The sequence below is a fragment of the Stomoxys calcitrans genome, chromosome 5 (assembly GCF_963082655.1).
Source record: "Stomoxys calcitrans chromosome 5, idStoCalc2.1, whole genome shotgun sequence".
Lineage (NCBI taxonomy): Eukaryota > Metazoa > Arthropoda > Insecta > Diptera > Muscidae > Stomoxys > Stomoxys calcitrans.
The window spans coordinates 101,375,758-101,426,233 of record NC_081556.1 but is presented as its reverse complement, the minus strand read 5'-3'; the positions used below and the strand labels follow the sequence as shown (position 1 = coordinate 101,426,233).

At 41.8% G+C, this 50,476-nt stretch overlaps 2 protein-coding genes across 2 annotated transcripts; one reads left to right on the top strand and one right to left on the bottom strand.

Moving 5' to 3' along the window:
• Positions 1-389: 389 nt before the first annotated feature.
• LOC106089154 (uncharacterized) lies at positions 390-1,111 on the top strand. Its single transcript, XM_013254934.2, has 3 exons — positions 390-626; positions 686-853; positions 919-1,111. Exons 1-3 carry the CDS (start codon positions 402-404, stop codon positions 1,078-1,080), a joined length of 555 nt encoding a protein of 184 aa, XP_013110388.2. The 5' UTR covers positions 390-401; the 3' UTR covers positions 1,081-1,111.
• Positions 1,112-14,532: 13,421 nt separating this feature from the next.
• LOC106089156 (probable 3-hydroxyisobutyrate dehydrogenase, mitochondrial) lies at positions 14,533-16,093 on the bottom strand. The gene is made up of 2 exons (XM_013254936.2): positions 15,986-16,093; positions 14,533-15,837 (listed from the first exon to the last, which is right to left on the bottom strand). The coding sequence occupies exon 2, from the start codon at positions 15,822-15,824 to the stop codon at positions 14,850-14,852; it is 975 nt and encodes a 324-aa protein (XP_013110390.1). The 5' UTR covers positions 15,825-15,837; positions 15,986-16,093; the 3' UTR covers positions 14,533-14,849.
• Between the last annotated feature and the right edge of the window lie 34,383 nt (positions 16,094-50,476).

Here is a 50,476-nt window from a genome sequence, read left to right as displayed (position 1 = left end):
GAACTTACTTCAATGTACCGTTATGCACAGTGGGTCATGTGCATACGTGAACGCATGTCTGCACATGGGTGCACATGACTTCATGTTCAAACGTACTTTGAACACCCTGCAAACCGGACATATTTACCGAACATGGCAATATGGGGCTCAAATGAAAAGTATTCAAGAGTGGGGCACGAAGATAGTGCCCAAATTCATTAAAAGAATACTTTTCATCAATTACAGCTTTTAGCTATTTCATAAAACACTTAACAAACACATCACAGAAGCTCTTCTGGATAATTCCAAAAAGCAAGCAATGATTAAAAAACAATTTATAACGAAAATACTAAAAAAATGGAAAAGCAATATTTGAAGTAATTCTGCAAATATTATATTACAAACAAAGCAGAAGTTTAGTTATGGCCGGCGGAAAAATTGCGTTTGGAATTTTAGGGGCCATTATCGCCTTAATATTTTCCACAAACGGGTCAAAGTCCATATTCAAGTTCACAAATATCAAGTGTCAAGATCATGATGTCAACTTCTCGCGTGCTGAAGTTTGCAAACTCAGGGTCATAGGGCGCGGTGTTGTTACCCTCAACATCAGAGTGGGATTGTATAAAATTCCTGTAACAAATGTAACAGTAAGTTAAACATGCCCCATTCATAAGCCGCAATACTGGCATGCTATCATTGTCCTTAGGTCAACATGGGTTTTTACAAAAAGGCCAATGGCTTTAAGCCATTTTTGTACAACTATACCGTGGACTTTTGTAACTTCATGACCAATCGTAAAAGATATCCTGTTATGAAGGTCCTGTTTGATGTTTTCCTCCATGCATCCAATATAAATCACAGCTGCCCCTTCGACGTAAGTGAGGCACGAATTTGCTGTATTGGCAAAGGTTGTAAGTAAAAATACATTTTTTTTTTTAGCACGCCATTGTGATCGACAATCTATTGCTAGAGGAAAGTAAATTTGAGCTTTTCCCAATTCCTGAGGGTGAATACATGTTTAAGTTAATGGTGTTTGCTTACAACGATCTGAAGGCCACATTGGAGACATATTTTTATCGCAAGATTTCGTATTCTAAGTAGTCGAATCGTATGGAAATCTCAACCAACGTTGCGTAGCCACAGTGAGGTGGTAAACGAAAAACCAAAAAATAATAAACAATAAATGGTTAAAAAAAATTTTTTATTGTTTTTCCAGAGATAGAATTAAGAAATAAAACAAGTAAAAAGGCGTTAAGTTCGGCCGGGCCGAACTTTGGATACCCACCACCTCGGGTATATATGTAAACCACCTTTCATCAAAATTCGGTGAAAATTTCATACCTTATACTCATATATCTCATACCGATCTGAACTATATACGACACGGATGTCGAAAAGCCGAACATAAGTCACTGTGTCAAATTTCAGTGAAATCGGATTATAAATGCGCCTTTTATGGGGCCAAGACTTTAAATCGATATATCGGTCTACATGGCAGCTGTATCCAAATCTGGACCGATTTGGGCCGAGTTGCATAAACATGTCGAAGAGCCTAACACTAAGCACTGTCCCAAATTTCGGCGAAATCGGACAATAAATGCCTCTTTTATGGGCCCTAAACCTTAAATCCAGAGATCGGTCTATATGGCAGCTATTGCGAAGAGTCGAAGAGTCTAACCAAACTCACTGTCTCAAATTTCAGCGACATCGGACAATAAATGCGTCTTTTATGGCCTCAAAACCTAAAACCTAGATATCGGTCTATTTGGCAGCTATATCCAAATCTGGACCGATCTGTGCGATATTGCAGAAGTATGTCAAGGCGCTTAACTTAACTCACTGTTCCAAATTTCGGGGACATCGGACAATAAATGAGCATTTTATGGGCCCAAAACCATAAATCAAGAAATCGGTCTATATGGGAGCTATATCCAAATTTGAACCGATCTGGACCAAATTGAAGAAGTATGTCAAAGGGCCTAACACATCTCACTGTCCCAAATTTCAGCAAAATCGGATAATGTATGTGGCTATTATGGGCCTTACACCATAAATCGGAGGATCGATCTATATGGCAGCTATATATAAATCTGGACCGATCTGAGCCAAATTAATGAAGGATGTCGATGGGCCTTACACAATTCACTGCCCCGAATTTCATCAAAATCGGATAATAAATGTGGCTTTTGTGGGCCTAAGACCCTAAACCGGAGGATCCGTATATATATATATATATATATATATATACCAAATCTGAACCGATCTGGACCAAATTAAAGAAACATGTCAAAGGGCCTAAGACAACTCACTGTCCCAAATTTCAGTGAAATCGGACCATAAATGTGGCTTTTATGGGCCTTAGACCCTAAATCGGAGGATCGGTCTATGTGGCAGCTATATCCAAATCTGGACCGATCTGAGCCAAATTGACAAAGGGCCTAACACAACTCACTGTCCCAAATTTCAACAAAATCGGATAATAAATGTGGCTTTTATGGGCCTAAGACCCTAAATCGGCGGATCGGTCTATATGGGGGCTATATCAAGATATAGTCCGATATAGCCCATCTTCGAACTTAACCTGCTTATGGACAAAAAAAGAATCTGTGCAAAATTTCAGCTCAATATCTCTATTTTTAAAGACTGTAGCGTGATTTCAACAGACAGACGGACAGACGGACGGACATGGCTAGATCGTCTTAGATTTTTACGCTGATCAAGAATATATATACTTTATAGGGTCGGAAATGGATATTTCGATGTGTTGCAAACGGAATGACAAAATTGATATACCCCCATCCTTCGGTGGTGGGTATAAAAAAATGTGTCTATGTTATAAAAAAATTTAAAACAAATGTTTGTCTTTAGAGAATACTAGCCGAACCGGGCCCGCTCCACTGCGCCTTCTTTAACTCTCTAATATCTTTTTAGGGTGGGGGCACTTCGACCTGAATGCGGATATTGAAATCGTGCCATTATAGCCTATGTCACCAAACTCGTTCGAATCCTATCGAGAAAATCGGACAAAGTGGTGTTTATCCCCTCTTAATGTTGGCGACATTTGCAAGGTACAATGCCATGCATGGTCATTTAAAAAAAATTCCCTAAAGAGGTGTCGCACTGCGGAACGCCGTTGGCAAATTGAAATCTTCGAGAACGATTAAAATGTCGTTAGATTTTGCTGATTCAAATGCACTTAAAATAGGCTAATTCAATACCAATCGACAAGGGAAGGGGAATTTCTTCTGCCCTAAATCGAGAAGCTACAGCTATAAGTACCCCGCCACCTCTACTTTTGGAAGTATCATTACGATCACGTCTAAAAAATTTTAAACTGTTGAAATAAAATTTCCCTATCGATATGCATTATCTTGAAGCCAAGTTTCAGTGAAAGCAATTATATCGGGATTTTAATGAAAGCTATTAGCAAAAATAAGGAAGATAACATAGAACTTAAGCCTCTACCACTTTGAAATAGTTAGTTTTTGCAACGAGTGTTTGGCAAATAGACTACATCAGTTATGACACCAAAAGCTATACTGACCACCTTCTTACTTCCTTTCAGTAATAGCCTCGTCCTCTCACCATCCGGATCACCCCATAGGATTTTCGCCGTCCAGCGAAACAGTTGGACACAATAACCTCTGCGCTAAGGTGGCCTCATTCGGCTATGTGACTTTAAACCATGGGAGAATGGATAGAGGATAGATGCAGGTATCATCATCGAGGTATAATAGAGGCGACGATAGGAAACCTGGATGGAATGCAGAAGGTTTTCGATCTGATAACTGAATGCGAGGCACTGCTGCCAGCACACCCTTAGTAGGATGGAAGTTCATGCTACATGAATGGATCAAAGCTAGAAGACAGAGTGGGCTTGGGGGTCTACAGTGAGAACCCAGGTACTGAGATCTGTTTTCGACTATCTGACCATAATAGGGTACTAAAGGCTATCACGGAATACATGAGGAGGTGTGACAAGGCGAGGATGGATATCGATTGTGAACATCTTTACGGACTGTAAATCGGCCATCAGTACAATAACCCCCAGGACGGTATGGTCACGAACAGTCTTCGGGTGTAAGAAGGAGATTAACGCCTTCTCTGAGGATGGCACAATCCGCATTATTTGGGTGCCGCGTCATAGCGCCGTAAGGGGGGAATAAAAAAGAAGACGATATGCCAATGAAGGCCAGAGGACTGCCATCAATAAACTTGGTTAACCCGAAGACTTCCGGGGCGAAGCAGTCCAAGTTAAGGACGTGGACGGCGAAAGCGAACCGAAAAGTAACAAAATTGTAGCCACTACGGCCATTTAAGTGCAAATCGGGCAATACATATATATGGGAGCTATATCTTAATCTGAACCGATCTTGATGAAATTTTGCAGATATGTTAAAGTCAGTAATAAAACAATCCGTGCCAAATTTTGTGCAGATCGGTTGAAAATTGTAGCTACTACGGCCATTTAAGTGCAAATAGGGTTACACATATATATGGGAGCTATATATAAATCTGAATCGATTTTGATGAAATTTTGCAGATATGTTAAAGTCAGCAATAAAACAATCCGTACTAAATATTGTGCGGATCGGTTGAAAATTGTAGCTACTACGGCCATTTAAGTTCAAATCCGGCGATACATATATATGAGAGCTATATCTAAATCTGCACCGATTTTGATGAAATCTTGCAGATATGTTAAGGTCAGTAACAAAAGCATTCGTGATAGATTTTGTGCAGATCGGTTGAAAATTGTAGTTACTATAGCCATTTAGGTGTAAATCGGGAGATACATATATATGGGAGCTATATCTAAATCTGAACCGATTTTGATGAAATCTTGAAAATATGTTAAAGTCAGTAATAAAACAATCCGTGCCAAATTTTGTGCAGATCGGTTGAAAATTGTAGCTACTACGACCATTCAAGCGCAAATCGGGCGATACATATACATGGGAGCTAGATCTTAATCTGAAACGATTTTGATGAAATTTTGCACATAGCTTAAAATCAGTAACGAAACTATTCGTGCCAAATTTTGTGCAGATGTGTTGAAAACTGTAGCTACTACGGCTTTTTACGTGCAAATCGGGCGATACATATATATGGGAGCCATAATTAAATCTGAACCGATTTTTATGAAATTTTGCAGATATGTTAAAATAAGTAACAAAACAGTCCATGGCAAATTCTGTGCAGATCGGTTGAAAACTGTAGCTACTACGGCCATATAAGTGCAAATCGGGCGATACATATATATGGGAGCTATATCTAAATCTGAACCGAACTTGATGAAATCTTGCAAATATATTAAGGTCAGTAACAAAATGATCTGTGGAAAATTTTGTGCAGATCGGTTCAAGAATGTTGCTACTACGGACTTTTAAGTGCAAATCGGGCGATACATATATTTATATGGGAGCTATACCTAAAACTGAACCGATATTGATGAAATATAGCATATATGTTAAAGTAAGTAAAAAAATTGTCCATGCAAAATTTTGTGCAAATCGGTTGAAAATTTTTGCTACTACGACCATTTAAGCGCAAATCGGGCGATACATATACATATATAAGGGAGCTATATCTAAATCTGAACCGATTTTTACCAAAATCAATAGCTTCCGTCCTTGGGCCAAAAAAGTGATATGTGCAAAATTTCGTGTTGATTGGACAACAAATACGAACTGCACTTTGATTACAAGAATGCATGGACTCACTGACGGACATGACTAAATCGAATCAGAAAGTCATTCTGAGTCCATCGGTATACTTATCAATGGGTCTAGCTCTTCTCCTTCTTAGCGTTGGAAACAAATGCATTAACTTATAATACCCTGTACCACAGTGGTGGTGTAGGGTATAATTAATTGACTCAAATAGTTTTTAATTGAATCCGGATTTTTGAATTTTTGGGAGTTTTCAATTAGAAAATTAATTGATTCAATCAATTTTTAATCAAATAATTGATAAAAGCCAGACGTTTATCAATCAGAAGAAGGCCGATTGGACTGGCTTCAGAGAACTGCCACCCCCCTCGAAAGTGCTAATGGCCGAGAGGAAATTCCGAGACATCATTAACTCAGCAGCCACTCGCTGTATACCTGCCGGCCGAATACCCCTAATGCGGCCCAATTTCCCGGCGCAGGCAGTGGTACTCGCAGACGAGCATGATGGGATTCGTTGTATGGACCCCACTAAACCTAGAATTAGTGAGCTGAATTTGGAAATAAACAGGTTAGTCAACGAACATAAGCGGAATTTGTGGCTGGAACACTTGGAGCAATGTAACTTAGGCAAGCTGTTGTCGATGGTCAAGTCACCCCGGTAGACGGGATGACAGGACCTCAGTCACTTTTGGCGAAATAACTGTGACTGATCGGAAGAGATTCGCCAAGTTGTTAAACCTTCAATTTATTGTGCATCCCGAGAGGGACAGGGCAAGGAGGAGAGCCAATCGCCGTGTTCGTGGTCTCCGAGCCGATGAACAGCCATCCCAATTTACCGTGGGCGAAGTTACGAATGTCATCCGTGGCGCCAAATCATCTAAGGTGTTGGGCTCCGACGGAATCTCTACATTGATGTTAAAGAATCTGGATTCACATGGAGTTGAGTTCCTTACCACTGTCCTCAACCTGTCTTTGAACCCTCTTATAGTTCCCGATGTCTGGATAATGGGCATCCCGCTACTGAAACCTGGAAAGGACCCGAGTTTTGGGGAGTCGTACAGACAGATCTCCCCTCTCTTACCAGTAGCAAAGACGCTTGAGGCATTACTCCTCCTGAGCCTCGTAGGAGAATTTCCATTCGCCCAGCATCAGCATGGATTTCGAAGTCTGCATAGCACAACAACAGCTTTGCATGCCAGCACCGCACACATTTGCCGTGGCTACAATCAGCCCAGGCCATGTGATAAGATGGTCCTTGTGGCACTGGACCTATCGAAGGCATTCGACAGCCATGCCAAACGATTTGAAGACATCGCCCACACTTCGCTCCAGCCAGGCCTGAAACGATGGATCGCGAATTATCTGTGTGGTCGCCAGACACATTTGCCGTGGCTTTAATCAGCCCAGGTCATGCGATGGGACGGTCCTCGTGGCACTGGACCTATCGAAGGCATTCAGCACGGTTAGCCATGCCAAATTATTTGAGGACATCGCCAACACGTCTCTCCAGCCAGGCCTGAAACGATGGATCGTGAATTATCTGTGTGGTCGCCAGACACATTTGCCGTGGCTTCAATCAGCCCAGGTCATGCGATGGGACGGTTCTCGTGGCACATAACCTATCGAAGGCATTCGACACGGTCAGCCATGCCGAATTATTTGAGGACATCGCCAACACGTCTCTCCAGCCAGGCCTGAAACGCTGGGTCACGAATTATCTGTGTGGTCGCCAGTCATTTGTGGAATTTAGGGATAAGAAATCGAAGCACCGTAGAGTGAAACAGGGAATTCCCCAAAGCGGGATGATATCGCCGGCACCTCTAACTATCCTCCATTCTACCCCCACCAGACGGCACAGAGATCGTATCATATGCGGACGATTGTACGATCATGGCATCAGGCCCCCACACATTGTTGACGAAATTGCCTCATATTTCGCTGCAAGAAATCTGCCACCAAATCTTCAGCCACATTGTTCACTACAAATACGCATGAGGTGAATACTGAGCTGACTGTGATGGTCGATGGAGAAATGATTCCGATCATCATGTGTCCCAAAATACTTGGCGTCACATTTGACAGCTCTTACACATTCTCCCCACGTGCCACAGCAATTTGCGGTGTACCTCCCTCTAGCGCAAGACATGTGAATGAACAAGAGGCATACCGAAAATCGTGTAGGCTGCAAATATGCTTAGATTGACAACTTACTCTTGTGGTAATCAATGTTATACGAGTTCAATTATAAAGACATAAAATAATAAAAATATTTTACTATATTTGCTACGCCATAAAGAATGTTTAGAAAGAGATTGTAATAAAGATATTGAAAAAGAAATACAAATAAAAGTGGGTTGGGCTGTGGTGAATCTCATATACCCTCCACCAAGTTTTACCGTTGACAAGTTTTTCAACGATTTCGATTAATATGCTGAAACGAGAAATGTACCTTTATCAAATTGAATAAGACTACCGCCTTCCTGGTGGGAAAAATGTCACGCCGGAGGATCGGTTATTGTGGCAGCTATGTAGTGGTTTTATGTCTTTACAAGTTTAATAGTAATAGCTTCCCGGCCAAAACGAGAAAACTATGAGCACCACACAGGCTGGAACTTTGAGCTCCGACTTGTGTTGTGTCCATCGTTATCACGGGAAGCTTGACTGAAAGCTACCGGGCGCGTCCACAGGTTGCGGATGGTGGAAAGCTCCGTTTTTATGCGGAGTAGGTGGCCGCGGGCAGTCAGCGATTTTCGAGAGGAGAGTCTCAGTGAGGAGTCAGTTGGCACTGGCTCTTAATTAAATACTGAGTGCCAATGATACTCGAGATGACAAGGTGAGTTATTGGCGCCTTTAAATAACCGATGGCCAACATCAGCGTCTGTTCCCAGGATAGGGTCGGCTGGGGGCGAGCGTCAGATCATGGAGCAAGCGGCTCGCCACAACGAGGGATACATGTGCAATCCCACAAAACCCATGCGGTTGGGGCGCCGGGCCAATAACCCGCCCCGGAAAACTATGAGAACTACGATGAGAAACAAAGGAATAGTAAAAAGGGACCCCCAACGTTGACGACCCACGCAAACGAAAAAAGGACCATGATTTGCGGATCTGCACCTGGAATGGCCGCACTCTTTATAGAGAAGGTGCGGTATACCCGCTGGCGGATGTATTAGAGAAGTACAAGGAAGATATTACCGGCTTACAGGAAGAGCGATGGACTAGGAATGCCTATACTATACTATAGCTGCCATAACACATGCATGAATTTGGCTGTGGATTTGTGGTTAATCGGAGACTTAAACACCTTGTCTCCTGCTTTACTCCGGTGAATGAGAGGCTAGCCACAATCCGCATAAAAGCACACAAATTCTTCAACATCAGCCTTATTTGTGCCCATGCCCCGACGGAAGACAAAGACGAGCAGACCAAGGATATTTTCTACGAGCGCCTAGAGAGAGAATATGACTGCTGCTCCGCCCATGATATTAAAATCGTTCTGGGCGTTTTTAATGTGAAGATAGGGAAGGAAAACATTTTTGGTCCAACAGTCGGAAAGTTTAGCCTCCACGAGATAACGTCCAGTAATGGGATGAGGCTGATAGATTTCGCCACGGTAAAAAACATGGTAGTTAGGAGCACCAGATTTCAACATAAAAATATTCACAAAGCCACAAGGCTGTCACCCGATCAAAAAACACGCGGAAACAAATTGATCACGTTGTGATAGATGGAAGGCATTCATCCAGCGTGTTAGATGTACGATCGATCCGTGGAGCGAATATAGATTCGGATCTTTACCTTGTTGCAGCAAAGGTTCGCACCCGTTTGAACATGGCGAGGAAAGTACGATCTGACACTGCACGGAAGCTGGACATTGAAAAGCTGCAAACACAACAAATGGCAGCAGCATACACCACTCGGCTAAACCAACTGCTTGATGAAAGCACTCCTTGTTCCGATTATACAATGGCGCAGTGGCAAACTATTACCCACTCCATGGAAAATGCCGCGAAATCCGTACTTGGGTACCGGAAGCCTCCTCCAAGTAACCCATGGTACGACCAAGAGTGTCGAGATGCTACTGAAGCCAAGAATGCGGCATATAGAGCAACACTGCAATCAGTAGCAACGCGCCAGACCAAGGAGAGGTATCGGGAGAAAAGGAAAGATGAGAAACGTCTATTCCGCAGAAAGAAAAGGGAAATGGAAAGACGTGAGCGTGAACGAATTGAGATGTACAGGAGTCAGAATGAAGTCCGGAAATTCTACCAAAGAATTAAACACCAAACCAATGGTACAGGTGCAGGCACATCCTCCTGCAGAGACAGAGAAGGAAATCTGGTAACTGACACAGATAACATGCTGAGGATATGAAAAGAACATTCTACCCAACTGCTAGTGTCCGACGTTGGTGGCGAAGAGGATACCGCAGAACCAATCCCTGATGATGGTATAGAATGTTTACCTCCTAGTCAGAATGAGGCCCAAGTAGCAGTGACCCGAATAAAAAACAACAAGGCAGCAGGAGCCGACGGGTTACCCGCTGAACTATTTAAGACCGGACGCAACACGATGCTAAGGCGTATGCATCAGCTTATCTGCGAAATCTGGCTAGAAGAACGCATACCCGATGATAGGAACCTCAGCATACTATGTCCCGTACACAAGAAAGGAGACAAGACGGAATGTGCCAACAACAAAGGAATAAGTTTCCTCCCCATCGCATACAAAATACTCTCACATGAGATAATTGGGCCCTATCAATGCGGCTTTAGATCTGGTAAATCCACCCTAGACCAGATATTCACACTGCGCCAAATCCTTGAAAAGACCCGAGAAGGACAAATTAACAGCTACCATCTCTTTGTTGACTACAAATCCGCCTTCGATACTCCTTTACGTTCAAAGGTATTTCAAGCCATGTCTGAGTTTGGTATCCCTGCAAAACTAATAAGACTCTGCGAGATGACAATTGCTGATACGCGTTCCTCAGTAAGAATAGGAAGGATTCTCTCCGAACCATTTAATACCAAACGAGGTTTTAGACAAGAAGACAGCCTATAGTGTGATCTCTTTAATACCCGGTTGGAAAAGATTATACGAGATGCAGATGTGAATAGATATGGCACACTAATCACAAGAGAGCACATGCTACTTGCCTATGCCGACGATAACGATATCATTGGTCGGCCACCGGAAGTAGTAACTGCAGCCTTTGAAAGAATAGAAAGGGAGTCAGTGAAAATGGGTCTGGGAGTAAATGGAGATAAGATGAAATGGGTGGTTTTAACTCTCAAAAAGCCTTGCACAACCGAGCAGATAAAGAAAATGGAGACAGTTGGGAACCATAATTATGAGACAGTCGGTAACTTTATCTACCTCGGCACCGCCGTAACCGAAACGAATGACACCAGTTTTGAGATTTAGCGAAGAATAATACTGGCAAACAGATGCTACTTTGGACTAAGTAAGCAGTTTAGACACAAGGCCACCTCTCGACAGACGAAGACTACACTTTACATGACACTGATACTACCCGTGCTGTTATATGGTTCTGAAGCATGGGTACTTGTGAAAGCAGATGAGGTAGTACTTGGAGTATTTGAGAGAAAGATTCTTCGTAAAATATATGGTTTCCGGTTTCCGTTAATGGAGAATATAGGCGATGTATGAACCACTAGCTGTATTATCTGTATGACGACGATAGCATAGTTACACGCATCAAAATTGATGGTGATTTTTTTGAGGTTAGGATTTTCATGCATTAGTATTTGACAGATCACGTGGGATTTCAGACATGGTGTCAAAGAGAAAGATGCTCAGTATGCTTTGACATTTCATCATGAATAGACTTACTAACGAGCAACGCTTGCAAATCATTGAATTTTATTACCAAAATCAGTGTTCGGTTCGAAATGTGTTCATTCACCGTAACGTTGCGTCCAACAGCATCTTTGAAAAAATACGGTCCAATGATTCCACCAGCGTACAAACCACACCAAACAGTGCATTTTTCGGGATGCAAGGGCAGTTCTTGAACGGCTTCTGGTTGCTCTTCACTCCAAATGCGGCAATTTTGCTTATTTACGTAGCCATTCAACCAGAAATGAGCCTCATCGCTGAACAAAATTTGTCAAAATTTGAACACATTTCGAACCGAACACTGATTTTGGTAATAAAATTCAATGATTTGCAAGCGTTGCTCGTTAGTAAGTCTATTCATGATGAAATGTCAAAGCATACTGAGCATCTTTCTCTTTGACACCATGTCTGAAATCCCACGTGATCTGTCAAATACTAATGCATGAAAATCCTAACCTCAAAAAAATCACCCTTTACAACGGCTTCGTTGGCTAGGTCATGTTGTCAGAATGGATGAAGAAGCTCCAGCAAAGAAGTCTTTTGAAGGCAAACACGGTGATACACGCAAACCAGGAAGACCGAAAGCCCGATGGAAAGATCAAGTTGTGGGAGACACCTCGAAACTTGGTGTCAGAGATTTTAGAATGAGCGCAGAAGATCGAGGCGCTTGGAACGCTATTCTACGTTCCGCTAGTGGAAGAAATATTCTGTCATAGCCAACAAAAGTAAAGTAAGAATACGAATAATGTATTGAAATTTGGATTCAAGTATCAGAGGGGTCGCCCAACTTCAAAAACTACTCCAAACGAAATTATTGGATGTACATATCAATATAGGACTCGAATGAAAGGTATTCGGGAGTAGACTACGACGAATATGACATAAAAAATTCAGTCCAAGAAATTGATGGTCGCCTCATCCCCGATAAGCCCCCCACATGGGAATATTACTCCATAATGGCTATGTGGGATTCAAATGAAAGGCATTTGAGAGCAGATTGCGATTATGACATTAAACTATATGTCCAAGAATCTAGGTGGCGCTTTACATCCAAAAATCGTCTCCAATAGATTATTTGACCAATTAAAACAATGGGGAATCCAATCATAGATATTTGTGAGTAGAGTGCGTCATTCAAATATCTGCTCAAGTGACAAATGGAGTGTGGCACACAACCCTCCACTAAACGTCTGTATACAACAATCATGACAATATGGGGTTAGATTAAAGCTAAAGGGTTGTGGACTGCCAATCTCACTTCTTTATTCTTCTTATCTATCTAGCAGGCCACCTCACCCCAAAACAGTCGATCAATCATAATGACCTAACTGGATACTGTGTGATTTAAATAATGTATGGGAACACAAATAAATGAAGGCAACCATACACCAAAAGTTATGACGTTCAGCGTGATAGGAGGAATTGCAAACCCTAGCGTTAAGAATGCAACTCCATTTTAACTTATCGCTAGACAAGACCAAATGACGTGTTGCTGGGCAACACTTTCTTGTTCAAAAGTTTTACATGGTTCAATTGTCATATAGTCACTCTAAGCGAGTAGTATCACTAACATTTAAGTTAGCGCCATCTTAAAGTGGGAAAATTAAAAAATAATACCGCAAACAACCGCAACGAAGTCAAAACGAAGATAAAAGCTATATGATCAATTTTAACCACTCTGCCCTCTTTCTGTTAATGTGTTCAATTGGATCAACTAAATTAATTTGAAAACATTAACATAAAGAGGGCAGAGTGGTCAAAATTGATAATACAGCATTTACCTTCGTAATTATTTCGTTGCGGTTGTTTTCGGTATTATTTTTTAATTTTCCCACTTTAAGACGAGACTTAACAATAATTCTCAAAAACACCAGATTTCGGAGATGGGTAGGGCGATTTAAGTGAATTTTTGTTTTTGCACACTTACATTAACCTAACATTAAAAAGTTGGTATCAAAATCTCTGATGGGGTGCCTAGGAGGGCCGACCACCCCCAAAACCCGCCAAACGAATTTATAGACCAATCACTACAATATGGGTATCAAATTAAATGTATGTGAGAGTAGAAAGCGAATTGGATATCAAATTGTGGAACTTAGTGTTTCGTGGGTCACCCCACCCCCAACATACCCCTCAAATTGGACATATTTACCGACCATGGCAGTATTGATTTTAAATGAAAGGTTTTAGGGAGCAGAACAAGAAATCAACTTCCACTTTTAAGACCAAGAATTTGAGGATCCACCACACCCATAAACAGGACCTTTACTGAATGGGTTTTAAAGAGGTATTTGAGAATAGAAAAATCCCCAGAAAATTGGAAAGGAATTTTGAGTGAAATTAGGCAGAAATTTCAAAATTAAGAATACTTTTCTCCAATATAGCAGTAACGGGCGCAGCAGAGCGGGCCGGGCTCAGCTAGTCTAAAGTAAAAGAAGGCGCAGCGGAGCGGGCCCGGTTCAGCAAGTTGACTTTAAATGTCACGCCGATCAATAATATGCATACCTATGAAAATTATTTGCTTTGTAGGATAAAAGTTGAATATTTCGAGGTGTTACAAACGGAATGCCTAGATTAGTGTAGGGGTATACTAGGGTCGCTAGTATAACAATTATTATCTGATACTCATATCGTAGTTTTCAAATCCATGAAGATTTTTTGTTGCTATTATTGTAACGCATATGTTTTACATTCGTTTGTAACGTCATGAAAACCAAAAGTCAAATAAATCATTGAAAAACATGCCATAAAATCCACAGAACATTTGTCTAGGGCAAATAACATACGTCATTTTTCGACGTCGCCCCACGTTTGAGTTCTTATCACAATTAACTGCTAGCTATCTGAGGTCCCTAGCCGTAGTTTATGCCAAAGATTTTATTGTTGCCAACTTTGGGTGAAAGTATTTTTTTTCTTCATCTTCTTAGGTTTTGGTGACGTGCCCATAACTGATTATTCTATGCGGGTTTATATCATCATTATCACGCGGTATTCTGGATTTTCACAAACACTCCACAGCTTTTTATGTTATGTTGATGTTTTACTACTGATAAAACCTTTTTATTATTATTATTATTGTATAATACACTCATAAAAATAAATATTTATATTTTTTTTTTGCTTTATTGTAGGGGTAGGGGGTCCTTAACACGCTATAAATGCACTTCTGGTCTCAGATGTTTCTGGTTTGGATCGCTGTTGGATGGATGGGTCTTAGTCTGATGACCGTTCTTCTTCTCCTTCGTCGTTTTTATTGTCTCAATTGGAAGCACTGTTTGTTGTTTGTCACCGTTTTCGTAATGTCTAACTAGAACTAGTTCGCTGGCGCCGACCGACTTAATTGTATTTGGTGTTCTTCATGAAGTCATAGACGACAGAGAAATCCTTGTTGCCCAAACCATGAGCCTTGAGAGTGCGATACATTTGATGGGCCATGGCACCCATGGGAATGGGGGTGTTAGAGGCGGTGGCCACACCCGAGGCCAAGCCCAAATCCTTGGTGATCAAATCGGTGGAGAAGCCACCCTTGTAGTCATTGTTGGCGGGAGCAGTGGGGGTGACACCGGGTACGGGATTGTACACCTCGGAGGCCCAGCAGCGGCCAGTGGAGGAGTTGATGATCTCGGCAAAGGTCTGGGGATTCAAACCCAAGCGTATGGCCAAGTTCATGGCCTCGGAGACACCGATCATGGAGATGCCCAACATCATGTTGTTGCACAATTTGGCGGCCTGACCCATGCCATAGTCGCCGCAATGGGTGATACGTTTGCCCATGCATTCCAAAACTGCCTTTACAGCATTGTATTCATCATTGGTGCCGCCCACCATAAAGGTCAAGGTGCCCTGTTCGGCACCAGGCACACCACCGGACACGGGAGCATCAATGAAGCGGGCACCCTTGCCACTGATCATCTTTTGCAATTGCTTCACCAAAGTGGGATCGATGGTGGAGGAGTCAATGAAGATAGTGTTCTTGTTTACACCATTGGCGGTCATTTCCTCATAGGATTTGGACACAATGTCATTGTTGGGCAACATGGTGATGACAAAATCCGAATTCAAGGCCAACTCGCTGGTCTTGTCGTATACCTTGGCACCCTTGGTCTTCAGGTTCTCACAGGCTGGCTTGGAGATGTCGAAGACATGCAATTTATGGCCATTCTTGATCAAGTTCGTGGCCATGTGGCCGCCCATGTTGCCCAGACCGATGAAACCAATGTTCTTGGAACCACCCTGTGAGGACATGGCCCGCACAAAGGTTTGGCCCATCACATTGAAGGCAGGCGAAAAGCAGACCATACGTAAAGCCATTTTTTAGTGTATTCTAAAGTATCCAAAAATTCCAGCATTAGCATTTATCCCAGAAGCCGCATGAATTATGTAAGAGAAAAAGCAAACAGCAATGGAAAGAAATTTAATTAAATAAAGTTCTCTACACACACACACACAGATAAAAAATACATTGCACCAACCTGAGCGCTATCTGCGACCGACCACGAACTAGAATCAGCAAAGTGTAAATGATCACTGTTCTGCTATGCCCATCAACCACTCACTACCAGAGCACACACAGCACGTATAATAATGTATGTAGATATGCAAAGAACGACATACAGACATGCCTACGAACATGGGGAGAGGAATGTTTTTTTTTTTCATATTTTTGCCAAATCTCCAACGCAATACTAAAACACACAAGCCCCTTTGCTACCTCTTAAACAACACCGCACACACACACACACCCCCACCTTTTCCCCTCCCAGTAACACAGGGCAATGCTTGTGCGAACTATACACTCAATATTCCAGCAATGCAAAAACAACAACCATGAGAGACACACATGCCAAATACACCGGCCCCTTTGTTAGTGGGGGGGTCCAACAGACATCACCTCATGCGCCCATAGTACGTATGTATGCATGCAAGTGTGTCACGTATCCAAGTTTACCTAGAGAGTATTTCATTATGTTGAACTTGTTTGCTTACGCTCTTTATTGCCTTTATGCTCCACTCAACGATGACACACTCTCTCCCCTCTCAGTGTTTTGTTAAGAATTTCTGCGCTATCGGCCCCACTAAGCAAGAACAATAACAACAACGGTTCAAGTATTTGAATTTACTTATTCGTTAAGTTTCGAACAGAGGTGTACATTAGGGTTATGATCTTTTTTAATGTGTTTTGTGAATGCAGAACTCAGAAGTAAATATACAGTATGGTACCATAAGTATGGTATGGATGATATGGGTGATATAAAAATCCAAAAAATGCAATACAGCTTATCTTCATATATAGCTTATCTTCAAAGCAGACTATCAAAATTTCGTGCGGTAGATGAATATTTGTGGATAGAAGGTTGCTATAAGGGGAATACAGCCGAAAAATTTAAGATGGTATTTTTGATGATTTAATATATTTTATATAAAAAGTGTTAATTTTTTTCCCATACAAACCTAAGGAAAGATGTTTTTGTTTATCTTCAAAGTTAAATAATTAGCATGTACGTAGGTACCTAGGAAAGAATGATGGTATATTTGGATTAGAAACTAATCTAAATAAATAAATTTATTTAAGCAAACAAGACATCATTAAATTAACATCTAAATTAACAAACCCTAATTTAGGCAAAAATTTAATAATTTCTAAGGGAAGTATTGGCAGAAAAAGAGGGAAAAGGAAAGAAGTTAAATGCAGATGTCGGAATAAAATCCAAAAGTTCCATCAAAGAGTTAATCACAAAACTTATAAATTTGGTAAAGGCACACCCTCCTTTAGAGGCAAAGAAGGAAATCTGGTAACAGTTACAGATAGTGAGCTTAGTACCAGTATATTTTCCCATTTACTAAAATCCGAAAGCGGCGGAGATTAGCATATCCCACAACCAAACACTGATGATATACATGATGAAATACCGTTTAATCAGAATTTAGTCAGCGTTGTAGTAGATCAGGGGCTCAATTCTCTTTCTATGAAAACTTGTAATAAAAAATATAAAAACATATAAAAACATGCAGACAAAATGTCTATGTAATAACTTAAAAAAGGAATCAGAAATACTATGAAAACGTAAAAAAAAATGTCATCTTGTGTTTTCATAGAAAGAGAATTGAGCCCCAGGTTAGGTACGATTGGCTGTCCTTTACAGACTCACTTAGACAACTTTAGTGCATTGGCATACCATAGTAACGATAGACTAAGGCCTCCGATGGGAATCGCTCGGGGCGCCAAAGCTTTTTAGTAACCCGGCTGAACAACTAACAAAGCTGCAGGAGCCGATGGGTTGCTAGATAAACTATTTAAGACCCGAAGCAACACGAAGATGATTGTGTATACATTAGCTCGTCTGCGCACTTTCCATAGAAAAACGCTTTTTCCTCCTACATAGGATAGCAGACAGGGCAGTATGTACCAGCTACAGAGCAATAATTTTACCTCCCATCGCATACAAAATACTTTAGAGTGAACTGTGTAAGAGATTGCAATCCATACCATAGTAACGATAGACTAAGGTTTCTAATGGGAATCGAAACCACGACCCCCGTTCGGGGTGCCAAAGCTTTGTAGTAACCCGGCTGAAAAAATAACAAGGCTGCAGGAGCCGATGGGTTGCTAGATAAACTATTTAAGACCCGAAGCAACACGATGATGAGGTGTATGCATTAGCTCGTCTTTCCATAGAAAAACGCTTTCCATAGAAAAACGCTTTTTCCTCCTACATAGGATAGCAGACAAGGCAGTATGTACCAACTACAGAGTAATAATATTTTCTTCCATCGCATTCAAAATACTTTAGAATGTACTGTGTAAGAGATTGCAATCCGAATCAACGAAATAGTAGGGCCTGAAAATATGGCTTTAGACCTGATATGAATGGGAGCTATTTCAAAACATGGACACGATATGACCCATTTACAAAATTAGGCACGAAGTGCTTTGTTGACGTTCTAGTATGTGTGCAAAATTTCTTCAGAATCGGATCAGGTTTATATATAGCTCCCATATATATTTTTCATCCGAAATGGTCTTTTAAAGCTGTAGAAGTCACAATTTTGATCCGATCCTTGGTCCCAAAATTGGCACGAAGTGTTTTTTTTTTAACGTCCTAGTATGTGAGCAAAATTTCATCAGAATCGGTTCAGATTTATACATAGCTCCTATATATATCTTTCATCCGATATGCCCTTTTAAAGCAGTAGTAGCCACAATTTTGGTACCATCCTAACAAAATTTGGCAGGATATGACGTCGCACTACATGCAAAAAATTTCATCAAAATCGAACCAGATTTAGGTAAAGTTCCTTACATTTGAGTCCCATATTGTTATGATCGTCCAATAAACCTTTTTTTTGGGTGGGGGTTTTGGGATTGGGGCGCCCACAAGTTACTTGGACCCAATGTTTAATATGAAATTCGTGCTCTACTCCATATTGTCCTGATCGGTACACTTTTATTCTTTGTTAGTACTTTTGGGGTAAAGGGGAGGGTCCGCCCCCTTCCGATATCAACAAATTATAAAGCATATTTCTTCTTCCTTGCCATATTCGTAATATACTACCGAATACCTTTCATATGATTCCCATATTGTCATTATCGTCAAATAAACCTATTTTAAGGGGTTTTGGGGCTGGGGCGGCCCCCCCTCCACTACTTGGATTCAACTTTTACTATGATGTTCGTACTCTAGTCTTTAATACCTTTTATTTGAATCCCATATTGTCCCGATAGCTACACTTTTATTTGTGGGTAGTACTTTTGGGGCAAGGGGAAGGGTACGCCCCCCTTCCGATGTCAAAAAATTATATAGCCTATGTTTTCTTCCTGATCAACCTTCACAATCTGTAAAAATTTCAAGGTAATCGGTTCAGTCATTTTCGATTTTTGAATATAAGATTTTGATTTGTGACAAAATTTACAACATCTTTGCGCAACAAGTGTCCACATCTGATTATTCAGTTTAAAGATATAGAGTTTTTTATTTATACATTTTTGGTCAAAACAGTATTCTCATAGCCCCTCGAGTTCAAAAATTCAAAAACCCAGATTCGCCAATTGCGCACATGTTTTGTTTTTACTCCATATGTCCCCTAAACCCATGCAATATTTGTAGCCTTCACAGCAAATTTATTAAAGAATGTCGATTTTGAAACCATGTTTGCCCAAAAGGCGTATTTTGGAGATTTTTGTAAAAAAAAGTCGGGCAGAATTAAATTTTAGTCTTTTAAAGACACTTTTATCTGCGAAATTTGAAACGAGTTACTAAGATGTCTTTATTCGCTTTTTTGTAGGGATTTTTGAGCTCTATCAACTTGAAGGCCACCGGAGCGCAGTGGTTAGCATGTCCGCCTATGACGCTGAACGCCTGGTTCGAATCCTGGCGGGACCATTAGAAAATATTTTCAACGGTGGTCTTCCCCTCCTAATGCTGGCACCATTGTGAGGAACTATGCCATGTAAAACTTCTCTCCAAAGGGGTGTCGCACTGCGGCACGCCGTTCGGAGGCCCCTTATCATTGGCCTTACACTTGAATCGGACTGCACTCAATGATATGTGAGAAGTTTGCCATGGGCAAAATTTGCAATTTTTTGCATTTGCATAAAAAAAAAAAAACAAAATAATAATAAAATAAAAATACAATAAATAAAAAAAGATTTGACAGCCTTAACAATTTATCGAAATACCGTGACCAACTTTGGGGGAATGCCAAAAGGCGATAGGACAACCTGGGGCCTTGAAATTTTGCACACATTTTCGTCAACACCTCAGCTCTAATAATTTCAAAGAGATAACTCTTCCCATTGTTTACACTACTTTTTTTTCGATTTTCTCCCTCCTCCTCTTTTTAAAAAATAGTATATTTACTCAAAAATTAAAATTTTTTCAAAAGTTCGCTCTTCTTGTGAAAAATGTTTCCCCTGCGCCGCTTTTTTCCTATTTACACCATTAAACAACAAAACGAAAAATTGGGGTGAGCCCAATAAAATGAATTTTTCCCATTTTTTTTTGGAACCGGATTTTGACTTATTTTCTTCAAGGATCAATTTCTATACTTCTTCATAAAATGGGAGCAGTCTGCTATGACCATTGAAATTAAAATGTTCACTTTAAAGGTTTACACCCACAATAAATTTCATTTATAATCCAAAATCGTGTAACCACGAGTATTTACATTTAATATTTAATTAATAAATTTGTAAACTCTGTTTTGTAATTCCCAATACACATTGACGTAGCCAAGTAGCCATGACGTCGCTTTGCAGCAATCAAAGTACACACCTTCATAATATGTGCGGTCAATTGAGGCAAATTCATCGAAAAAACACGTTCGATTTTTACTCTCATCGAACATTTACTCTCTCTTGCAAAATTCTCATGAGAGAGAGGAAAAAAGGTAGACAAATGGCCAGCTACACACCATGATCATCAAATGTGTACACTTTTCCAAAAAAACAAAACCAACAACATGAGCTTTTCGTTATTTCCAGATAAAAACAGGAAGTACTTCCATTGCGTAAAGCTTACGATAAAAACTTTATTTTGGCATTTACTTTAGTAGTCCAATGATGCCAACCCAGCTGTATATGGGTAAGATGCTATGCGATTGAAGTGGCGTCGGCAAGAAACACGTGTTGGCAACCCCTTGATGCCTTAGACATTTATTTCAAAAATACATTGTTAAGCAAGATACGCCGAGAACTCAATCGTCAATTTATATGCTATGCAAGACAATGTGCACTCAGAGAAATTTTTCTATAATCTTATATATAAAATTCAATTTGTGTTTGTTTGTATGTTTGTTTGTTTGTAAGTTTGTTTGTTTGTATGTTTGTTTGTTTGTTTGTTTGTTTGTTTGTTTGTTTGTGGGTTTGTACATTTGTTTGTTCCGTATAGACTCAAAAACGGCAGAACCGATTAGCTTGAAATTTTCACAGATTGTGTAGGTTGGTCTGGAAGGAAGCATAGGCTATATAATTTTTTGATATCGGGAGGGGGGCGGACCCTCCCCCCTAACCCCAAAAGTATTACCCAAAAATAAAAGTGGACCGATCGGGACAATATGGGATTCAAATGAAAGGTATTCAAGAGTAGAGTACGAATTTCATTATAAAAGTAGGGGCTAAGTACCTGGGGGGGCCACCCCAGCACCGAAACCCCTTAAAATAGCAAAGAACGAATTTAATATCTAATTTCAGTGCAAAGTGTCGGTGGCCGCCACAGCCCCAAAACACCCTTCAAACGGTTCATATTTACCGGCCATGGCAACATGGGGCTCAAATTAAAGGGATTTGGAAGTGCAGCACGAATGTGATATCCATTCAAGTTTAAACTCAAACTCTGCAACGCAAACGATGTTATTGTACTTCTAAGAGGTAAGGATCCGAACCCGCTTTGCAGAAGGGCCGAAAGGGTCCGGCAGATGTAATACAACTGGGTTAGACCTGGGGATCTCAATGTAAATGGAGATTATTGCCTTCTCTGAGAATGGCACAATCTGCTTCGTTTGGGTGCACGGCCATAACAGAGTAAGGGAGAATGAAAGGGCACACGATTTGGCAGTGAAGGCCAGACAACTGCCGTCAATATATTGGGTTGCCCAAAAAGTAATTGCGGATTTTTTAAAAGAAAGTAAATGCATTTTTAATAAAACTTGATAACTGACAAAAGAAAGAATGCAATTACAGAGTCACAAGCCGTTGAAAAAATTTGTCAACGCCGACTATATGCAAAATCCGCAATTACTTTTTGGGCAACCCAATACTTGATTAACCCGAAGCCTTTCGGGTCGACGCCATCTTAGTTAAGGGTGTGGGCGACGAATGCGCATGCAACATTGTGGAACAGCGAAACAATCGGTAGGACGTCGAGAATCCTATGGGCAGATCTTGGTCGTGAGAAGACAAGGTTATTACTGAAAGGACGTAAGAAGGAGGTCAGTATAGCTTTCGCTATCATAAAGGGACACATAGGACAACGAGCTCACTTATGCAAAATCGATGCTGCAAATGTTAGCGTGTATAGGGCATGTGGGGAAGATGATGCGACGTTGGAGCATTTCCTATGTGATTGTCCGGGTTTCGCGGCTTAACGACACCGGTTCTTAGATGGGGCATAATACCAGACATGTACCAGCTAAGGAGCATGGTATGTTAAACAAGTAAGACCGTGCTAAGTTCAGCTGGGCCGAATCTTATATACCCTCCACCATGGATCGCATTTGTCGAGTTCTTTGCGCGGTATCTCTATTTGGGCAAACAAAGAATAATGTTATACTATTGGAAGCCGCCGTAGCGCAGAGGTTAGCATGTCCGCCTATGACGCTGAACGTCTGAGTTCGAATTCTGGCGAGGCCATCAGAAAACTTCAGTGGCGGTTTTCCCCTCCTAATGCTGGCAACATTTGTGAGGTACTATGCCATGTAAAACTTTTCTCTAAAGAGATGTCGCACTGCGGCACGCCATTCGGACTAGGCTATAAAAAGAAGGACCCCTATCATTGAGCTTAAACTTGAATTGGACTGCACTCATTGATATGTGAAAAATTGGCCCCTGTTCCTTAGAGGAATGTTCATGGGCAAAATTTGCATTTTTTTTTTTTTGTATTTAGACCGCACAACAAGCCGATTGCTGGCTTAAGTGAATGTCCTTAGTGTCATGGGCAGATAAATATCCGCCCCTTTTTTCAACCTAACAAACATAACCTATTATGAATAAGTCTATTCACTATGCAATGGCTAATCAAACAGAGCCTCAATTAAGTGGTCAACTCTGACAAAGTGTTGCTTAAATAGACTAGATTGACAACCATGCATCCATAGACTCTACTTTCTGAGTGTATGTGGTTCCCTTGTGACGGTTGTTTACAATTCATGTATCTAAAAATAGTTTAGCTAGAACTACTATAAATTTTATTGGTGCACTTGAAATCAACAACTTGTTTGATTTAAAGGGGTGGATGCGTGCATCAGAGAAATTATTGGGTTGCCCAAAAAGTAATTGCGGATTTTTCATTTAGTCGGCGTTGACAAATTTTTTCACAGCTTGTGACTCTGTAATTGCATTCTTTCTTCTGTCAGTTATCAGCTGTTACTTTTAGCTTGCTTTAGAAAAAAAGTGTAAAAAAAGTATATTTGATTAAAGTTCATTCTAAGTTTTATTAAAAATGCATTTACTTTCTTTTAAAAAATCCGCAATTACTTTTTGGGCAACCCAATACTAGCAGTTAAAGATAAAAGTTTATATAGAACCAAAATAATAATCGCAATTGCTAGTCCATTGTGATACCAAGGTAGGGCCAGATCAAAACTCTAAGAGTAGCGATGCTTTCCGGTATCTGGATTTAGAGAGATGCAACTGCAATAGATAGCAACGGCATTCTCCACTCGGGGTCTTTACTTACTTTAATTGGCTATGACAAAACATTTGTTCCACCAGCCGAATGTAGAATAGCGTTCCAATCGCCTCGATCGTCATTTTATAATCTCCGACACCAATTTTCGAGGTGTTTCCCATTATTTGATCCTTCCATCGGGCTTTTGGTCTTCCCGGTTTGCGTATACCACCGTGTTTGCCTTCAAAAGACTTCTTTGCTGGAGCTTTTTCATCCATTCTGACAAATTTGACCTAGCAAACGCAGCCGTTGTATTTTGATGAGGTTTATACGTCGCCTATATTCCCCATTAAAGCAAACTGGTTCATATAATGTACGAAGAATCTTTCTCTCAAATACTCCAAGAACTGCCTCATGTGCTCTCACATGTACCCATGCCTCAGTAACGTATAACAACACGGATAGTATCAGTGTTTTGTACAGTGTAATCTTCGTCTGTCGAGAGGTAGCCTTGTTTCTAAACTGCTTACTTAGTCCGAAGTAGCATCTTTTTGCCAGTATTATTCTTCGCTTTATCTCAAAACTGGTGTCATTCGTTTCGGTTAAGGCGGTGCCGAGGTATATAAAGATACTGACTATCTCAAAGTTGTGGTTCCCAACTTTCTCCACTTTCTTTATCATTCCTTTATCATTAAAACATTCCTTTTCGTTTTATCTCCATTTACTGCCAGACCCATTTTCACTGACTCTCTTTCGATTCTTCCAAAGGCAGCAGTTACCACTTCCGGTGACCGACCTATTATAACGATGTCGTCGGCATAGGCGACTTAGTGTGCCATATCTATTCACATCTGCATCTCATATAATCTTCTCCAACAGGATATTAAAGAGATCACACGATAGGCTGTCTCCTTGTCTGAAATCTAGTTTGGTATTAACTGATTCGGAGAGATTGCTTCCTATTCTTACTGAGGAACTTGTCATCCTGCAAAGTCTTATTAACTTTGCAGGAATGCCTAACTCAGGTATGGCTAGAAATACCTTTGAAAGGAAAGGGGTATCCAAAGCGGCTTCGTAGTCAACAAAGAGATGGTAGGTGTTGATTTGTTCTTCTAGGGGTCATTACCAGGATTTGGAGCAGTGTGAATATCTGGTCTAGGTTGGATTTACCAGGTCTAAAGCCCCATTGATTGGGCCCAATTATCTCATTGACTTTAGGCTTTAATCTTTCACACAGTACGCTCGGGAGTATTTTGTATGCGGTGGGGAGGAGACTTATTCCTCTGTAATTGGCACATTCCGTCTTGTCTCCTTTCTTGTATACTTGACATATTAGTATGCTGAGGTTGCAATCATCGGCTATGTGTTCTTCTTCTCATGTATATGCCTTGTCTCTATGGTCTTAAATAGTTCCGCGGGTAACCCGTCGGCTCCTGCTGCCTTGTTGGTCTTCAGTCAGGTTACTGCTTCTTGGACCTCATTCTGTCTAGGAGATAAGCATTCGATGTCAGGGATTGGTTCGGCGGTATCCTCTTCGCCGCCAACGTCGGACACTAGCAGTTGGGTTCGAATGTTCTTCCCATATGGATACAAAGAAGGCTCTCTGAGGAAAAATGTTAGTGACTTACGACCACTCATTTGGTAAAAGTTGTACATTTTGGTCCTTCAAACCCAACAAAATGTCACCTTATATTCTCTTGTACATAAGAAATTAGACAAGACGGCTCTAGATGTGAAAACCGGACGATACATATCTATGGGAGCAATATACAAAACTAGTTTCTGAACAAATTTCTATGAATCCACTTTTCCAGTTCAAAAAACTTCGTCTCTGTTTTAAAATAAAGGTCTATGTCAAATTTTAGGTTAGGTTAGAATAGGTTGGCGCCGTGCCCCGGTAGCTGAGTTGGTAGCATGCTCCGGATTGCCAAAACGGGGGTCATGGGTTCAATTCCCACCAGAGGCCTTGGTCTGTGGCTACTGTGGTATCACAATGAGTCTGTAAGGGACTGCCACTCTTACCTAACCTAACCTAGCTCTACACGTTCGACCGCTATCGTGATTTCGACAGACAGATGGACATGGCTAGATCGACTCAGAACGTCGAGGCGATCAAGAATATATATACTTTATGGGGACTTAGACGAATATTTCGAGGTGTTACAAACGGAATGACCAGATTAGTATACCGCCCTCCTATGATGGTGGGTATTAAAAGTGGCAAAACCAGGCACCATTGTTGTCATTGTTATTCACAGACGTTGTTGAAAATATTGTTTACAAGCGTGGGTGATTCTGTGAGCACGCGTTGTTGTTTCATGCACGGACCGTTATGAACATCACTCTACAAAATGAGTATGTATACCAACCTTAAGTTTAAATTACTCCTTAACATTGTATATAAAGGGTGATTTTTTAAGAGCTATAGGAAAGTTAAAAAAAAAACACAAAAATTCATGAAATTTGTATTTGAATCGATAATACGGTCCATATATTTGTCTACATAGACATGGGCTTTAACATAGCCCCACAAATTGTCTAAAAGCGTTTAATCGCACGATCTAGACAGTAAATTGAAGGGTGCCGAATGTGAAATACAATGTTCACTGAACTCTCCTCTTAATAAGGTGTGGCCCCGTCTTGTTGAAACCACATGTCATGCAAATTAAGCTCTTGCAAAAAATAGTTGGATAACATCTCACGATACCGATCACCATTCACAGCTACATTACGATTCGCATCATCTATGAAGAAGTACGGTCCAATGATGCCACCAGCCCATAAACCGCATCAAACTGTGAATTTTTCTGGATGCATTGGTAGCTCTTGGAATGCTTCTGGCTGATTTTCAGTTCCAAATCGACATTTCTACTTATTTGCGTACCCATTGAGCCAAAAATGAGCTTCGTCGCTGAACACATCGTCTTCTATATAAAAATTAATTTGTGTTTGTTTGTAGGTTTGTTTGTTTGTTCGTTTGTTTGTTTGTGTGTTCCTTATAGACTCAGAAACGGCTAAACCGATTTTCTTGAAATTTACACTGATGGTGCATAATGATCCCGTGGTGAAAATAGGGTACTACCCTTTTTTGATATCTGAAGGGGGATCGGACCCTCCCCCTTACCCTAATTTTCAGAATCGCCAGATCTCGGAGATGGGTGGTGCGATTTAAGCGATATTTTTTGTGCTCTCTTATAGTAACCTAAAAACAAAAATTTGGTATCCAAATTTCGGATAGGGTACCTAGGGGGGGGCGCCCCATCCCCGAAAACCTATCAAATTTATATATACACCAATCACCACAATATGGGACTCAAATGAAAGGTATTTAAGATTAGAAAACGTATTGTCGGACCAAGTGTTTGGCGGACCATTCCAACCCCCAAAACAACCCTAAATCGGACATATTTACCGACTATGGCAATATGGGACTCAAATGAAAGGTATTTGCGAGTTAAATACGAATCTGATGTGCAAATTTGGGACAAAGTTTCTGGGGGCCCACTCCTTCCCCAAAACATACCCCCAAACAGGACTTATTTACTGACCATGGCAATATGGGGCCTAAATAAAAGGTATTTAAGTGTAGAATGCGAATCTGATATCCAGCTGTGGCACCAAGTGTATGAAGGGCCGCCCCGACAACATCCTCCAAAGAAGACAAATTTACGAACATAGCAATATGGGACTCAAATGAAAGGTTTTTGGGAGTAAAGCACGAATCTGATATAAATGTTCGGGAAAGGTGTCAATGGGGCCACACCACCCCCATAACACCACCCAAATGGGAAATATTTGCTGACCATTGCAATATGAGGCTCAAATAAGAGGTATTTTAGAGTAGAACACAAATCTGGCCACCGTGGCGCAGAGGTTAGCATGTCCGCCTATAACGCTGAACGCCTGGGTTCGAATCCTGGCGAGATTATCAGAAAAAATTTTCAGCGGTGGTTTTCCCTTCCGCTTCGAGAACATCCCCCAATGAAGACAAATTTACGACCATAGCAATATGGGACTCGAATGAAAGGTCTTTGGAAGTAAAGCACAAATCTGATATCAATGTTCGGGAAAAGTGTCTATGGGGCCAACCCACCCCCATAACACCACCCAAATAGAAAGTATTTGCTGACCATTGCAATATGAGGCTCAAATAAAAGGTATTTTAGAGTAGAACACAAATCAGGCCACCGTAGCGCAGAGGTTAGCATGTCCGCCTATGACGCTGAACGCCTGGGTTCGAATCCTGGCGAGACCTTAAAAAAAAAAAATTTCAGCGGTGATTTTCCCCTCCAAATGCTGGCAACATTTCTGAGGTACTATGCCATGTAAAACTTCTCTCTAAAAGAGGTGTCGCACAGCGCCACGCCGTTCGGACTCGGCTATAAACAGGAGGCCCCTTATTATTGAGCTTAAACTTGAATCGGACTGCACTCATTGATATGTATGAAGTTTACCCCTGTTCCTCACTGGAATATTCATGGGCAAAATTTGCAATTTACACAAATCTGATATAAATGTTCAAAGCCAATTCTATGAGTGGCCGCTCCATCGCCCAAACCACCCCCCAAACCGGTCATGTTTGCCGTCTATGGAATGGAGCTCAATTGCAAGCTATATGGGAGTATACCATGAATCTGACATCAACATTCGGGACCACTTGTCTAGGGGACGTCCTACCACTATTACCACACCAAGACAATTTGGGTCTTCAAGACAATGGAGATCGATATTCAGAGTTTTTAGGGCCCATACCCCAAACCGGATATATTTGCTGGCTTTTTTCAATAAGAAGTTTAAGTGAATGGTATTTGAGATTAGAAAACAAATTTGATATCCAATTTCGAGGCCAATGGCAATATGGGGTTCAAATATATGAGAATAGAGCACGTTGCTTATATATTTTCAGGGCTTAGTGATTAGGGGGACCACCCCAACTACCCAAATCACCCCTAAATCGGGCATATATACTGACTATGTCAATGTGGGGCTCAAATGAAAGGAATTCGGGGGTAGAGCAAAAATTGATACCCACTTTCGGGACCAATTTTCTGGGGGTCTACCCTTTTCCTAAAATACCCCACAAACAGCATTTTTTTTGTGACCATCGTAATATGGGGCTCAAATAAAGGTATTTGGGAGTAGAATACGGGTTCATCTAGTTTTGATAATAAAATGCAATAAGCGTTGTTTATTCGTAAAACGATTCATGTTAAAATTGTAGACCAAACTGAAGATGTTTGACAGTGAAACGAAACGTGCGTGAGCTGTTTAAACCAGTATTGCCAAAAAGATAATAGCTAAAAAAAATCGCCCTTTACATAGCTGTCTGTGGCGAAATGTGGTCAGGCGTTTGTAGTCATTCAATACGATGGATGGAATACAGTTAAAAAACTTCTCTCCAAAGAGGTTTCGCACTGCGGCACGCCGTTCGGACTCGGCTATAAAAAGAAGGCCCCTCATCATAGAGCCTGAACTTGAATCGGACAGCATACATAGAGAAGTTCGTCCCTATTCCTTAGTGGAATGTTCATGGGCAATATTTGCATTGCATATGCAACCTCTCTTATAGTAAGTCTAGCCACTTATTAAAGATATCACCTGACAATAAGAAGCATGACAAGCCTCACCACAACATATGGTATGATTTCCCGCATATGGTATGACTTTGTCGAATAACAACACCGGAGATAAGACTAAAATCTCACACACAAATCATACATCATACAAGCAGTTGAACATAATGCCGGCATAGCTTCAATTCAATTCTTATCGCTCAAACAAGCATTCCCAGGCTTATCGGTATTTAATATTGTTGCCGGGTGAATTAATGCATAACCTAACAAATTAATTATAATTGGGCCCCTTTTACTTTTGTAGCAAATGTTTATTAAATCATTTATTACCCATAATTCTCACAGTCAAAAACGATAAGAAAACAAAGTTGGATTATAGGCATTCTAATATACCAGATTGGGGGTAAAAAGTGTTTGACATTAAAATAGAAATGTGAAAAATTTGCCCAAAAAGTAATTGCGGATTTTTTAAAAGAAAGTAAATGCATTTTTAATAAAACTTAGAATGAACTTTAATCAAATATACTTTTTTTACACTTTTTTTTCTAAAGCAAGCTAAAAGTAACAGTTGATAACTGACAGAAGAAAGAATGCAATTACAGAGTCACAAGCTGTGAAAAAATTTGTCAACGCCGATTATATGAAAAATCCGCAATTACTTTTTGGGCAACCCAATACGTGCACTACAGCTAATAACTATAGAAAGTTTGGCTTTGGAATCAAATTAAAATCTTGTTCAGTTTTTTACGAACAGGAAAATTAATCCGACATGCACCGCGACTTCACAAGCCCAGCGACTCGTATTCTAATGGCAAAGTTATTATCGACACTGTAATAGATAGCAAATGCAGGGACGTAACCTATTTAATGTCAAACGCCTAATTTGAATCTATAATTTGTCATTTCATTTGTTCATCAATTTTCCCTGAATTCATATTTTCATCATGTGCATTACCAATCATTTATATTTATTTGTATTACTTTACTTTAATTGGCAATGTCAGAATATTTGTTCCACTAGCCGAACGTAGAATAGCGCTCCAAGCGCCTCGATCTTCTGCGCTCATTCTAAAATCTCTGAGACCAAGTTTCGAGGTGTCTCCCACCACTTGATCTTTCCATTGGGCTTTTGGTCTTCCCGGTTTGCGATTACCAACGTGTTTGCCTTCAATAGACTTCTTTGCTGAAGCTTCTTCATCCATTCTGACAACATGACCTAGCCAAAGCAGCCGTTGTATTTTGATGCGTGTAACTATGCTATCGTCGTCATACAGCTCATACAGCTCGTGGTTCATACGTCGCCTATATTCTCCGTTAACGCAAACTGGTCCATATATTTTACGAAGAATCTTACTCTCAAATACTCCAAACACTGCACTGCATCTTCTTCCACAAGTACCCATGCCTCAGAACCATATAACAGCACGGGTGGTATCAGTGTCTTGTATAGTGTGATCTTCGTCTGTCGAGAGGTGGCCTTGTGTCTAAACTGCTTACTTAGTCCGAAGTAGCATCTGTTTGCCCGTATAATTCTTCGCTTTATCTCAAAACTGATGTGATTTGTTTCGATTACGGCGGTGCAGAGGTAGATAAAGTTACTGACTATCTCAAAGTTGTGGTTCCTAACATTCTCCATTTTTTTTATCTGCTCGGTTGTGCAAGGCGTTTTGGGAGTTGAAACCATCCATTTAGTCTTATCTCCATTTACTGCCAGACCCATTTTCACTGACTCTCTTTCGATACTTCCAAAGACTGCAGTTAGTACATCCGGTGATCGACCTATGATATCGATGTCGTCGGCAAAGGCGAGTAGCATGTGTCTCATGTGATTAGTGTGCCATATCTTTTCACATCTGCATCTCGTATAATCTTCTCTAGCAGGATATTAAAGAGATCACACGGCAAAATGTCTCCTTGTCTGAAACCTCGTTTGGTATTAAATGCTTCGGAGAGATTCTTTCCTATTCTTACTGAGGAACGCGTATCCGCAAGTGTCATACTGCAGAGTCTTATTAATTTTGCAGGGATACCAAACTCAGACATGGCTTGAAATACCTTTGAACGAAGAGGAGTATCGAGAGCGGCTTTGTAGTCAACAAAGAGATGGTAGGTGTTGATACAGTGGACAGTGTGAATATCTGGTCCAGGGTGGATTTACCAGGCCTAAAGCCGCATTGATAGGGCCCAATTATCACATTGACTTTAGGTTTTAATCTTTCACACAGTACGCTCGAGAGTATCTTGTATGCGATGGGGAGGAGACTTATTCCTCTGTAGTTGGCACATTCCGTCTTGATTTCTTTCTTGTGTACGGGACATAGTATGCTGAGGTTCCAATCATCGGGTAGGCGTTCTTCTAGCCAGATTGCGCAGATAAGCTGATGCTTACGCCTTATCAGCGAGTCGCCTTCGGTCTTAAATAGTTCAGCGGGTAACCCGTCGGCTCCTGCTGCCTTGTTGTTCTTTAGTCGGGTCACTGCTACTTGGACCTCATTCTGACTAGGAGGTAAACATTCTATACCATCATCAGGGATTGGTTCTGCGGTATCCTCTTCTCCGCCAACGTCGGACACTAGCAGTTGAGTAAAATGCTGTTTCCATATCCTCAGCATGTTATTTGTGTCAGTTACCAGATTTCCTTCTTTGTCTCTGCAGGAGGATGTGCCTGCACCTGTACCATCGGTTTGGTGTTTAATTCTTTGGTAGAATTTCTGGACTTCATTCTAACTCCTGTGCATCTCAATTCGCTCGCACTCACGTCTTTCCATTTCTTTTTGCGGAATAAACGTTTCTCCTCTCTCCTTTTTTCACGATACCTCTCCTTCATCTGGCGCGTTGCTACTGATTGCAGGGTTGGTCTATATACCGCATTCTTGGCTTCAGTAGCATCTCGACACTTGTGGCCTTGCCTTGGGTTTCTCAGACGAGGCTTCTGGACAGATGTTCTTCGGAACACACACACCCCCATCACATACACCCATAACAATTCTATTGATGAGCTGTGATCGATGGATGTGATGGATATCATTGAGTGTTATTGCGATATTGCATATTTGAGAATGCTGGAGATAATTCTCCACCCTAATTCTCCTCCTCAAGAGGTTAGCATGTCCGCATATGACGCCGAACGCCTGGAGAGACCATCAGAAAATTTTTCAGCGGTGGTTTTCCCCTCCTAATGCTGGCAACATTTGTGAGGTACTGTACCATGTAAAAGTCTTCTACAAAGAGGTGTCGCACTGCGGCTCGCTGTTCGGACTAGGCTATGAAAGAAGGCCGCTTATCATGGCCAAAATTTGCATTTGGAGATAATTCTCAATCAGCATGTGTTCGTTAGTGGTCTTAATGTTGAGTCTTTGCTGTCGTCGGGCTGAACTCTCTGGTTCTGGAGAAAGACAGGCAAAAATAGATAAGCGACAGTGTCCGCAATCGAAACAACTGGTCTTAACATAGTTCGTGATGTTTGCCCAGCGATTTAGTCGCATCCGCACCTAACTTGCATCCGCGATTCGTTCGCATCTGCGTCTAGCTCGCATCTGCACCTAGCTTGCATCCGCGATTTGTTCGCATCAACGCCTAGATCGCATTCGCGACTCGTTCGCATCCGCTCTTAGCTTGCATCCGCGACTCGTTCGCAATCGCGATTCGTTCGCATCTGCGCTTAGCTCTCATACGCCATTTGTTCGCATACGCCATTTGTTCGCATACGCGCCTAGCTCACATCTGCGCCTAGCTCACATCCGCGCCTAGCTCGCATCCGCGATTCGTTCGCATCCGCGATTCGTTCGCATCCGTGATTCATTCGCATCCACGATTCGTTCGCATCCGCGATTCATTCGCATCCGCGATTCATTCGCATCCGCGATTCGTTCGCATCTGTGATTCGTTTGCATCCGCGCTTAACTCGCATCCGCGACTGATTCACACTCGCGATTCGTTCGCATCCGCGTTATGATCGCATTCGCACCTAGATATACCCGTACCTAGCTTGCATCCGCGATTCGTTCGCATTAGCGCCTGGCTCGCATCCGCGACTCGTTCGTGACTCGTTCGCACCAGCGCTTAGCTCGCATCCCCGATTCGTTCGCATCCGCGACTTGTTCGCATACACGACTCGTTCGCATCCGCGACTCTTAGCTCGCATCCGCGATTCGTTCGCATCCGCGATTCGTTCGCATCTGCGATACATTCGCATCCACGATTCGTTCGCATCCGCGATTCATTCGCATCCGCGATTCGTTCGCACCTGTGATTCGTTTGCATCCGCACTTAACTCGCATCCGCGACTGATTCACACTCGCGATTCGTTCGCATCCGCGTTAAGATCGCATCCGCACCTAGTTGTACCCGTACCTAGCTTGCATCCGCGATTCGTTCGCATTAGCGATTGGCTCGCATCCGCGACTCGTTCGCACCCGCGCTTAGCTCGCATCCCCGATTCGTTCGCATCCGCGACTTGTTCGCATACACGACTCATTCGCATCCGCGACTCTTTCCCATATTTAAATAGCATAGTCGGCCATAGATAGCTTGTTGTCCCATACATCCTTCGCCTACTAGAGATCTTTTCATCCCGTAGACCTTGAGATCCTAAATGTAAATATTTCCCTACCACCGAACAAGGAGACGCCGTCACCCCGACCGCCAGTCCCGAACCCAGAACCGAAGACGACGATCCGGGGGTCAGCCAGGCCAACGCTCAGTTACACGAGGAGAGTTCGTCAAAAAGGCAAGCCATTAGAACTGTATTGGGCACACAAACACTTTTTCAAACCCACGGTTTTATTTTTTCTTTTACTACTATTGGTGGCCAGTTTGTTCCTCTTGACCAACTTTTGCTTCACAACCATTCCTTACTATCTTCCTTATTATCAGCCAATATACATGTAGTCAGTTTAATCCATTTCATGTTGATAGTCTACTTTATGTATACACTTAAAAATTTCTATGAGTTTTCTGGTTTGCAAATTATGTCTTCATTTTCATTTGGTAATAGGACTTTACATAAGATCACACATATTTTCAAAAAAAAATTTGTTTAGGTGATCAAAAACAGCAAAACCTAAATATTTTAACTTTGCCCGTCAGCTAGTATTGTAACTTGTTTAATACTTGGTTGATTACTAGGTAAATTGTGTCAACTTTAAATCTAGTTTAAGTCATACGCACAACATCAATAATAAGATATGTACGAATACTCTACACCATTGGTTAAAAGGCTTACAGAGCTCGTTGGCTTAACTGCGGCTGCCAGATGTAATAACAAAGGAATATTTTCTAACCGACATGGATAGGTTAGGTTGAACAGAGGGTGGGAAATTAATAAGCCCCATGCCAATATGGTCATACACCTAAGCCAGTAATCGACATGGTGCGAAATACTCAAAAGTTATCTCGGAAAAGAAAATCTAAGTCAGGAATTCCCTGCTTCTTATAAAATCCTTAATTGTTTTCCCTACCACTCCCCTAAGTTGGTTCATGTCTGGTATTGTATGTGTTCATCTAAGTACCGAAATCTGATAGTCTCGAAAGCCGGGTAATGACATAGGAAATGCTCCAACGTCACACCATCTTCCCTACATGCCCTATACATTCTATCACTTGCCGCACCTATTCTTCTTAAGTGAGCTCGTAGTCTAATGAGTCCTGTTATGATACCGAAAGCTATGCTGATCTCCTGCTAACTTCCTTTCAGTAATAAACTCCTCTTCTCACAATTTATATTTCCGCGTAGGATTTTCGTCGTCCTACCGGCGGTTTCGCTGTTCCACAGTGTTAAATGTGCATACGTACCCCACGCCCTTAACTCGAACTGCATTGACCCAAAAGGCTTCGGTTTAACCAAGTTTATTGACGGCAGTCCTCTGGCCTTCACTACCAAATCCTCTGCTCTTTCGTTCCCCCTTACTTCGCTCAGGCATGGCACCCAAGCGAGGCGAATCGAGCCATTCTCAGATTGTTATTGCCCTTATGCCAAGTTTAATGTTCCTAAAGATGTTTACACTCGAAGTCCTCGCGTTAGCACCACACCACCTCACGCATTCCGTGATCGCCCGGATCTCCTTCCTAGCTTTGATTCATTCATATAACATGATCTTCCTGATGGCAATACTAGGGTTCCGTCAGTCCAAAATTGTGCAGTAGTGCCTCGCACTCGACTTCAAGGTTCATCTCAGGTATCCGATCTGCAACCTCTATCCTTTCTTCCAGGTTTCCTATCCTCGATTATACCGGGATGGTATGAGCTGCTCCCATCCTCAATCCATGCTCCCATCGCCTTAAGTCTCAAAATCGCAGTGGCTGCTCACACGTAATCTGTATGTCAATGGATCGGATATCTAGAATAGTCTCTAGTGTCCTCATCTTTCCGCCTATGCCAAGACAACATGTTCTGTTGTATGGTCCTTAAATGTATGGTTGTATGGTCCCATTAAATGGGCTTCTTGGGAGTAGGTGATGGTCTTATCCTTGGCTCCCTGTTCATGAGGCTGCATTGAGATTCCTGTTACTACACTGCCTGATGTTCCAATATTAGGATCTTTACCTATTAAATCTTAATTTGTCTTTCAAATCTTAACTAAACTGGCTTCTTAGGAGTAGGTGATTGTACCTTGTCTTCCTAATCTTCAAAAAGTCTGGGATTGTACCATAGTTGGCTCCCTGTTCGTTAGGCTGCATAGACTCCTGTCGGTGCTCTGGCTGATGTTTCAATATTAGGATTTTTACCTATCCTAGGAGACCACCGTGGCGCAAGGTTAGCATGTCCACCTGTGACGCTGAACGCCTGGGTTCAAATCCTGGCGAGAACATGATAAAAATTTTCCGTGGTGGTTATCCCCTCCTAATGCTGGCTACATTAGGTAGGTACCATACCATTTGGTATGGCAGCCATGTATAAAGTTCTCCACAAAGGGGTATCACACTGCGGCACACCGTCCGGACTCGGCTATAAAAAGGAGGACAGAACTCATTGATATGTGAGCAATGTGCCCCTGTTCTTTAATGGAATGTTCATTGGCAGATTGCATATCACCTATTATAGTCTTCCGAATCTTGAAGTTGGTAAAGGGTCCGTTTTCGTGTCCCTGTTTGTCAGGCTTTGTTGGGTCTCTCGTCCCTGTAGTGCCTGATAATTTAGCATTAGGTCCTTTGCTTATCCTGGTCTTCCCAATATTCAGAGAGACATTGTCAACCCCCTGATTGTTGGCCACTATTGAATCACCTGGCACTGCTCGGACTGATGTCTCAATATGAGAATTTCTGCCTATCTTAGTCTTCCCAATCATGAAAAAGACAGCCTTGCATGGCTGAGACTTAAGGCATGACGCACGCCTTTAGTCTTAGACAAACTTGTCACGGAGACTTGATCAATGCCCACCACAAGGAGAGTTCCTTCCTCCTTCTCCTCCCTGTGGAAGATCTCCCACTTCTCTGCGACCAAACCTTGGTTTTGGTTGCCCAAGATTCCCAACATGCGTTCCATCGCAAATTGTTTGCCCCATCCCTTGATGAAGACCGTCGCTTTTGTGAGCTGGGCCATCTTTCTCACCAGGTAGAGCTTTGCGCCCCAGGGAGTGTGGATATTTCCGACGGTATCAATACATTCTGCTAACGCAAAGCGCAGCATGAATATGTCCCCTATATACTTGCAGCTCATTACTTGGATGGGTAGAATCTCTTCAGAGTTCCACACATGTTCGAAAATCCGCTCGTTAATCGGTCCTCCACTTGAGAACGATGATCTGGTGGAATCCTATCGGATGCACTGCCGATATTGATGACTGCATAAGTCCGCTCATCTCTGCTTAGCTTCCTTTCCACTTTGGCGTTAGAGGGTGGCTCCTTACCGCTTTCAGCGACCATCTTTCCTCTCCCTCTCCTTTGTCTCCCTCCGCAGCACACTTTCTGAAATCTCCATTACGGTAGGGCTGGCTTGTTCTTCCCAGAGTACTTGAAAGCGGGGGAGCTCTTTTTCTTTGTCAGAATTTTAGCAATGCTATGCACTTCGGGAGATCAGATTCTCTTCCCAGCTTTTGTAGAAGTGTGTGGATTGTCGGTTCCAACCCACCCAGCATGCTACCTTTCTACCCGATTGCGCTGCCGGTGCATACTCCTCTGTCTCCTACGTCGAGCCCCGGATTGCTTTCTCGGCTTTCTTGTGAGTTACGCGAAACCCTCGCTCACTTCGGCCGCCATTCCGCCGTCCTCAACTCTCGATTCGGCTGCGATTACTGTTTCATTGACAATGTCGAATCTGATTCGGAACGAACTGTAGAGTAACTGGCCATTCCTCTGGATTATCCGTATCTTCCTCATTAATTTATCCATCTCTTCCTCATTAATTAGTCTGACGAGTGGTTATGCGCTTGAAGCATTACTCTCAACTACAGGTACCAAGGCACCCTTACCTATAGGAGGGGCGGACAACATGGTACAGTCTGTTCCCTTCATCGCAGCGGTTGGTTTTTTGTGGTCCATTTTGAGTCTACTCCTGAACAGCTTTAACATTTTTCGTTATAGGTACCTATTCCGAGATAAGGATGTTTTTTTTCGATGAGCAAAATGAAAACACGCCCCTTCCACTCAACGGTTACTTTGTTGTAATCCTTAGAAGCTTGTTATAATCCTTACGACCCTTAGAAGCTTAAATTTTCCCAGAAATTTGGTAGTATGCCCTTGAACATGGATCTTTTTGTGTGAATTTTTAGCAGAATCTGTGGTGGTGGGTTCTCAAGATTCGGCCTGGCCGAACCTATAACGTTTTTGCTTATTTATTAAATGGTTTAATATCTTAAATATCCAAATCTAGGAACTCTGCAACCTAGGAAGGGTGCGCCAAGTGTGATCCGAATGTTAAGCCATGTAGTAACAAAACAAGTCAATACTGCCAACCTTACAAAATAACTCCCCTATTTCCCTTTTCATGTCCAAATATTCGGCAGTCTAACGCATTATACCGACATTTTCACACCAGCACTCCTTAATGGAGGAGGCTGCCACCAAACTCGATTAGTACATGTTACGTCCAATTTAGGCAATCAGTGGAGTATAGAAGAAATTCCAACTGTAGACTCACACACAAATTGTGTGTGCAGACAGACATGCATGTGAGACTACTCACTTCTGTACAAAGAAGCTATGAATGAGTATACCATAAACTTATAGCAGATAGCAGTTAGCAGTTCTGTGGTAAGTGTCGCTTTGTTACATTACACCATAGTGCGCATGCGTGTATGCTCCACATGCCACTAGGCCTCATTCACTCTTCAAACTTATTTGCTTTGGGCGACTTTCGAACCAGATTTTGCCAAAAATTATCTAAAATGAAGCGATCGAATTGCAGCCATACCAACAACAACAACAATGTGACTACATCGCGGAATATTGTGTGCTCAAGTGTAAAAAGGGGTATGTAGTTAGTGTAACTTATTGGGTTGCCCAAAAAGTAATTGCGGATTTTTTCAAAAAGAAAGTAAACGCATTTTTACTTTCTTTTTCTAAAGCAAGCTAAAATTAACAGCTGATAACTGACAGAAGAAAGAATGCAATTACAGAGTCACAAGCTGTGAAAAAGTTTGTCAACGCCGACTATATGAAAAATCCGCAATTACTTTTTGGGCAACCATATAAACACTCAGGCATTGTAGTTTCAACAAAAAAGTAAGATTAGACCATAAAAATTTCGTCTTTTGAATGACTTAGTATTGTAAAGTGGTAGGAGGCAAGGGTGGTGTTTATCTCTAAGCCCGGCAAGGCAAGTTATGCGACACCAAAGACTTACAGACCCATAAGCCTTACGTCCTTTCTACTCAAAACCATGGAACGCAATGTGGATACCATGATAAACAGTATGACATACTTCGTCAAGGGAAGATCGGTGGAGACTGCCCTACACGAGGTTGTGCCTATAACAGAAGAAACCTTCATTGCCAAGACGTGCACATTGGCGGTTTGCATTGACATCGAGGAGGCTTTTAACAATGTGCGGAGCGACACACTGATCCAATCCTTAGACCAGTACCGGGTGGACCAGGTTCTTAGAGACTGGATAAACCATATGCTAAGGAACAGATGGATAAATTGTGTGTCGCATGGCAGGGAGAAAGTGGCACAGGGCACGCCACAGGGGGGCATTTTACCGGCACTCCTATGGGTGACCACCATAAATGACCTATTGCGGATGCTGACTGAGCAGGGATTTGAACCCGTCTGCAACGCAGACGATGTTATAATACTTCTAAGGGGTAAGGATCCGAACGAGCCATGCAGAAGGGCCGAAAGGGTCTTGCATATGGCATATGACTGGTCTAAACTCAGGGGTATCAATGTTAACTCAGAGAAAAATGAAATATGCCTGTTCACGAGGAAGACGAAGGTGGGCCAATTTAACGCACCACGTTTCCTCAATAAGACGATTTCGATATCTGACAAGGTCAAATACCTAGTTGTGATCTTGGACAGGAAACTGAATTGGAAGTGTCACATTCAGGAGCCTTCTGAGAAGGCTCACAGATGTTGGGCACTATGGTGACGGCCGTAGTTCGAAATGGGGCCTTAATCCTAAGATAGTCCACTGGCTCTACAGGAGCGTGATTAGACCAATACTTACTTACGCCTCAGTAGTTTGGTGGACTGCTATGGAGAAAAAGTGCAACATAAGGACCACACAACAAGTTCACATTTTGTCTTGGCATAGGCGGAGCGATGAGGACCACGCCCACTAGGGCACTGGAGACTATTCTAAATATCCAAACAATTGACATACAGATTAAGTTTGAGGCAACCACTACGGCTATGAGACTTCAGGCGATGGGAGAATGGATTGAGGATGGGAGAAACTTATACCATCGCGGTATAATCGAGGCGACGATAGGAAACCTAGAGGGAAGTGAAGAGGTTTCCTATCGGATACCTGAGATCAACCTTGAAGTCGAGTGCGAGGCACTGCTGCCATCGACACAGTCTTGGATTGAAGGAACCCGAGTATTGCCATCTGGAAGATCGTGTTACACGTATGGATCAAAGCGAGAGGACAGAGTGGGCCTAGGGGTTTACATTGAAAACCCAGGGACTGACATCTCTTTTAGACTGTCTGACCATAATATGGTCCTGCAGGCGGAGATCCGGGCGATCACGGAATGCGTGAAGTGGTGTGGTGCTAACGCGAAGACGTCGACTCTGAACATCTTTACCGACAGTAAAATTGCCATAAGGGCAATTACAACCAGGACGGTAAGGTCACGAACAGTCTTGCAGTGTAAGAAGGAGATTAACGCCTTCTCTGAGGATGGGAGGATGGGAAACCTCAGAGAAGGCGTTAATCTCCTTCTTACACTGCAAGACTGTTCGTGACCTTACCGTCCTGGTTGTAATTGCCCTTATGGCAATTTTACTGTCGGTAAAGATGTTCAGAGTCCGCATCATTTGGGTGCCGGGCCATAACGGAGTAAGGGGAAATGAAAGGGCAGACGATTTGGCGGTGAAGGCCAGAGGACTGCCTTCAATAAACTTGGTTAACTCGAAGCCTTTCGGGTCGACGCAGTCCGAGTTAAGGGAGTGGGTCGACAAATGCGCATGCAACATTGTGGAACAGCGAAACGGTTGGTAGGACGGGGAAAATCATATGAGGGGATCCAGATCGTGAGAAGACGAGGCTATTACTGAAGGGAAGCAAGCAGGTGGGAAGTAAAGCTTTCGGTATCGTAACAGGACACATAAGACTATGAGCTCACTTATACAAAATCGGTGCGACAAGTGATAGCGTGTGTAGGGCATGTGGGAAAGATGATTAGACATTGGAGCATTTACTATGTCATTGCCCGGCTCTCGCGGCTAACAGATACCGGCACTTAGGTGCGGACACAATACCAGACATGAACCATTTAGGCGCAAGGTATGGATAACAATTTAGATTTTCCTTTTTGTGGTTACTTTTTAGTATTAAGAGCCCACAACAAACCGCTTAATGGCTTAAGCTTATGCCCATAGTGGCATTGGGCGGGCTAAGATCCGCAACCTCTTTTCAACCTTACCTAACCTTACCAGTAGTGTAGCTTGGCGCAGAGGTTAGCATCTGCGCCTAAGACGATGAAGGATTGGGCTCGAATCCTGGCTTGAAGATCAGAAGAAAACTTCAGTGGTGGTTATCTCCTCCAATGCTGGTAACTTTTGTGAGGTATTATTATTTTACTTTCTTTATTTGGCTATGGCAGAATATTTGATCCACTAGCCGAACCTAGAATAGCGTTCCAAGCGCCTCGATCTCCTGCGCTTATTCTAAAATCTCTGACACCAAGTTTCGAGGTGTCTCCCACCACTTGATATTTCCATTGGGCTTTTGGTTGTCCCGGTTTGCGTGTACCACAGTGTTTGCCTTCAAAAGACTTCTTTGCTGGAGCTTCTTCCTTCCATTCTGATAACATGACCTAACCGACGCAGCCGATGTATTTTGATGCCTGTAACTATGCTATCGTCGTCTTACAGCTCGTGGTTCATAAGACGCCTATATTCTCCATAAACGTAAACTGGTCCATATATTTTACGAAGAATCTTTCTCTCAAATACTCCAAGCACTGCCTCATCTGCTTTCACCCATGCTTCAGAACCATATAACAGCACGGGTAGTATCAGTGTCTTGTATAGTGAAATCTTGATCTGTCGAGAGGTGGACTTGTTTCTAAACTGCTTACTAAGTCCAAAGTAGCATCTGTTTGCCAGTATTATTCTTCGCTTTAACTCAAAACTGGTGTCATTCGTTTCGGTTACGGCGGTGGCGAGGTAGATAAAGTTACTGACTATCTCAAAGTTGTGGTTTCCAACTTTCTCCATTTTCTTTATCTGGTCGGTTGTGCAAGGCTTTTTGGTAGTTGAAACCATCCATTTCGCCTTATCTCCATTTACTGCCAGACCCATTTTCACTGACTCTCTTTCGATTCTTTCAAAGGCTGCAGTTACTACTCCCGGTGACCGACCTATGATGTCGATGCCGTCGGCGTAGGCGAGTAGCATGTGTTCTCTTATGATTAGTGTGCCATATCTATTCTCTCGATACCTCTCGTTCATCTGGCGTGTTGCTACTGATTGCAGGGTTGCTCTTTATGCCGCATTCTTGGCTTCAGTAGCATCTCGACACTTTTGGCCTTGCCTTGGGTTTCTCAGACGAGGCTTCCGGTACCCAAGTACGGATTTCGCGGCATTTTCCATGTGGTGGACAATAGTTTGACACTGCGCCATTATATCATCGGAACAAGGAGTACTTTCATCAAGATGTTGGGTCGGTCGAGTGGAGTATGCCTTTGCCATCTGTTGTGTTTGCAGCTTTTCAATGTCCAGCTTCCGTGCAGTGTCAGATCGACCTTTCCTCGCCATGTTCGAACGGGTGCGAACCTTTGCTGTAACAAGGTAATGATCCGAATCTATATTCGCTCCACGGATCAATTGTACATCTGACACGCTGGATGAATGCCTTTCATCTATCACAACATGGTCAATTTCTTTCCTCGTGTTTTGATCGGGTGAGAGCCATGTGGCTTTGTGAATATTTTTATGTTTAAATCTGATGGTACTAACTACCATGTTTTTTGCCGCGGCGAAATCTATCAGCCTCAACCCATTAGCGGACGTTATCTCGTGGAGGCTAAACTTTCCGACTGTTGGGTCAAAGATGTCTTCCTTTCCTATCTTCGCATTAAAATCTTCCAGAACAATTTTAAGATCATGGGCGGGGCAGTGGTCATATTCATTCTCTAGGCGCTCATAGAAAATATCCTTGGTCTGCTCGTCCTTGTCTTTCACCGGGGCATGGGCATAAATAAGGCGGATGTTGATTAATTTGGCTTTTATGCGGAATGTGGCTAGCCTATCATCCACCGCAGTAAGGCAGATATGCCTTATAATTCTCTATGGGAGAAGACCGTTGATGTTCCTTATTTGGATATAGAAGTGTATCCCTGTGATAAGCCATTCGCAGCCCGAAAAAACAAGCAGGTCGGTTATAACCTAAACACATGAGAGAATTATCTTCGATGTTGTTTAAAGAAATTTTCATGGAAAATATTTGAATTTTTTGGCTACTTTGAACATGGTCTTTATACCCTACACCCATAGGATGGGGGTATACTAATTTCGTCATTCCGTTTGTAACATCTCGAAATATTCGTCTAAGACCCAATAAAGTATATATATTCTTGATCGGAATGATATTTTAAGTCGATCTGTCCATGTCCGTCTGTCCGTCCGTCCGTCTGTCTGTCGAAAGCACGCTAACTTTCAAAATAGTTAAGCTAGGTGCTTGAAATTTTGCATAAATACTTCTTATTAGCGCAGGTCGGTTGGGATTGTAAATGGGCCAAATCGGTCCATGTTTAGTTATAGCTTCTATCAGATTTGACTGAAATTTTGCATTTGGTGTTCTGGTGTCACTTTCAACAACTGTGCTAAGTATGGTCTAAATCGGTTCACAACCTGATATAGCTCCCATATAAACCGATCTCGGATCTTGACTTCTTGAGCCGCTAGAGGTTGCAATTTTTATCCGATTTGGCAGGTTTGACCCTCAACAACTGTGCCAAATATGGTCGAAATCGGTTCATAACCTGATATAGCTCCCATAAAAACCGGTTTTGGATATTGAGCCGCTAGAGTGCGCAATAATTTTGCGATTTGACTGAAATTTTGTATGAAGTGTTTTGTTCTAACTTCAAACAACTGCGCCAAGCACGGTTCAAATCTGTGCATTACCTGATGTAGCTCCCATATAAACAGATCTCCCAACTTTATTTCTTGAGCCACTATAAGGCACGATGTTCCTCTTTTAATTTCGAAGATATGTAAACGGAGTAAAATAACCAGCTGTGTTAAATTTAAACTCCCAATTTCATAACCCGTTTTCCATATTTTCTCGTCAACGTTTAGGCGCAGCATTGGACACTTGTATTTTGAAGCTCTAAGTTGGTGCGCCAGGCTGTGTACTAAACATTTAAGGTATGAAAGTAATTTCACCGCATGCCCAAATTCGTACGAATTGAGCGTTATATACGGGCATCGCCGTGCTAAGAGGACGAATATCATTTGACCAATGCCTATGCGGTCATTGGTATACATATCCGTTGAAGTCTTTTTTAATTTTTTTTGTCTGTCTTTCATAAAACGTAAAGAAAAATTGTCTGTGGTTTCATTTGATTTTGGGCATAAAACTGCATTGGCATAAGTCCGCTTGGAGCAATGTGATGTAATCTTTTGCGATAAAAATACTAGTATGGAGTTATAATTTCTTTTGGATTTAAGAGCTGCGCTTGCTGAAAAATTATTAAACCAAAAAAAAAAAAAAACAAAACAGAAATCAAAAACCTGAATTAGTGCCATAATTGTTGTGGTCTAAATAATAACCCAGCAAAAGGTGTGTATATTCGTTTATAAATCAAGTCTTTGATTGTTTTTTTACATAGTTATGAGAAGTGGTCTAAGCCCATCATTTAGGTTAAGGATAGGTTGAATGGACTTACCACGAATGATGAGTTCATTGTGACGCCAAAGTTGGAAAAAGTCCCATTCTTTCTTTCAAACCTGAAAAGGAAATACTAGGTGAAAATTTATGATGATGAAAAACACTGTACCCCTCTTCGTTCCAAAGGGCAGAAAGTGGGATGACAAGATATGAAAAATATATGAAACTAGCTGGCCCGGTGTGCATCGCTACACCCTTAAATGCTTGCTGCCTCCTTTTGAAATGGTCCAAATTTTCAAAATAACTTATATTCGAATTCTACTCTCAAATACCTTTCGTTTGAGTCCCATATTGTCCTGTTCGATGTACATGTCCATTGGGGCATAATTTTGGGGTTGGGTGACCCATCTGAGAATAGACCCCAAATTTGTATTCAAATTTCGCATTATAACCTCAAATTTAAACATAAAAATATTCACAAAGCCACATGGCTGTCACCCGATCAAAAAACAAGAAACCAAATTTATCGCGTTGTGATAGATGGTAGGCATTCATCCAGTGTGTTAGATGTACGATCGATCCGTGGAGCGAATATAGATTCGGATCATTACCTTGTTGCAGCAAAGGTTCGCACCCGTTTGAACATGGCGAGGAAAGTAAGATCTGACACTGCACGGAAGCTGGACATTGAAAAGCTGCAAACACAACAAATGGCAGCGGCATACTTCACTCGACTGACCCAACTGCTTCATGAAAGCACTCCTTGTTCCGATGATATAATGGCCCAGTGGCAAACTATTGCCCACTCCATGGAAAATACCGCGAAATCCGTACTTGGGTACCGGAAGCCTCCTCCAAAAAACCCATGATACGACCAAGAGTGTCGAGATGCTACTGAAGCCAAGAATGCGGCATATAGAGCAACCCTGCAATAAGTAGCAATGCGCCAGATAAAGGAGAGGTATCGGGAGAAAAGGAGAGAGGAGAAACGTCTATTCCGCAGAAAGAAAAAGGAAATGGAAAGACGTAAGTGTGAGCGAATTGAGATGTACAGGAGTCAGAATGAAGTCCGGAAATTCTACCAAAGAATTAAACATCAAACCGATGGTACAGGTGCAGGCACATCCTCCTGCAGAGACAAAGAAGGAAATCTGGTAACTGACACAGACAACATGCCGAGGATATGGAAAGAACATTTTACCCAACTGCTAGTGTCCGTTATTGGCGGCGAAGAGGATACCGCAGAAACATTTGCTGATGATGGTATAGAATGCTTTCTAGTCAGAATGAGGTCCAAGTAGAAGTGACCCATTTGAAGAACAACAAGGCAGCAGCAGCCGACGGGTTACCCTGATGATAGTATAGAATGTTTACCTCCTAGTCAGAATGAGGTCCAAGTAGCAGTGACCCATTTGAAGAACAACAAGACAGCAAGAGCCGACGGGTTATCCGCTGAACTATTTAAGACCGAAGGCGACACGCTGATAAGGCGTAAATATCAGCTTGTCTGCGCAATCTGGCTAGAGGAACGCATACCCGATGATTGGAACGCAATTTGGCTAGAATAATGCATACCCCATGATTGGAACCTCAGCATACTATGTCCCGTACACAAGACGGAATGTGCCAACTACAGAGGAATAAGTCTCCTCCCCATCGCATACAAGATACTCTCGAGCGTACTGTGTGAAAGATTAAAACCTAAAGTCAATGAGATAATTGGACCCTATCAATACGTCTTTAGACCTGGTAAATCCGCCCTGGGCCAGATATTCACACTGCGCCAAATCCTGGAAAAGACCCGAGAAGGACAAATCAGCATCTACCATCTCTTTGTTGACTACAAAGCCGCTTTCGATACTCCTTACGTTCAAAGGTATTTCAAGCCATGTCTGAGTTTGGTATCCCTGCAAAATTAATAAGACACTGCAGCATGAATCTTGCTGATACTCGTTCCTCAATAAGAATAGGAAAGAATCTCGCCGAGCCATTTAATACCAAACGAGGTTTCAGACAAGGAGTCAGCCTATCGTGTGATCTCTTTAATAGCCTGCTGGAGAAGATTATACGAGATGCAGATGTGAATAGATATGGCACACTAATCACAAGAGAACACATGCTACTTGCCTATGCCGACGACATCGATATCATAGGTCGGTCAGCGGAGGTAGTAACTGCAACCTTTGAAAAAATCGAACGAGAGTCAGTAAATGCCATGCTCAATTGTATCCCTTTGCATCCCTGATTAGGAGTGTTGGGAACCTGGAGTTCGTTAAACTATGGGCTTTCTTCTGAACTGCTGGTAGGGTGGGAAGAGACGGCCTTGAGTCAGGCTGTATGCGGATTATATACCTTGGGAGTTTTTTTATTGTTGAGGAGACTGACTTTAGCATCTCTTTAGCATGGTCTCTCGGCTAGGGGTACACCGCCTAAGCGGTGGGTCAACGGGGCGGGAGTCTTCATGTACTTCTTCGGGATTCGGTGATTGTACAGGCTTACAGACCGGCGTGGAGTCTTTCAGGCTGAGGTCTTCGTGGCTCTGCGATTTTGTCGATGCAGGAGCATCTAGTCGATCGAACTATCATGTTATTCTGCTCAAAAAAATACCGCAAAAATTTGTTATCTCTGATGTAAAAAATCTCCACGTTACGAATGTCATCCGTGGCGCCAGGTCATCCAAGGCGTTGGGGCCCGAAGGAATCTTTACACTGATGGTGAAGAATGCGGATCTACCTGGAGTCGAGTACCTTACAACTGTCTCCAATCTGTCTTTGAACACTCTCATAGTACCTAATGTCTGAAAGAATGGCATATCACACATTTGTTGTGGCTTCAATCAACTCAGGCCTCGTGATAGGATGGTCGTCGAGGTGCTGGACCTATTATTGTAAAAGCGTTCGATACGGTGAGACATGCAAAACTATTTGAGGACATCACAAACACGTCCATCGTCCATCGTCCAACGTAGCCAGGACTCAAACGCTGGATTCCATCTAGCCAGGACTCAAACATCGTATAATGATACATGGAGTACCCCAACGCGGGGTTATATCTATGGCGCTGTTTAACCTCTGCCTCTTCTTTATTCCACCCCTCCAGACGGCATAGTGATCGTATCATATGCGAACAATTGTACGATCATAGTATCAGTCCCCCCACACATTGATGACATCTCCGTTAGGTTAAACGTCTACCTCAACGAACTTGCCGCTTATTTCGCTGCAAGAGATTTCAAGATATCTGCAACCAAATCTTCAGCCACATATGAGCTGAATGTAAAACCCGATGGAACAACGATACCGTAGCATCAAATTTCCTAAAATAATTGGTATCACATTTGACACCTCTTACACATTCTCCCCATATGCCACTGGAATTTGGAATAAGGTCAGATATAGGAAAGAGGGTATTAAAAGCGTTTTTAATGAAGTTAAAACCCCAAATCGACAGATCGGCCCATTCGCAGCTAAATATATATGAACCAATATCAACCATAAGATATCGACGAGCTAAATAAGACTCCCAACTCGGTTTTTATGAACTTAAGGCTTCAAATCCGCAGATCGGTCTATACGGCAGCTATATATAAATATGGTCCGATGTCGTCCATATTTGGTTCGGATATCAATGGGCTTAGTAAAACTCACTGATCGAAATTTCAGCGAAACCGCTATGAACTTAAGATCCTAAGGTAGATCGGTATAAATTGGAACTATTGGGTTGCCCAAAAAGTAATTGCGGATTTTTTAAAAGATAGTAAATGCATTTTTAATAATACTTAGAATGAACTTTAATCAAATATACTTTTTTTACACTTTTTTTCTAAAGCAAGCTAAAAGTAACAGCTGATAACTGACAGAAGAAAGAATGCAATTACAGAGTCACAAGCCGTTGAAAAAATTTGTCAACGCCGACTATATGAAAAATCCGCAATTACTTTTTGGGCAACTCAATATATGAAATTGCTGAGCGTCCCTTACCCTGAATTAAGAAATCATTACCTCGGACAACTGATAGGTGTCGTGGCTGGTCTTTGACTTTAGGGGTCTTTGGCTGGTTTTTGAAGATGACGGTCAAGCACATTTTGTGTCATCATTAATGGAGGCAATCGTACCTTATAGGTTTGAATGTCCGCCCATAACGCTGAACGCTTGGGTTCGAATCCTGATGGAAACATCAGAAAAATTTATCAACTGTGGTTGTGTTCTCTTAATGCTGGCGACATTTGTGAGGTACTGTGAGATGTGAAAACTTCTTTCAAATGAGGTGTTTCACTTTTGCATGCCGTTCGGACTCGGCTATAACAAGTTAGGTCCTTATCATCGAGCTTAGACTTGAATCGGACAGCAATCAATGACATGTAAGAAGATTGCCCCTGTTCCTTAATGAAATGTTCAAGGGCAAACTTGCAATTTGTACTTCTTCTCATGCCTGAATTCCACCAAGGCACTTAGTCCTCTTGACTTGGAATACAGCTCCACCTGGATCCCTTCGTTTTCGTCTTGTGCGTTTGATCCCTCTTCTTTCCGTTTTGTTTCTTTTTTTCTCTTTTAGGGCGAACAATTTTCTTCTATAAACAACCATTCGATTAATTTTTGAACTTATAGCTTTTTTAAAAATCTATCCAAATCCATTAAAATACCATGCAAGTTTTGCTTACAAACATACTTAACAATTTCCCATCTGGCATAGTACAAAAATAAAAAAAAAATTATGTAAGCCTTTGATGGTATTTAGCTTTGTTTAGCAAAATGGGCAAAAAAATGTATTGACTTGCAATTTCTAAAAACAAATACGATACTCCTTAAGCGTAACACATCTCGAAAGCAAAACAACTGTTTTGACACACTTGGGCTCCCCCCTTCAAATTGGAACAACATCCCATAGATACATCATTCCATTGAGTTGGGTTTGTTACCCATGGCGTTGTTACAACCCACTTCACAAACTCAAATGCAAACACAAATCCCATGTCCGATGGATTACACTTAGCCAGCCAAAACCCATTCTTCATCTCTCAATCACCTGCTACAACTAATCCCCACACTCACTCTCCATAACATAAACATTGGCCATCGAGAAAGCTTAAACAAATATCGAAGACAAGCACTTTGAAGGTAACGGAGCTACGTCAAAGTCAATACCTAAAATTGATAATGAGTTGAAAATTTAATTTTCAATGAGTAGTAACTTTGACCTGAGTTGTACATATTCTGCTTCTTGTAACTTCAATTTGATTACAAAAAAATAACGATGTAATTAAATTGCATTACAACAAACAGTAACCCATGACTGTTCCAAATTGGAAAAAAAACACCAACAAAAACTAGGGTCTAAAGTCACTCCCTTCTTTTTGATGTTTGTTTGTTTGGTTGGTTTCTGAAGTCCGCAGACCAGGTCTTCCAATTGTATGTCCCTGAGTAGAGCTCTGCTAGGTTACAATTGTAAGCCTCCTCAACATTGGCGATGACGATGGTACCATTGGCCGTAATTCATAAATTACTTGGATTTCTTGGCATTCAAATTTGTTGTCAGCTTATCTTCGTAATTGAAATGTTGCTTTAATTTCTTTCTTGTTTTGGTAGAATTTTATTCAAGGCCTTAATGAATGACTGAGTGAAT

Excerpts from the sequence above, each read along its gene's own strand:
- LOC106089154 (XM_013254934.2), top strand. The coding sequence starts at position 402 with ATGGCCGGCGGAAAAATTGCGTTTGGAATTTTAGGGGCCATTATCGCC. Across the intron at positions 627-685 it reads TTCCTGTAACAAATGTAACA|GTCAACATGGGTTTTTACAA; the intron begins GTAAGTTAAACA and ends CATTGTCCTTAG. Across the intron at positions 854-918 it reads ATCACAGCTGCCCCTTCGAC|CACGCCATTGTGATCGACAA; the intron begins GTAAGTGAGGCA and ends TTTTTTTTTTAG.
- LOC106089156 (XM_013254936.2), bottom strand. The coding sequence starts at position 15,824 with ATGGCTTTACGTATGGTCTGCTTTTCGCCTGCCTTCAATGTGATGGGC.